We start from the raw sequence: 72,089 nt of genomic DNA, 5'->3' as shown, positions 1-72,089 counted from the left end.
TAGATTCATCTAATCTAACAACCAATTCCTCTTTTTCAAGATTAGCCAATTTTAACTCTTCCTTGAATTTCTTAGCAATTTTCATAGATTTCAATAATTCCTTACGAAGAGTTTCACAGGCATCAATAAAATCAACAGAAGCATGAGCAGAAACATGATCAGAAAGACACTTCAAATTTTCCATGACAACAGGGGTCAAGGATCAGCTCTTAGATCAAAAGATCTAAAACAAAAGAGCAACCCGCTCTGATACCACTAGACAGTTTTTAGACCCCTTAAACAATTGATTAACCCTAGTTAATTAGCCAAGTTGTTACTTAGTCAGATTAACAAATCTAGGTTATCACAATAATAAAGATCAAATCATGCAAAGCAGCGGAAAATAAATAACACAAGATATGATCACCCAGGAAACCAAACCGGTAAAAACCTGGAGAGGATTTGACCTAGCTATCCTCAAGGTAAACTTGAATCCACTATCAGAAAGAATCGAAGTTCATACAAAAGGACTTACAAGCACCCCCGCTCGACTTCCTAATGCTACCAACCAGTAGAACTTACTGACACGACCACGTGCAAGCTCCGAATCCACGGACTCCTTCTTTCTTTGGATTTCACCAGCTACAAGCACCCCCGCTTGTGTATTCTTTAAGTTTTAATGGCAGCAACTGTTTTGATCATCAAGGTTTAGAGAATATCTCTTCCTTAACCCTAAGTTTGTGTAAAGGAAAACTCCTCTAGATCTCACAAGAGATTTACACAAACCGCAATATAAGCAACCTTTAGAGAGCCTTTGGGTACAAAACCCTAAAAATAAAAAGAGGCACAAGAGGCACTCTAATCTCTCTAAAACAACTACTGAAAAACGTTCTAGGGTTTCCCTTATATATAGGAGAGTTTTACTTGAACCCTAATACGTTTAAGTAGAGTTTGGGCTGAACTGGAACTCTGCAGAAAAGCAATCTGCCCGACGTTCGATCGGTCGAGCCTGAGCTTCGATCGATCGAGCCAGGCCGAAAGCCATACTGCTTTCTGCTTTCCACTCGATTCCAACTTTACATTGACATACAACTTTGAGCTAGCTTTAAACACTTCTAAACACATTGTTTTGATCATGGTTTGCCAACATTACACATTAGAGTTCTAAAATACATAAAGTCCTAAACTTTAGAACCTAACAGATTATAGTTATTCAACTACTTATTCCAAAATTGACAAATAAATATTGAGAAATTATGCGAGTGCCCTATATTGCGATTAGGTGGACAAGAAGATCCAACGGTAACTTCAGCATAATAAACTTTTCTATTGTATTTCTTGTTTTTCATGCAGCAAACATCATTTTATTATATAAAACCACGTTATTCGTTTACACTTTTACTTTTACTAGAAGCATAATCCTCCACATTCATTTAATATTTTTAGTGTGTTATGGTTTCCGGTTGTTGTAAGTATCTCATGATTTGTGCAAGAGTTAAATTTGTTATAAGCCACTTTTAAAGTGCCTCTTATTTTGAGTTGTGTAGTTTTTAGTTGTGTAATAATACTAATCAGGGATAATATAACTTGGTTTTATATTGTTTGGGGGTATCTTTCTTTGGCCCCAAATTGATGTCATTTAGGAGTTAAATTTAATATTGGATTAGATTAATTTGTCTCTTGTCCAGCTATTCTATCTATTTTATAAATTGTGAGGTTAACAATTATTTAACTGTTGTAAAATAGTACAACCTCAAATTATCAAAATTGATTGTGAAAATATTTTAAACTTGAAAGATCTCCAAACAATTAATTGAAACAAATAAAATCAATTCAAAATAAAAATAAACACAAACTCACCAAAAATTGCATGGTTTGGCAGTAGCCTACGCCCACCGGGGTGATGACAAAAAAAAAAAAAAAAAATCATTATATCAAATTTGGTAGAATATAAATTTGGTGTAGCGGTAGTCTCATAAATCCAAATCTCAAATATACCCCAATAACTCTCTTTCACACGAATATAAAGATTAGAGCATCTCTTGTGAGGTTGCTAAATTGACAAAAAAAATCAATTTAGCAACCAATTCTCCATAATTGTGATTACAGCAAAGCAACTGAATTAAAAATAAATAAATAAATAAATAACTTTTAGCTACAGTGGGCTGCTATGTATTGTAGGCCACTGTAGCTCAAACTCAAAACAAAAAAAATATTTTAATATAGAGTTTTAACGTATTGATGTTGTGGTTGTTGGTTATTGTGTTAGATATATTATTTTATTATATTGTTTTTATTATTTTAATGTGTTGAATGTTAATATAAAACCTTTGCTGTAGGGTGTATTATAAAATGAGTTGTTAAAATAGATAAAATAGTATTTTGAATTGTTAAAAGCTAAATTTTTTAGATGCTTTACTGGGAATGCTCTTAAGGGTTGCACCGCAATATTTTAAAAAAGATTTATCTGTAACCCAAACCAAATAACAAAGCCATATACAAATCGTCAAATTTGGCACAAACCAAAGAGAGAATTTCCAAACAAATTAATTGTCGCTCGTGATCACAAATATTAACTGAAATTAATAAACTTAATGGCTTGAAATTCAAGCCACGTTTCAACACTAACAACAAGTTATCGTACTTGTTTATCAAAAAAAAAAAAAAAAACAAGTTATCGTACTTTTGTTCTAAACAAAAATATTACTATTGAATATAATGCACTTGTCTCATACTATATGTATTGAGAATATTTGAATTTCTATTTTGGTAGCCATTCTGACTATCTTTAGGGAAATAGACACAAGATGTAATCTTTTAATGTATGACAACTTGCTTGGGCTCTTTAATATATAAGTTACATTGAAGAAATATTAAGCAAATTATGCGTAAATAAATCATGAAGTTTCTTGATGTTAGATGATTAATTTTCATTCATGTATGTCAATAGACACCTCAATTCGCAACCCTTGAATTGTCCAAATTTCTGATTGAGGTTAAAAGCAACGTGAAATTCTCATGTCACAAGTAGGTCATAAAAGCTGTACCAAACGGGCACTTAGATCTTTATGATTGCTCCAAATATATTGTTCATGCATATATGAATTTTGAGAGAGAGTATTTGTTCATGCATATATGAATTTCGAGAGAGAGAGAGAGAGTTTATGAAATAAAATCTCAATGCTTTTTAGTATGTGATTCATAACAATTTATAAAACAAGCTTTCAAACGAAATGGTTTTAATATAGAACTCATGCTAATACAGAATATTAGGCACTTTATAGAGATGTCAAATACTGGGTGGTCTGAAGACAACTTGTGCATCTTTGTGCAGGTTGAAAAACGAATAAAAGCTGACTCTACATATTCTTTTGAAAGTTCCATTCCTTTAAAATAATGTTGAAAAACTTCAAATTGTTCTAAAAGGCAATTAATAAATAGTATTTGAACATCATTATCAACTTCAAATTTATGAAGCAGTGAGATTGGAAGTGAAGTTGAATGGTAAGGGATAGTGATAAGGCCAATAGCTCAACGAGATTAATGATAACTAACTCCATCATTACCACAAAAAGTTTTCTTACAGTTCTCCTAACCATTGATAATCTCCAACTTAAAAATTTTCTTAGTTTGGATTTTGAATTCAGCCTTATATACAATTTGAATGGTTATACTGTAAGGTTGAATTTAATCAACCGTGTGTTGGCTTTATTCCGTGACATATTTGCTTGTAATACAGCACTTAGAAACCCTGTATTTAGGTGGGAATCATGTAAGGGTAGTGTGTGAGAGAGTGTGAAGAAATGTTCAAGACTGTGCAGTGAAGCAAGGACTCGCGGCTGGATCTCGCGGGAAGCTCGCAGCTTGCAAGCCGCCAAAAGTTGCAAACGCGCAGAGCATGCAGGGGAGCTGAACAGTCATGCCAGCTGGAGCACTACAGGATAAAAATCTAGACTGGCCATTTAGCTAGCTCGCGGCTTGAACTCGCGACTCAGTTAAGTCGCGAGGTCAAGTAGCCAGTCAACCTTGTTTTGGAAAAACTGACTCTTCGCATTTCATTCTCACACCAGTATAAATATCCCCATTCCCACAAAATATGTGTGGCTATTTAGAAAGAAAAACCCTAAGAGAGGTTTCTTCAAAACACCCACCCAATTAGAGAGAGCTACTCATTATTAGAGAGAAATCTTAGTAGTCTCTTCTCATTCCCTCTCTCATTGCAATACCTATTGAGAGGAGATTTCTATCCAAACACTACCCACACCCATTTAGAGTGTTGAGTGTTTTTGGAGTTTTGGAAAGCATTAGAAGATGCCAAGGATGGCGGATGCTATGGATTATAGCGGAATTCAGTAAGCTAGAAAAGAAAAAGGTTCGGTGCAACCTCGTTGGAGCAAGAAGCTTGGAGGACTTAGGTACATCGGGTAGATTAGGCTTGGAGGGTCTATTGCTGTTCATGTATCCCAACTACATTTTCTAGTGGATTATTGACCGCTTGGAGGGCGGCGGAGAGGTTTTACGCCGATGGCTTCGGTTTCCTCTTCGATAACACATCGTGTGTTGTCCTTGTGTTTGCATCTCTCTTCCCTTTATCTTTGCCTTTTATTTTCTGCTGTGGATGTGTTTTTAATTGCTTAGATTGTTTACCAATTCTATTTATAACTTTTGTTCATTTTCCGCACACTAGTTGTTTGACATAAAACTTGAATTGGTTATTTTGTATTTGGGGGTCTAAACGTTCAAGGGTGTTTTTTTTTCACTATTTGAACTTTCAATTGGTATCAGAGCAAGTACACTTGTTTTGGTTTTATTACCTAAGTGTGATCCATGACTCCTTGTGTGTTTTGCCATGGATAATGCTTTGTATGCTTCTATGGATATTGTTGATTGTAACATGCCATGTGTTTGTGAAAATGCCTCTATGAGTGTTATCCTCATAATTGTGATGACATGTTACTTGAATCTATGGGTGTTGTTGACAAACTCTTGAAGAAAGGAGCTAAGAAGTTTCAAAAGAATTTAAGCAAGTTAGTTTGTGAAAAGGATGATTTGATTGCTAAACTCAATGAATCCAACAAATTGGTTGAGAAATATAAGAATCTTGCTGAAATTTCTCTTGAAAAGCTAAAAGAGTTTGAATGTTTAAATAAGGACTTGGATGCTAAACTTGTTTTGTCTAACAAACTTGTTGATGATCTTAAATCTGAAAATGAATCTCTTAAGAGGCATGCCAAGTGTTTGATTGTTGAACATGTTGCTAAAATGGAAGAAAATATATGTTGCAATCATGTTGTGGTACCCGATTTTGTGCTTATTGTGTGTTCTACCTCAAAGGACAAATCGGTGTACATTCCTCCACACAAAAGAAATCAAAAAGTGGAGAGAAAGGCTCTTAAGCCTAAGCCTCTGTTTAGGTCTCAATCTAGGGAATTGAGTGGATCTAAGTTTGTTCCTACTTGCCACCATTGCGGTATGATCGATCACATAAGACCCCAATACCCCAAGTTAAAAAGAGAACAAACCTTTGTTGTTAGATCCCTTCCCAAAAAGCCTAATGGACCTAAATACATTGTTTGTCACCATTGTGGTGCCTTTGGTCATCTAAGAGCTCATTGCTCTAAGTTTCAAGCTTTTAAGAGAATCAAAAGAAAAGAGAAACTTGAGCTTTTTGGAAGTTGTGCTTTGAAAGCTAAACCGGATTGGATGGAAAATGGTAAGTTGTTGAAGAAAGTGGTTAATGCTCTTACCTCCTTGTCTATGTGCATCTCCGGTTTTTATTCTTCCAACTTTCGTCTCACTTCCCATGAGACACTCATTCCAAACAATCGTTCCATTTGGATGAGGAAGGGTTCCTATGGTTGAGCTTTTGCTCTTTTGGTCCTTGATCTAATTCTTTCGATCTTTGTAGGACCCTTCATGCATTAAATGTCATATCTTCATGCATTTTGTGCATCTTGCATTTTTTTTATGCATTGTTTTGTTTTTTATCTTACTTTTATATTTCAGTTTTGTGTGAGTAAAAAATCCAAAACCACATAAAAAGTGAAAAATTTTAAAAGTTTGATCGTATATGTTTGAGCACATATCACATGTGAGTTTGGCCTTGTACCTTTGTACAAATGGCTTTGTGCATTTACGAGCTTAGCTTGTTATTTTTGCACTTATATCTTTGTGGGAAAAATCTTGACATCTTTGTGTGATTGTTGTAAATCGATCTTCAAGCTTGTTATGAATGATTAGTCAATAGTCATGTTGGTTTTGATACATGCGTAGACTTGTGTTTATATCTCTTCCCACTCTTTTATTTTTATTGCTTAAAGAGCTTAATAAATGTAAATCTCAAAATGAAAAGAGATAATGAGCTGCAAAAGCCGTCGCATATACTAGTATTTGACTAGGAAAAAGGGAAAGCGACTTGTATTGAAAATGTTTGATGCCCAAAAGTCAAAGGCTTGTTCATCAAATTGAAATATCAAAAATTTCAGGCGTCAATCTAAAAAATGAGATGTATTGCTCAAAATAAGTTGTATTGATTCAAAATGATCAAATGATATAAATTGTAAGAAGCCAAATGAAAAGCTTCAATCTTATGTAATCATTTTCTTGTGGGAGGTCATATATGTTCATTTCTATAATTGAGATAGACCACTTGACTTAGTACTAGTTGTGTATGACTTGATTGAATTGATCATTGAAGCTTCACTCTAGACTAAGGACTATTCCACATTTGATACACACACACAACACACATGCCTAATGTTCAATAAATGTCTTATTCATTTGTTAGATTGTACTTGTCTAAGTGTGATGTGTGTGTACTCAATCATATATGGTTCAATCCAAAAAGATTTTTGATCATTTTATATGTTTTTGGAAGTGATTTTTATCACTCTTTGTGTTCATGTTTAGTGTTTACTTTGTTTTTCATTGTTTAACCATGTTCTGTATTGAAAAACAGGTGTCAGAGTTTTTCGCGACTCAGCTGGCGACTCACCAGTCGCGAAACCCCAGTCGCGAGTTCATCCAGAAGCTTTTGGCGACTCACTCGCGACTTGCTCACGACTCACTTGCGACTCGCGAAAATTTTCGCGACTGAACCTCGCGACTCGCCCAGTTGCGAAATGCCTAGAAATAGCTTTTTAAAGGGCTTTTTGTGGAAACTTGTTTTAAACCTCTCTCATCTTCTCTAAAACCCCTCTTTCAATATTTTTACATCAAAACCCAACCAATTTGAATGGTTTTTCATTCCATTAACATTTCTAAGGTAATTATAAATTCTTTTCATTATTTTTGATCCTTGAATTATGTTTTGGAGAGTTTTGTGCTCTTGGTTGGGATTTTTATCATAGGAGTTGGGAAAACTTAATTTTTGTCAAATTTCTTCATGGGATTGGTTTCTTTTGTTGATTTGCATTGGATATTAGCCCCTTGTGGCAGAAAGAACATGTATTAAGGGTGAATTTCATGATATTCATGCATTGTTTCACATTATTGTTCATAGTGTGCATGCTAGATGTTTGATAAAATGCCTCTTAGACATTTTCTCGCTTATTTGGACTCCGATGAATACCAAACTTTGGTGTTTCTCATGTTTCCTCATTAGGAACATGTTTGGTTCATTGGTTGTGTATTTAGCACACTTTGCCCCACATGTGCATTTTTCATGCATTGGTCATGCATTGCACTTAGCCACCTCTTGCACACACCTTTGCTACCTTTGTCATGCATTGGTTTATATCTTGCTTCTTCATCCTAGCATATCATGTCTACCTTATGCTCTGTAGCATTTTACATTGTCTTAGGTGTGAGCTTCATTTTCTCACTCATCTCGCACCCCTCATGCATCATTAGCATTGTTCGTACCTTCATCTCTTGCCCTCATTTCTTCTTGACCCTTTGTCTATTCCTGACAAAAAGGGGGAGAGTATACTCTAGAGAGTATACCAAAGTGTTTTGTCATTTCTATATGACTCTTGTGCACATCCTTAGGGGGAGAAATTCTATTTCTCATGCACATTTGTAGGGGGAGAGATATTCCATAGGGGAGATACATATACCAAGGGGGAGAAGACATTGTGTTAACAATAAAACTTTATTGCGTTTGTTTTCTTGTATTGCATCGTATTTGTGTTTTGGACATGCATATATCCATATACTATTGTGCTTCATTGAATGCATGTTCGGAGGATCATTTGCTTTGCTATGTGATCATTGTAGTCATTTCTATATGACTGTTTTGGTGTTTGATCAAGTTGCTCACATGTTTCTCATCATGTTTACTTGATCGTAATTTACTTGTTACATTATATTTGTCCTTTTATTACTTGCTTTACCTTGAAGGTCTAATGTGTTTTTGTGCAAGTGTTTCAGGTTACAAGTATATATGTTCTAAGTGCATTACAACTTCTCATCACTTTGAATGGAAGAAACTTTAAGCACTTTTAGTTTATATTGTTTAAGTTTATATTCAGTATTCTGTGCTTTGTACCTATGTTGCTTTTGTAAGCTTTTAGGGTTTGTTTTCATTATCTGTAGGCTTTATGGTCTGTACCATGCTTTATACAGCCTTTATGCTTTGTTAAATCAGTACTTCTAACTAAATGTCATGCATTTTCTTGTTAAGTACTGTCACTCTTGTGCCTTTGTAGGATTGTTCCTAGATGCATATACTTAGTGTATTATGCATTGGTTGAGTGTTAGGCATGCAAGTGACTTGCATTAAGCTTGTTAGGTTGTATGTCCAAGTGTTCATTTCAAGTGTGAATGAGTATTGTGGTCATTACCTTGTAGTAATTGCTTATTTGATCAAGCCATGGTTTGTTTCTTAACTCCATCTTTGCTTGATCACATCATGCCTGCTTCATATGCATTTCATGCTTTTCTGCATACATTGATCATAGTGTATTGTTGTGTTTCAGGAGATTCATGTTCATATGATTCAAGAGCTTCACAGTTTCTAGATTTAGGTGTGAGTGAGTTTTGCCATTGTTCCCAAACTCACGTTTAAGTCTAAAGTCTGTTTTAGGGTGTTTTGTCACGGAATAGCCAAAGGGGGAGATTGTAAAGTTGAATTTAATCAACCGTGTGTTGGCTTTATTCCGTGACATATTTGCTTGTAATACAGCATTTAGAAACCCTGTTTTTAGGTGGGAATCATGTAAGGGTAGTGTGTGAGAAAGTGTGAAGAAATGTTCAAGACTGTGTAGTGAAGCAGGGACTCGCGGCTGGATCTCACGGGAAGCTCGCGGCTTGCAAGCCGCCAAAAGTTGCACACGCGCAGAGCATGCAGGGGAGCTGAACAGTCATGCCAGCTGGAACACTACAGGACAAAAATCTAGACTGGCCATTTAGCTAGCTCGCGGCTTGAACTCGCGACTCAGTTAAGTCGCGAGGTCAAGTCGCCAGTCAACCCTGTTTTGGAAAAACTGACTCTTCGCATTTCATTCTCACACCAGTATAAATACCCATCATTCCCACAAAATATGTGTGGCTATTTAGAAAGAAAAACCCTAAGAGAGGTTTCTTCAAAACACCCACCCAATTAGAGAGAGCTACTCATTCTTAGAGAGAAATCTTAGTAATCTCTTCTCATTCCCTCTCTCATTGTAATACCTATTGAGAGGAGATTTCTATCCAAACACTACCCACACCCATTTAAAGTGTTGAGTGTTTTTGGAGTTTTGGGAAGCATTGGAAGATGCCAAGGATGGCGGATGCTACGGTCTAGTAGCGGAATCCAGTAAGCTAGAAAAGAAAAAGGTTCGGCGCAACCTCGTTGGAGCAAGAAGCTTGGAAGGCTTAGGTACATCGGGTAGATTAGGCTTGGAGGGTCTATTGCTGTTCATATATCCCAACTATATTTTCTAGTGGATTATTTACCGCTTGGAGGGCGGCGGAGAGGTTTTACGCCGAGGGCTTCGGTTTCCTCTTCGATAACACATCGTGTGTTGTCCTTGTGTTTGCATCTCTTTTCCCTTTATCTTTGCCTTTTATTTTCTGTTGTGAATGTGTTTTTAATTGGCTTAGATTGTTTACCAATTCTGTTTATAACTTTTATTCATTTTCGGCACACTAGTTGTTTGACATAAAGCTTGAATTAGTTATTTTGTATTTGGGGGTCTAAACGTTCAAGGGTGTTTTTTTTCACTATTTGAACTTTCATATACATTCTGTTGAAGGCTAAAATTTCACAAGAAAGCCCATTCCATGAAAAGTAAAGAAGGCCCAATTCAAGCAGCAAGAAGAATCAACATTAAGGCCCTATTTATGTTCAGATTTCCAGCACAAAGCTCATTCAAAAGTCCAGCAAAATCTAGTGAAAGAACTGGGCCGGGATACCCAGAGGCCCGGGATCCTCAGGTAATGCAGCACAGCTACTGTGGGATTGAGACAACTCAAGAAAGGTACCACGAAATACAAGAAATGAAGAACAAAGATGTCCTTCTCAAGTACCCAGTGGTGCAGCAAAGAATCAGAAAGTATAAAGCAAACATTCATGAACAAAGGAGCTGTACCACAAGTAACCAAGAATGAGAAAATCATAAGTAGAAGCGACTGGAGGGGAACTTTCAACCCAGCAATAAAAGATTCCAGCTATTTGGGAATAATGACAGCAAGGAAATAACACCGACAACTAAGTCTGAAAAATGAGAAACCTTGAAAGAAGAGAGATTGAAGGCTAATTGCCAAGGACACCCCGGAATGGAAAGTCAGCAAGTGACTTTTAGAGAAACAGTAATAAAAGATGAAAACTATGAGAAAAAAGGGAAGAGACCAGCCCTTGGGCAATTGTCACAGCACGAGCTCTAAGGGGCAAAAGAGAGAAATCACTAGTACCATGGAGCCCTAGAAAACACACTATAAAAGGAAGAGAAAACCCATGTTGAAAAAGAGAGGAATTTTCAGTAGGAAGAATATCATAACAGAGTCATTTGAACTCTGTAAAATTCAAGAAAAACAGAGGAACGTCTCCCGGTATCCCAGAAACAGCCACTATAGCACATACTTGGATTCAAAAGGATTCAAACTTTGCAAGTCTGTAATTTTTGAGCTTATTTGAACCTTGTATCACGTCTTAGTGAGTACATTTGTAATCCACAATTAAGAAAAATAATGAAATATCTCATATTGATTTGAGGATTTCTAACAATTACTTTGCATATTTCTTTATTATATTATCTTCCTTTACTGCTTCTTGCTGCTTAATACATATATCCTTGCTTGTAAAGCTGAGTCCTTGCCCAAGCAAAGCCACTCAGACTTGAGTTCCAAATCCCACAAGTCTTGTGCAAAAGCACTAAGTCTGTGAGAATTGGGGCCAGGATCCTCGTGGCTGAATCATTCTCATGAAATTCATTTACATATATGTATATGTATTAATATATATATATATATATATATATATATATCCTAATCTAAGAAACTAACAATTATTTGAAGATATGTGCAATGTATAGTTGTTCTTGTGTAGGACCTATAGAGGTAAAAGGAAAGGACAAAACTCCATTGCATAACAAGCATGGAGAAAGATTGTATAGTGCAGAAAACCAGAGATTCTGGGTTCTTACAGGCCTAATACGCCCGGGATCCCACGACAGTACGTCCCGGGATCCCACGACAGTACGCCCGGGGTACCAAGTGAATGAATTCTTTAAAATGTTTATACGATAAAAGATAAGCCTTAAATATTCTATTTCAATCTTTTTCTCATTGTGAATATTATGAACATCTATTTTACTTATTTTGTAAGAGTAAAGGGTCATTTTATGATACTAAAACACTTATAATGGTATTTTATTACTTAGGAGGAATCGCATTTTTGCCTTGAGGAGATTTATATGACTTGCGCATAACTTGGTTCGTAATCAGCCCCCATTTAGCTGCGGTGAACCAAGCCCAGTCTACCAAACTACAACTATTTGGCCCAGGATCCTTGGGCCTGTGTGCTAAAGAAAAAAAGCACTCTCACATTTTGTCGACTCCACTGGGGACTGGGAAAAAGGAGAGGGAAAAAGCAGTCCCTTCGCAAGCATGGCTCCAAAGCTAGGAAACACCTAGAGGAAGGAAAGTTCCTCTTAGTGCATTCAACATCAAGATCCCAAAAGTGTGGGTTCCTCCAATGAACGTTCTACCGAGAGACTCTATATGGAATTTTGGGGAATTTCCTAACACAAGATAAGTTTTATGCATCATTATTTACTCCATTTTATATTTTGAACATAATGGACTGAAATCTATGTTTTTCAAATGGATAGCTTTCACTATGTTGCATGAAAGCAAAAGCATTGTATTGTTTAGTAATAGAAGTAGACACTTGTTCTACACAATATAGAATCATAGATAAGTTTGGTTGTCATGCTCATCCTCCAACTAAATGGACCTCATTTTAAAGATATTCATAGAAGATAACTGCCCAGCTGAATTAATTAGTTTTGAAAAATAATAAATAAATAATTTTTCATGTTTTAAAAATTATTTTGGCTTGGATAATTCCTTTGCTCCACAAGGACTTGGAATCTCTAGTAGCCAAGCCCTTAGCTCAGCTCAACTTCTTCTTCAACCTTGTGTTGGAGGTGGGATACCGCAATATTGTTTTATTTCAGCTTATTGGTGGTTGAGACCATGTTGCTAAATGGTTTTGACATTGATCAAAAGATCACAATGTTTTGAACATGGCATGGGATTGGCTGTTGATGACTCCACACCCTGAGCAATAGAAAGGGTAGGAGGGAGTGATGAGAAGAAAGCTGGTCAGTTTGATTAGCATTTATGTAGTTAGTTTAGTCCTAAACTTTGAAGTCCAAAACTTGAAGATGCTTGTTAAATGAGGTATTGGTGGTGTGAAACTACTTTGTACCATTGGTCTCTCCAAAGGCAACTCACTGGTTTCATAAAAACTTAACTAATACTAAAGGTCTTTTGAGAGTACAACCAACCTATAGAGTACAACCAAAAGGTTGAAAAATAAATATTGAACTCAGCTAGAAGAAGCAAAATCTTTTTTCTCATGAGGATTCTACTCTTTACAAAAAGGGGGTAAGAGGGGTCATGTAATAATATTTTAATAATCAAAACATTGTTTCATTTTTTTTTAAAAAAATGGAGAAGTGTGCCAAAAAAAAAGATTGATGAAATGAAGATTGTATGAGCTACATAATAGAGAAATGGCCCCACATTTGGAGGCTAATGTATTCTTTCTTTAAAAAAAAAATCATGAAATTGTTTCATTTGTTTAAAAAGAAAAAGAAGAAAGAGAAGTAAGTGAATCAAAGAGATTTGATGAAATGTAAATTACATAGCAAAGCAATTTCCTCACGTTGTGGGGCTAAATAATTTTGCAGCAACTTGATAATAATATCATATGGCGCAGGTTAACAAAATGGACAAGTTCCTTGGCTCCACCCACAGGTTTAGCAAAATGGAGTAGTTCCATGATCCCAGCAAAGTCTTGGAGATTCTTGATCCCAGCAAAGCCTAAGAAATCCTTGGTCCCAACAAATCTAAGGAGATCCTTTATTCCAGCAAGGCTGAGTACAACCTTAATTCCAGCAAAGTCTAGGAGATCATTGACTCCAGGAAAGCAAAGCCTGGGAGATCCTTGATCCCAACAAAGTTGAGGAGATCCTCTATTCCAACAAGGCTGAGTACATCCTTAATTCCAGCAAAGTCTAGGAGATCCTTGACTCCAGGAAAGCAAAGCCTGGAAGATCCTTGATCCCAAAAAAGCTGAGGAGATTCTTTATTCCAGCAAGGCTGAGTACATCCTTTGAAAGTTCAAAAACGTGTATAAACACCCTTGAACGTTTAGACCCCCAAATACAAAATAACCAATTCAAGCTTTATGACAAACAACTAGTGTGCGGAAAATGAACATAAACTATAAACAGAATTGGAAATCAATCTAAGCCAATTATAAATCTCATCCACAGCAGAAAATAAAAGGCAAAGATAAAGGGAAGAGAGATGCAAACACAAGGACAACACACGATGTGTTATCGAAGAGGAAACCGAAGCCCTCGGCGTAAAACCTCTCCGCCGCCCTCCAAGCGGTAAACAATCCACTAGAAAATACAGTTGGGATACATGGACAGCAATAGACCCTCCAAGCCTAATCTACCCAATGCACCTAAGCCCTCCAATCTTCTTGCTCCAACGAGGTTGCGCCGAACCTTTTTCTTTTCTAGCTTACCGGATTCCACTATTAGACCGTAGCATCCGCCATCCTTGGCATCTTCCAATGCTTCCCAAAACTCCAAAAACACTCAACACTCTAAATTGGTGTGGGTAGTGTTTGGATAGAAATCTCCTCTCAATAGGTATGACAATAAGAGAGGGAATGAGAAGAGACTACAAAGGTTTCTCTCTAAGAATGAGTAGCTCTCTCTAATTGGGTGGGTGTTTTGAAGAAACCTCTCTTAGGGTTTTTGTTTCTGAATAGCCACACATATCTTGTGGGAATGAGGGGTATTTATACTGGTGTGAGAATGGAATACGAAGAGTCAGTTTTTCCAAAAACAGGGCTGGCTGGCGACTTGACCTCGCGACTTGACTGAGTCGCGAGTTCAAGTCGCGAGCTAACTTAATGGCCAGTCTGGATTTTTGTCGTGTAGTGCTCCAGGTGGCGTGACTGTTCAGCTCCCCTGCATGCTCTGCACGTGAGCAACTTTTGGCGGCTTGCAAGCGGCGAGCCACCCGCGAGTCCTAGCCGCGAGTCTCTGCTTCACTGCATTGTCTTGAGCATTTCTTCACACTCTCTCACACACTACCCTTACATGATTCCCACCTAAATACAAGGTTTCTAAGTGCTATATTACAAGCAAATTTGTCATGGAATAAAGCCAACACATGGTTGATTAAATTCAACCTTACAATCTCCCCCTTTGGCTATTCCATGACAAAACACCCTAAAACAGACTCTAGACTTAAACGTGAGTTTGGGAACAATGGAAAAACTCACTCACACCTAAATCTAGAAGCTGTGCAGCTCTTGAATCATATGAACATGAATCTCCTGAAACACAACAATACACCATGATCATTGTATGCAGAAAAGTATGAAATGCATATGAAACAGGCAATATGTGATCAAGCAAAAATGGAGTTATGAAACAAACCATGGCTTGATCAACCAAGTGAACACCACAAGGTAGTGATCACAGTGCTCATTCACACTTGGAATGAACACAAGGACATACAAGTTAACAAGCACAAGGCAAGACACTTGTATGTTCAACACTCAACCAATGCATAACACACAAGGTATATGCATCTAGGAACAATCCTACAAGGGCACAAGAGTGACAGTACATAAACCAAAATGCAGAACATTTAGATTAAAGTACTGATTTCAACATAGCATAAAGGCTGCATTAAGCAAGGTACATACCATAAAGCCTACAAATTATGCATAAAAATATTAACCCTAAAAGCTTACAAAAGCACATGGGTACAAAGACATTATATTGAATAAAAATTTAAACAATATAAACTAAAAGTGCTTAAAATTTCTCCCCTTCAAAGTGATGAGAAGCTGTGATGCACTTGGAACATATATATACTTGTACCCTGAAACACTTGCACAAAACACATTAGACCCTCAAGGTAAAGCAAGTAATAAAAGACAAGTATAATATAACAAGTATAGAAATGACTACAATGGTCACATAGCAAAGCAAATGATCATCTGAACATGCATTCAATGAAGCATAATAACATAGGGATATATGCATGTCCAAAGCACAAACATGATGCAATGAGAACACCAAAGCATAACACAAAGCACCATAAAGCCAACAAGAAAACAAACAGAACAAGGTTTTCTAGTTAACACAATGTCTTCTCCCCCTTGGTATATGCATCTCCCCTATGGAATATCTCTCCCCCTACAAATGTGCATGAGAAATAAAATTTCTCCCCCTAAGGATGTGCACAAGAGTCATATAGAAATGACAAAATACTCCGAAACATTTTCTAGAGTATACTCTCCCCCTTTTTGTCAGGAATAGACAAAGGGTCAAGAAGAAACGAGGGCAAGAGATGAAGGTATGAACAATGCTAATGATGCATGAGGGGTGCAAGATGAATGAGAAAATGAAGCTCAAACCTAAGATAAAGTAACATGCTACAAAGCATAAGGTAAGCATGACATGCTAGGATGAAGAAATAAGGTAAAGACCAATGCATGACAAGGGTAACAAAAGTGTGTGCAAGAGGTGGCTAAGTGCAATGCATGTCCAATGCATGAAAAATGCACATGTGGGGCAAAGTGTGCAAAATACACAACTAATGAACCAAACATGTTCCTAATGAGGAAACATGAGAAACCCCAAAGTTTGGTACTCATCGGAGTCCAAACAAGCGAGAAAATGTCTAAGAGGCATTTTATCAAACACCTAGCATGCACACTATGAACAATAATGTGAAACAATGCATGAACATCATGAAATCCACCCTTAATACATGTTCTTTCTGCCACAAGGGGCCAACATCCAATGCATATCAACAAAAGAAACCAATCCCATAAAAAAATTTGACAAAAATTAAGTTTTCCCAACCCCAATGATAAAAATCCCAACCAAGAGCACAAAACTCTCCAAAACATAATCCAAGGATCAAAAATAATGAAAAGAATTTATAATTATCTTAGAAATGTTAATGGAATGAAAAACCATTCAAATTGGTTGGGTTTTGATGTAAAAATATTGAAAGAGGGGTTTTAGAGAGGATGAGAGAGGTTTAAAACAAGTTTCCCACAAAAAGCCCATTAAAAAGCTGTTTCTGGGCGATTCGCGACTGGGCGAGTCGCGAGTTTCAGCCGCGAGCCGTGAGTTTCAGTCACGAAAATTTTCGCGAGTCGCGAGTGAGCCGCGAGCAAGCCGCGAGTCAGCCGCCAAAAGCTTCTGGATGAACTCGCGACTGGGGTTTCGCGACTGGCGAGTCGCCAGCTGAGCCGCGAAAAACTCTGACACCTGTTTTTCAATTCAGAACATGTTTAAACATTGAAAAACAAAGTAAGCACTAAACATAAACACAAAAAGTGATAAAAATCACTTCCAAAAACATATAAAATGATCAAAAATCTTTTTGGATTAATCCATATAAGATTGAGCACACACACATCACATTTAGACAAGTACAATCTAACAAATGAATAAGACATTCATTGAACATTAGGCATGTGTGTTGTGTGTGTGTATCAAATGTGGAATAGTCCTTAGTCTAGAGTGAAACTTCAATGATCAATTCAATCAAGTCATACACAACTAGTACTAAGTCAAGTGGTCTATCTCAATTATAGAAATGAACATATATGACCTCCCACAAGAAAATGATTACATAAGATTGAAGCTTTTCATTTGGCTTCTTTACAATTCATAACATTTGATCATTTTGAATCAAAACATCTCATTTTGAGATTGATGCCTGAAATTTATGATATTTCAATTTGATGAACAAGCTTTTGGCTTTTTAGGCATCATACATTTTCATATAAGTCGCTTTCCCTTTTTCCTAGTCGAATACTAGTATATGCGACGGCTTTTGTAGCTCATTATCTCTTTTCATTTTGAGATTTACATTTATTGAGCTCTTTAAGCAATAAAAATAAAAGAATGGGAAGAGATATAAGCACAAGTCTACGCATGTATCAAAACCAACATGACTATTGACTAATCATTCATGACAGGCTTGAAGATCGATTTACAACAATCACACAAAGATGTCAAGATTTTTCCCACAAAGATATAAGTGCAAAAATAACAAGTTAAGCTCGAAAATGCACAAAGCCATTTGTACAAAGGTACAAGACCAAACTCACATGTGATATGTGCTCAAACATATACGATCAAACTTTTTGAATTTTTCACTTTTTATGTGGTTTTGGATTTTTTACTCACACAAAACTGAAATATAAAAGTAAGATAAAAAACAAAACAATGCATATAAATAGATGCAAGATGCACAAAATGCATGAAGTTATGACATTTAATGCATGAAGGGTCCTACAAAGATCGAAAGAATTAGATCAAGGACCAAAAGAGCAAAGGCTCAACCATAGGAACCCTTCCTCATCCAAACGGAACGATTGTTTGGAATGAGTGTCTCAAGAGAAGTGAGACGAGGGTTGGAAGAATGAGAACCGGAGATGCACATAGTCAAGGAGTTAAGAGCATTAAACATTTTCTTTAACAACATGCTATTTTCACTCAAAACCGGTTTACTCTTTTTAGCACAACTTCCAAAAAGCTCAAGTTTTTCTTTTCTTTTGATTCTTTTAAAAGCATGAAACTTAGAGCATTGAGGTCTTAGATGACCAAAGGCACCACAATGGTGACAAACAATGTGTTTAGGTCCACTAGGCTTTTTGGGAAGGGATCTAGCAACATGGTTTTGTTCCCTCTTCAACTTATGACATTGAGGTCTTATATGACCAATCACACCACAATGGTGGCAAGTTGGAACAAACTTAGATCCATTCAAAACCTTAGGTTGAGACCTAAACGGAGGCTTTGACTTAACAGTCTTTCTCTCCACATTTTGATTTCTTTTGTGTGGAGGAACGTACACCGATTTGTCCTTAGAGGTAGAATACACATTAGGCACAAGATCGGGTACCACAACATGATTGCAACACATATTATCATCCATTTTATCAATGGGTTCAGCAATCAAACACTTGGCATGCATCTTCAGAGATTCATTTTCACATTTTAACTCATCAACAAGTTTGTTAGACAAAACAAGTTTAGCATCCAAGTCCATATTCAAACATTCAAACTCTTTTAGCTTTTCAAGAGAATCTTCAACAAGTTTTTTATATTTCACAACCAATTTGTTGGATTCATTGAACTTAGCAATCAAATCATCCTTTTCACAAAATAACTTGCTTAAATTCTTTTGAAACTTCTTAGCATTTTTCTTCAAGAGTTTGTCAACAACACCCATAGATTCAAATAACATGTCATCACACTTATGAGGATTAACACTCATAGAGGCATTTTCACAAACACGTGGCATGTTACATTCATCACCAACCAAATCATGCAAAGAGTCATACAAAGCACAATCCATGGCAAAAAAAAACACAAGGGGTCAAGGATCACACTTAGGTATTTCAACCACAACAAGTGTACCTGCTCTGATACCAATTGAAAGTTCAAAAACGTGTATAAACACCCTTGAACGTTTAGACCCCCAAATACAAAATAACCAATTCAAGCTTTATGACAAACAACTAGTGTGCGGAAAATGAACATAAACTATAAACAGAATTGGAAATCAATCTAAGTCAATTATAAATCCCATCCACAGCAGAAAATAAAAGGCAAAGATAAAGGGAAGAGAGATGCAAACACAAGGACAACACACGATGTGTTATCGAAGAGGAAACCGAAGCCCTCGGCGTAAAACCTCTCCGCCGCCCTCCAAGCGGTAAACAATCCACTAGAAAATACAGTTGGGATACATGGACAGCAATAGACCCTCCAAGCCTAATCTACCCAATGCACCTAAGCCCTCCAATCTTCTTGCTCCAACGAGGTTGCGCCGAACCTTTTTCTTTTCTAGCTTACCGGATTCCACTATTAGACCGTAGCATCCGCCATCCTTGGCATCTTCCAATGCTTCCCAAAACTCCAAAAACACTCAACACTCTAAATTGGTGTGGGTAGTGTTTGGATAGAAATCTCCTCTCAATAGGTATGACAATAAGAGAGGGAATGAGAAGAGACTACAAAGGTTTCTCTCTAAGAATGAGTAGCTCTCTCTAATTGGGTGGGTGTTTTGAAGAAACCTCTCTTAGGGTTTTTGTTTCTGAATAGCCACACATATCTTGTGGGAATGAGGGGTATTTATACTGGTGTGAGAATGGAATACGAAGAGTCAGTTTTTCCAAAAACAGGGCTGGCTGGCGACTTGACCTCGCGACTTGACTGAGTCGCGAGTTCAAGTCGCGAGCTAACTTAATGGCCAGTCTGGATTTTTGTCGTGTAGTGCTCCAGGTGGCGTGACTGTTCAGCTCCCCTGCATGCTCTGCACGTGAGCAACTTTTGGCGGCTTGCAAGCCGCGAGCCACCCGCGAGTCCTAGCCGCGAGTCTCTGCTTCACTGCACTGTCTTGAGCATTTCTTCACACTCTCTCACACACTACCCTTACGTGATTCCCACCTAAATACAAGGTTTCTAAGTGCTATATTACAAGCAAATTTGTCATGGAATAAAGCCAACACATGGTTGATTAAATTCAACCTTACATCCTTAATTCCAACAAAGTCTAGGAGATCCTTGACTCCAGGAAAGCAAAGCCTTGGAGATCCTTGATCCCAATAAAGCTGAGGAGATCCTTGATCCCAACAAGGCTGAAGAGATCCTTAATTCTAACAAAACTAAGGAGATCCTTTATTCCAGCAAGGCTGAGTACATCCTTAATTCCAGCAAAATCTAGGAGATCCTTGACTCCAGGAAAGCAAAGCTTGGGAGATCCTTGATCCCAAAAAAGCTGAGGAGATCCTTTATTCCAGCAAGGCTGAGTACATCCTTAATTCCAACAAAGTCTAGGAGATCCTTAACTCCAGGAAAGCAAAACCTGGGAGATCCTTGATCCCAACAAAGCTGAGGAAATCCTTTATTCCAGCAAGGCTGAGTACATCCTTAATTCCAGCAAAGTCTAGGAGATCCTTGACTCCAGGAAAGTAAAGCCTGGGAGATCCTTGATCCCAACAAAGCCGAGGAGATCCTCTATTCCAACAAGGCTGAGTACATTCTTAATTCCAGCAAAGTCTAAGAGATCCTTGACTCCAGGAAAGCAAAGCGTGGGAGATCCTTGATCCCAGCAAAGCCTAAGAAATCCTTGGTCCCAACAAATCTGAGGAGATCCTTTATTCCAGCAAGGCTGAGTACATCCTTAATTCCAGCAAAGTCTAAGAGATCCTTGACTCCAGGAAAGCAAAGCTTGGGAGATCCTTGATCCCAACAAAGTTGAGGAGATCCTTGATCCAACAAGGCTGAAGAGATTCCTTAATCCTAATAAGCTGAAAGGAAATCTTATTCCAGCAAGGCTGAGTACAAATCCTTAATTCCCGCAAAGTCTAGGAGATCCTTGACTCCAGGAAAGCAAAGCTTGGAGAATCCTTATTCCAAAAAGCTGAGAAGTATCCTTTTTCAGCCAAGGCTTAAGTATCCTTTATTCAGCAAGTCTAGGAGAAACCTAATCCAGGAAAGCAAACCTGTGGAAGACGATTCTGATGCGCAACAAAGCTGCGGAAATCCCTTTATTCCTAGCAAAGGCTTGAGTACCATCCTAATTCCAGGCAAAGTTTAGGAGATTCCTTGACTCCAGGAAAGTGAAGCCTGGAGATCCTTGATTCCCAAAGTCTGAGGAGATCCTCTATTCCAACAAGAGGCTGAGTACATCCTTAATTCCAGCAAAGTCTAAGAGATCCTTGACTCCAGGAAAGCAAAGCTTGGGAGATCCTTGATCCCAACAAAGTTGAGGAGATCCTTGATCCCAACAAGGCTGAAGAGATCCTTAATCCTAATAAAGCTAAGGAGATCCTTTATTCCAGCAAGGCTGAGTACATCCTTAATTCTAGCAAAGTCTAGGAGATCCTTAACTCCAGGAAAGCAAAGCCTGGGAGATCCTTGATCCCAACAAAGCTGAGGAGATCCTTGATCCCAACAAAGTTGAGGAGATCCTTTATTCCAGCAAGGCTGAGTACATCCTTAATTCCAGCAAAATCTAGGAGATCCTTGACTCCAGGAAAGCAAAGCTTGGGAGATCCTTGATCCCAACAAAGCTGAGGAGATCCTTTACTCCAGCAAGGCTGAGTACATCCTTAATTCTAGCAAAGTCTAGGAGATCCTTAACTCCAGGAAAGTAAAACCTGGGAGATCCTTGATCCCAACAAAGCTGAGGAAATCCTTTATTCCAGCAAGGCTGAGTACATCCTTAATTCCAGCAAAGTCTAGGAGATCCTTGACTCTAGGAAAGTAAAGCCTGGGAGATCCTTGATCCCAACAAAGCTGAGGAGATCCTCTATTCCAACAAGGCTGAGTACATTCTTAATTCCAGCAAAGTCTAAGAGATCCTTGACTCCAGGAAAGCAAAGCGTGGGAGATCCTTGATCCTAGCAAAGCCTAAGAAATCCTTGGTCCCAACAAATCTGAGGAGATCCTTTATTCCAACAAAGCTGAGTACATCCTTAATTCCAGCAAAGTCTAAGAGATCCTTGACTCCAGGAAAGCAAAGCTTGGGAGATCCTTGATCCCAACAAAGTTGAGGAGATCCTTGATCCCAACAAGGCTGAAGAGATCCTTAATCCTAATAAAGCTAAGGAGATCCTTTATTCCAGCAAGGCTGAGTACATCCTTAATTCCAGCAAAGTCTAGGAGATCCTTAACTCCAGAAAAACAAAGCCTGGGAGATCCTTGATCCTAACAAAGTTGAGGAGATCCTTGATCCCAACAAAGTTGAGGAGATCCTTGATCCCAACAAGGCTGAGTACATTCTTGATTCCAGCAAAGTCTAAGAGATCCTTGACTCCAAGAAAGTAAAGCGTGGGAGATCCTTGATCTCAGCAAAGCCTAAGAAATCCTTGGTCCCAACAAATCTGAGGAGATCCTTTATTCCAGCAAGGCTGAGTACATCCTTAATTCCAGCAAAGTCTAAGAGATCCTTGACTCCAGGAAAGCAAAGCTTGGGAGATCCTTGATCCCAACAAAGTTGAGGAGATCCTTGATCCCAACAAGGCTGAAGAGATCCTTAATCCTAATAAAGCTAAGGAGATCCTTTATTCCAGCAAGGCTGAGTACATCCTTAATTCCAGCAAAGTCTAGGAGATCCTTAACTCCAGAAAAACAAAGCCTGGGAGATCCTTGATCCTAACAAAGTTGAGGAGATCCTTGATCCCAACAAAGTTGAGGAGATCCTTTATTCCAGCAAGGCTGAGTACATCCTTAATTCCAGCAAAATCTAGGAGATCCTTGACTCCAGGAAAGCAAAGCTTGGGAGATCCTTGATCCCAACAAAGCTGAGGAGATCCTTTACTCCAGCAAGGCTGAGTACATCCTTAATTCTAGCAAAGTCTAGGAGATCCTTAACTCCAGGAAAGTAAAACCTGGGAGATCCTTGATCCCAACAAAGCTGAGGAAATCCTTTATTCCAGCAAGGCTGAGTACATCCTTAATTCCAGCAAAGTCTAGGAGATCCTTGACTCCAGGAAAGCAAAGCTTGGGAGATCCTTGATTCCAAAAAAGCTGAGAAGATCCTTTATTCCAGCAAGGCTAAGTACATCCTTAATTCCAGCAAAGTCTAGGAGAACCTTAACTCCAGGAAAGCAAAACCTGGGAGATTCTTGATCCCAACAAAGCTGAGGAAATCCTTTATTCCAGCAAGGCTGAGTACATCCTTAATTCCAGCAAAGTCTAGGAGATCCTTGACTCCAGGAAAGTGAAGCCTGGGAGATCCTTGATCCCAACAAAGCTGAGGAGATCCTCTATTCCAACAAGGCTGAGTACATCCTTAATTCCAGCAAAGTCTAAGAGATCCTTCACTCTAGGAAAGTAAAGCTTGGGAGATCCTTGATCCCAACAAAGTTGAGGAGATCCTTGATCCCAACAAGGCTGAAGAGATCCTTAATCCTAATAAAGCTAAGGAGATCCTTTATTCCAGCAAGGCTGAGTACATCCTTAATTCTAGCAAAGTCTAGGAGATCCTTAACTCCAGGAAAGCAAAGCCTGGGAGATCCTTGATCCCAACAAAGCTGAGGAGATCCTTGATCCCAACAAAGCTGAGGAGATCCTTTATTCCAGCAAGGCTGAGTACATCCTTAATTCCAGCAAAGTCTAGGAGATCCTTGACTCCAGGAAAGCAAAGCTTGGGAGATCCTTGATTCCAAAAAAGCTGAGAAGATCCTTTATTCCAGCAAGGCTAAGTACATCCTTAATTCCAGCAAAGTCTAGGAGAACCTTAACTCCAGGAAAGCAAAACCTGGGAGATTCTTGATCCCAACAAAGCTGAGGAAATCCTTTATTCCAGCAAGGCTGAGTACATCCTTAATTCCAGCAAAGTCTAGGAGATCCTTGACTCCAGGAAAGTGAAGCCTGGGAGATCCTTGATCCCAACAAAGCTGAGGAGATCCTCTATTCCAACAAGGCTGAGTACATCCTTAATTCCAGCAAAGTCTAAGAGATCCTTCACTCTAGGAAAGTAAAGCTTGGGAGATCCTTGATCCCAACAAAGTTGAGGAGATCCTTGATCCCAACAAGGCTGAAGAGATCCTTAATCCTAATAAAGCTAAGGAGATCCTTTATTCCAGCAAGGCTGAGTACATCCTTAATTCCAGCAAAGTCTAGGAGATCCTTAACTCCAGAAAAACAAAAAGCCTGATCCTTGATAACAAAGTTGAGGAGATCCTTGAAGAGATCCCCAAGCTAAGGAGATCCTTGAGTACATCCAAGAGTCTAGGAGTAACTCCCAAAGGAGATCCTTGATCCCAACAAACTGAGGAGATGATCAAAGTTGATTTAGATCCTTAATCCTAAAAGCTAAGGAGATCCTTTATTCCAGCAAGGCTGAGTACATCCTTAATTCTAGCAAAGTCTAGGAGATCCTTAACTCCAGGAAAGCAAAGCCTGGGAGATCCTTGATCCCAACAAAGCTGAGGAGATCCTTGATCCCAACAAAGCTGAGGAGATCCTTTATTCCAGCAAGGCTGAGTACATCCTTAATTCCAGCAAAATCTAGGAGATCCTTGACTCCAGGAAAGCAAAGCTTGGGAGATCCTTGATCCCAAAAAAGCTGAGGAGATCCTTTATTCCAGCAAGGCTGAGTACATCCTTAATTCTAGCAAAGTCTAGGAGATCCTTAACTCCAGGAAAGTAAAACCTGGGAGATCCTTGATCCCAACAAAGTTGAGGAAATCCTTTATTCCAGTAAGGCTGAGTACATCTTTAATTCCAGCAAAGTCTAGGAGATCCTTGACTCCAGAAAAGTAAAGCCTGGGAGATCCTTGATCCCAACAAAGCTGAGGAGATCCTCTATTCCAACAAGGCTGAGTACATTCTTAATTCCAGCAAAGTCTAAGAGATCCTTGACTCCAGGAAAGCAAAGCGTGGGAGATCCTTGATCCTAGCAAAGCCTAAGAAATCCTTGGTCCCAACAAATCTGAGGAGATCCTTTATTCCAACAAGGCTGAGTACATCCTTAATTCCAGCAAAGTCTAAGAGATCCTTGACTCCAAGAAAGCAAAGTTTGGGAGATCCTTGATCCCAACAAAGTTGAGGAGATCCTTGATCCCAACAAGGCTGAAGAGATCCTTAATCCTAATAAAGCTAAGGAGATCCTTTATTCCAGCAAGGCTGAGTACATCCTTAATTCCAGCAAAGTCTAGGAGATCCTTAACTCCAGAAAAACAAAGCCTGGGAGATCCTTGATCCTAACAAAGTTGAGGAGATCCTTGATCCCAACAAAGCTGAGGAGATCCTTTATTCCAGCAAGGCTGAGTACATCCTTAATTCCAGCAAAGTCTAAGAGATCCTTAACTCTAGGAAAGTAAAGCCTAGGAGATCCTTGATCCCAACAAAGTTGAGGAGATCCTTAATTCCAACAAGGCTAAGTACACCTTCAATTTCAGCAAAGCCTAAAAGATCGTTAGTTCCAGCAAGGGTGAAGTATTTCCACGAATCCAGCAAAGTAAAATGGTTGTGAAAAAAAAAATGGAGGTATCCGGAAAATGGATAGAAGTTCCATAATAGCATCAAGAGAAGGTGGATCAAGCATGATTCAACAACCGCCTCATGTCTTGGGGGCTAAAGCCTATTATGCAGTGGACCTTGAATATATTTCGAAGAAAATCAATAGAAACACTATATTGCAAGTCAGCAGCAAAATCAACATTATTGAAAGCTCAACAACTATACAATGCATCTATCATTTCTTACAGCTCAATAATTGGGCTCACCTATGGAAATAACAAGATTTGGAGGAGATACAGAGACCACTGGAAGACACCTACAACTAGCTCTAAAGGCCAACCATGATATCACAACTATTGCCTAATCCTCTTAATGTACCACTAGTACGTGAAAGAGGGATTGAATGGGAAGCCCACAAAAGTCGCTGCCAATCTTAATCCTTTCATCCAGCACAAAGTAAACTTTGTGGAAAATATGCTTTATGGTGAATCAGCTCCAACTGGAGAATATCCCATTGTTAGGATCCCGGGGGGCTCCCATCCTAGAAGAAAGAAGCAATACCCATTGTTTGAGGGATCCCTTGGACAGAAAAAGACAGAAGGAGGAAGGTTAATATACTGCTTATGAAGGTCCTGGAGAAACTTACGGATATGGAAATGAAGACATAAATCCTACCAAAAGAAAAACTAGAAGAGTGAACTTGGGGGCTGACCCAAGGAACCCGGGGCCCATCCTAATCAGCAGTCAGTTATCAATACAAAAAAAAAAAAAAAAAAAAAAAAAGAGCAATTGGTGGAGCTATTTAAAAAATTTATATATATATATGAAGATTTATTGGCGTGAGCTCCTTCAAACTAAATAAGGCGCGTCCAAAGGATAAATTTCCTTCGCCTAACATCGACCTCCTCATAGATCCAACTAAGGCAACAACAATATCAACCATGAAGAGGCATACCACGATCAGGGAACTCAAGAGTTTCTTAGAAAAAGTTTCTTACATTAGGAAGTTCACACCAAGACCAACCTTGGTCATTAGTGGACTATCCAAACTGTTGAAAAAGGGGAATGTTTTCATATGGGGAGTTGAGCAACCAAATGTATTTCATAAAACTTCAACAGATCATGAGTCATTTGCCTACCATATGGGTACTAGTCCATGGCAAAATCACTATTGTTGTACCTGGGATCTTGATTCCAAGCATACAAAGCATTGAAGGACACTGAAATGAGGTATCCCAACATAGAAAGGGCGTGTATGGCAGTCATGCATCTCAACAACTGAATCATTACTTTTCATCCCACCAAATCCTATTGGTGACAAGCTCTCATCCAATAAAAGCCCTCCTCAATCAACTCTTGCAATCTTGAAGAGTAGCCCGGTGGTTAATATTAATTTCCCAATACAACATAGGTCTGAAGGATCCCCAGAGCTATCAAGAGCTAAGCTGTAACAAACTCACTGACCCAGTTCCCCGAAGAAGAGAAATACCTATTAAATGAGAAGATCTCTAAAAAAGTAGTAGCGGTAGAGATCCTTGTAAAGAAACAGACTATGAGGTTTGTGAAGACAGCCTTCAACGAGCATGCCTAGAGGAAGCCATCCTCTTCTAGGATCCCCGTAAGAAGATCCCCCACTTGAAGAAAACACCATGACAGAATCATCTTGGTGGAGCTCCTGGCCATCAGTCCACCAGTGAGAGCAACCTTAGATGACTCATAAAAGAAGATTATTTCCATAAAGGATTTGTTCACAGCTAAGAGAGGATATTTTAGAAGATCTTCGGAGAAGAAATCAAATCCTCAACCCTTTAAAGAAAAGAAAAGAAATCAGTTCAGTGAGCCCACTTGAAAACGAGGGGCTTTGAAGGAACTTTTTCTGAAGATCGAAAAATTCAATGGTCATGAACAAATTTTCCAAGTGGCATGGCCTAGGACTTGGGAAAGGAAAAATTTTCCATGTACCTAGCCCAGGACTTGATCAAAACAGAAATTTTCCAAGTGGCATGGCCTAGGACTTGGGAAAGGGCAAATTTTCCATGTACCTAGCCCAGGACTTGAGCAAAATAGAAATTTTCCAAGTGGCATGGCCTAGGACTTGGGAAAAGGCAAATTTTCCATGTACCTAGCTCAGGACTTGAGCAAAACACAAATTTTCCAAGTGGCATGGCCTAGGACTTGGGAAAAAGAAAATTTTCCATGTACCTAGCCCAGGACTTGAGCAAAACAGAATTTTTTCCAAGTAACATGACTTAGGACTTGTGAAAGGAAAAATTTTCCATGTACCTAGCTCAGGACTTGACCAAAACAGATTTTTCCAAGTAACATGGCCTAGGACTTGGTAAGAGCAAATTTTCCATGTACCGGGCCTAAGACTTGGCCTAGAACAATTTTTCTAAATACATGGCCCATAAATTGGCCAAGAGCAAAAGTTTCCAAGTACGACCAAGAAAATGGTCAAAAGCAAAAGTTTATAGGTACAAGCCGTAGCACATCCTAGCAAAGGATGCAAATTGTAAGCAAGGCCCAACGAGGGGTACAAAGAGAAAGAGCCTCGAATGGGTATGAAAACCCAAAAGTGGGTGTATAAAGTCCACAAGATTGACCTCCTTGAAAGGAATTGGTTAAAGGGAGCCTAAGGAAGCAAGGAAGGCATAACTTAACAAAAATTCTAAGAGTATATCACTCGAAGCCGCACAAGCATGGATACTTTTGCAAGTCTCTATACAAAGAGATTAGTCAATGACATTGCAAACCAGCTAGCGACATTTCCCTCCTCCTACAAGGTGCAAACTCATCAAAGGCTTGGAGGTACTTCGACTCAACAAAAGAAAGGTACCCTTTCGTTCATCCCATGAAGGAAGTGTAGCAATTCCTTTGGAGTTTCCCTCAAGAATTATTTGATCTACACATTGGTTCTACAAACCAGAAAAGTGTCCAAAAACAATTTATTTTCTCGCGCGTGGGCTACAGGTAACCCACGAGCTCGGGGGGCTAATGTTGAAGGCTAAAATTTCACAAGAAAGCCCATTCCATGAAAAGTAAAGAAGGCCCAATTCAAGTAGCAAGAAGAATCAACATTAAGGCCCTATTTATGTTCAGATTTCCAGCAAAAAGCTCATTAAAAAGTCCAGCAAAATCCAGTGAAAGAACTGGGCCGGGATACCTAGAGGCCCGGGATCCTCAGGTAATGCAGCACAGCTACTGTGGGATTGAGACAGCTCAAGAAAGGTACCACCAAATACAAGAAATGAAGAACAGAGATGTCCTTCTCAAGACCCAGTGGTGCAGCAAAGAATCAGAAAGTATAAAGCAAACATTCATGAACAAAGGAGCTGTACCACAAGGAACCAAGAATGAGAAAATCATAAGTAGAAGCGACTGGAGGAAAACTTTCAACCCAGCAATAAAAGATTCCAGCTATTTGGGAATAATGACAGCAAGGAAATAACACCGACAACTAAGTCTGAAAAATGAGAAACCTTGAAAGAAGAGAGATTGAAGGCTAATTGCCAAGGACGCCCCGGAATGGAAAGTCAGCAAGTGACTTTTAGAGAAACAGTAATAAAAGATGAAAACTATGAGAAAAAAGGGAAGAGACCAGCCCTTGGGCAACTGTCACAGCACGAGCTCTGAGGGGCAAAAGAGAGAAATCACTAGTACCATGGAGCCCTAGAAAACACACTATAAAAGGAAGAGAAAACCCATGTTGAAAAAGAGGGGAATTTTCAGTAGGAAGAATATCATAACAGAGTCATTTGAACTCTGTAAAATTCAAGAAAAACAGAGGAACGTCTCCCGGTATCCCAGAAACAGCCACTATAGCACATACTTGGATTCAAAAGGATTCAAACTTTGCAAGTCTTCGAGGCTTGAATAGCCATCAAAGTCTGTAATTTTTGAGCTTATTTGAACCTTGTATCACGTCTTAGTGAGTACATTTGTAATCCACAATTAAGAAAAATAATGAAATATCTCATATTGATTTGAGGATTTCTAACAATTACTTTACATATTTCTTTATTATATTATCTTCCTTTACTGCTTCTTGCTGCTCAATACATATATTCTTACTTGTAAAGCTGAGTCCTTGTCCAAGCAAAGCCACTCAGACTTAAGTTCCAAATCCCACAAGTCTTGTGCAAAAGCACTAAGTCTGTGAGAATTGGGGCCAGGATCCTCGTGGCTGAATCATTCTCATGAAATTCATTTACATATATGTATATGTATTAATATATATATATATATATATATATATATCCTAATCTAAGAAACTAACAATTATTTGAAGATATGTGCATTGTATAATTGTTCTTGTGTAGGACCTATAGAGGTAAAAGGAAAGGACAAAACTCCATTGCATAACAAGCATGGAGAAAGATTGTATAGTGCAGAGAACCAGAGATTCTGAGTTCTTACAGGCCTAATACGCCCCGGGATCCCACGACAGTACGTCCCGGGATCTCACGACAGTACGCCCGGGGTACCAAGTGAAGGAATTCTTTAAAATATTTATACGATAAAAGATAAGCCTCAAATATTCTATTTCAATCTCTTTCTCATTGTGAATATTATGAACATCTATTTTACTTATTTTGTAAGAGTAAAGGGTCATTTTATGATACTAAAACACTTATAATGGTATTTTATTGCTTAGGAGGAATCGCATTTTTGCCTTGAGGAGATTTATATGACTTGCGCACAACTTGGTTCGTAATCAGCCCCCATTTAGCTGCGGTGAACCAAGCCTAGTCCACCAAACTACAACTATTTGGCCCAGGATCCTTGGGCCTGTGTGCTAAAGAAAAAAAAGCACTCTCACACATTCAAAGAATGTAAAACAAATATATATATATATATATATATATATATATATATAAGCAAGCGACTTCTTGTATAAATGATATCATTTGGTTAGGTCACAAGGTTTTAATGGACATTTGATTGTTCACAAAAGTCAAACTACACTTCTAAGAGTGTAATTAGTTTTAAATGAATATTTGAGTGATAATATGATCTTCAAAAACTTAGGGTTTGAAAAGCGCGAATAATAAGAATTATTAGAGTATATTGGGGTTCGGAAGAAATAAATATATTCTTTAAAATTATGATAAAATTTTACTTTGAAGTTGATTGAATAAATCTACTTGATAATGTTGAAATATAGGACAGAGGATAATGCATTTATTTAATGTTTAAGTAAGACAAATATTTATATGGTACAATATTTTCTAAGAAAAGTTTCATTTAATAAGAGATTTGTATAAAATTGTGACCTTTGATAAAATAAAATAGATCATAACTTAAGTGTCTTTTTGTTTATGTTTGTTTGTTTGGGTATGAACTTCTAAGAGAGTTAGTATTTGTTGAGGTCTAAAAAAAAGGGTTATAATGAAATAAGCCCAAAACAGAAGAACAAGTCAAGCCCAAAAGGAAAAATTCAGGCTAAGCCCAAAGTAATAGATACGGAAGACCCACGGGGGAATAAAAGAAAGGCCCAGAGGATCCTGAAGCCCAGAAAAGAAAGAAGCATCCAAAAAAAGAGACCACGACAAAGTATAAAGAAGCAAGGATCCTCAGGAACCATCAATAAGCATGGATCCCTTCAGGCACAAAGAAAAAGGAAGACTGGGACAGATCGATAGAAAGAAGACAGAAGAAGAAAACAAGAAATAAAAACAAACACGCGAGCGACCTCTCATGGCACAGACAGAAAAGGGCCTCGGGGAACCAGGACAGGGAAGAGGAATGATAACAAATGACTTTCAAAAATGGCAGAACAGGATTCCGCCCAAATAGGAAAGAAAGGGAAAAGAGGAAGACGCCAGAAATGGGGATGCCGAGAAGGGCATACATCAGCACGTCCCAAAGAAGATAGCCAACCAGAAGCTTTCAAAAGAATCAGAACTGAGAGAAGGAAAGAATGAGAAAAAACGGAAAAAAAAAAAAGACTTATCGAGACGATGGGGACAGGACATGCTCTGTTTACAAAAGAGCAAAACAGGGGAACCAACGGTTCCCCGGGAAGCCCAAAAAACTCCATTATAAAAAGAGGGGATGAGCTGTGAAGAAGGCAGCGAAAAAAAAAGAAAGAAACACAAGAAAGAAGAGATTTTCTAGGAAAAACTATCAGAAAAATCTGTGCAGAAAGAAAAATACTAAGGGAAAAACAAATATTGCTTCCCGATATCCTGTAAAGGCCACTATTGCACATACTCGGATTCAACAAGAATCAAACTTTGCAAGTTTTGAAGGCTGAAATAGCCATTCAAGGCTGCAATTTTTGAGCTTGATTGGACCTTGTATCACGTCCTAGTGAGCTTTCTGTAATCAAACAGATAATGTATTAATGAAACACTGCTTCATAATTCCCAGGATCCCCACAGCACTTTTTTTTTTTATCGTCTTGCTAATCCTGTTTTCTTTCCTTCTGAACTTACGTTGTTAATTTTTGGCACTCTTCGATATCCTTGTTTGTCATTTTTCTTTATATTGTCAGGAGTATTCTCTGCATTCACTTGATTCTTAAATAGCTCGTTAGTTGCGGTGAGTCAAGGCCCGATCCACCAAATCCTTCCCTTTTTCATTCAGGCCCGGGATCCTTGGGTCTGAGTGTCACGAAAAAGGCACTCTCACAGTATTTAATAAGCAATTTTTTAGCATAATTCATCTGAACTCTTAAGTCATAAGGGTTCAATTGATATTTGCATGTACAAGTGAAGAGCTATTATCCAAGAGCCACAATCTATAAAATGATGCATTGATTTGAATAGGATATATGAATGAAAATATTACTCTTTTACGTTAGTGTTTTCAAATACTGAATTTAGCGTTTGGCAAAGGTTCCACACTGCTTTTTGAAATCGCAAAGGTCTTTTTTCACGTTTTTGCATTGGACCCTCAGAGTAGCAATATCAAAACGCTAGCTGAAAAATTATGGCCATTTGGTTGAAGATTTTTAGTATCGATGTTTAAAATGATGTGAAAATTATGATTTAAAAAGTATCGTGAAAACACGTGTTTTCAATATTCATAAAGGAAAAAATGTATTTGGTACCATGTTAATAGGCCCATGGTTGGAGAGAAAAGTTAATTTCTGTTTTGTCTAACCAAATAGGTCTAATGGTTTTTAACATATTTAAAAAAATGTTATTAAGCAATATAAGAGTTTTCTAAATTCAATATTTATGTACCTTAAAATGAATAACGTTACTCAAACAGTCTAATAAAAAAATCCTTACTAAACATTTTTTTTTTCTCATCATTTTCAATGTTTAAACAATAAAAACTATTATCCAATACCCTAAACAAACAAACGGGCCTTAATATTACCGTTGGAAAATTGTTTTCTCTTCTGAAGCTGTCCTTAATTTTTTCTCAAAAATCGAATTTTACCTTCCATTCCACTGCCAAAACACAACTCATTTTCTGCCTTTGTTAGAGAATCTTGACTCCTCTGTATTTGTCACTGGCCATTCAAGCACAAGTCTTTTCGTCAATAGCAAGGTAGCTAGCTAGTGAGTCTGTTTCCCTTTCTTCTTCATAGACACAGAGCCTGATACATCAACCATGGAGGAGTGTGGTGTTACTGTGATGGGAGAAGCGGACTGTGAGACGGAGAGCACGTTCAAGAGGAAAGAAGGAAGAAGCCAGGAGAAGAATGATGTTCTAGAAAAATGGAGAAGAAAACATGTGGAGGAGAATAAAAAGGGTATTAGTACTTAAAAATAAAAAAGACATGGACAGGAAAAATAGAATCAAGAAAAAAAAAAAAAGTTTTGGTGGAGAGTAACGTGGTATGTGTTTAATTCAATGGTAAGAGCATCCACAGCAGTGGAGCTAAAAATTTAGCTTTTTAGCTCCACCAAAAGTTACTTTATCTATTTTACCTACACACATGCTACAGCAGTGAATCTATTTTAGCTTTCAACACAATAAAATAATATAAACATCACAATAAAATAATATAACTACTACAATAAAATAATCTATCCCACTACAATAAAATAATATATTCACTACCCACAATTATCACAGCCATACACTCCATCAGCAACAACCTTCATGTGACAACCACAGCACACGACAACAACCTCCATGTGACCACCACAGCCCACGGCCACAACCATAACCCAACATAGCCCACGGCAAGGAAAAAAAAAAAAAAAAAATCAAACCACCACCAACACAGCCACAACCACCAACATAGCCCACGGCAAACACAACCACAGCTACCAAACCACCACCAACACAACCACCAAACCTCCATTTCAACCACAATCCACAATCACAACCAAACCCAACAAAAAATAAAAAAATCAAACACCCAAAAACCCACAAACCCAGCAATCCAAAACCCATGAACCCAGAATTCCCGTCGCCGATCATGGGTCCGTGGGTCCGTGGCGCGCTTGAGTTCGATGGGTCCGTGAACCCACAAACCCATAAACCCAAAAATATTGACCGAGCATAGAGCTTCGATGGGTCTGTGGCGCGCTTGAGTTCGATGATGGCGAGATGGGTCAGCGGCGTGGGACGGCAACTGGGCGACGACGATGAAGATCGGCGATGGCGAAGCAGAGAGTAGACGAGTCAGCGGCGTGGGACGGCAACTGGGCGACGACGATGAAGATCGGCGACGATGAAGATCGATTATGAAGATCGGCGACGATGAAGATCGATTATGAAGATCGGCGACGATGAAGATCGGCGATGGCGAAGCAGAGAGTAGACGAGGGAGAGAAAAAAAAAATGAGAAGGAAAGAGGAAGAAACAAGAGAAGCCGGAGAGAGAGAGAGAAAATAAAGAAAAAGGAAAAAATATTTTTTTAATAGAAGTTGAGAGAGAAATTTAATAAAATAATATTTTTTTTATTTTAGATGGTATGAACAGTGCACATCTATTTATAGATGTGCACTGTAGCAATGGAGCTAAATTTTTTAGATTTAGCTCCACTGCTGCAGTCAAATTTTTGTGTTTGTGGAGCTAAATTTTAGCATTATAGCATTATAGCTCCACTGCTGCAAATGCTCTAACAACACAAAAAATTACATAATTTAACTTGTAAGGTGGTAAATTGTGAATGATGAAAGTGTAAATCTACATTGACCCACTACTTATTTTTTTCCACCTCACACAACTCACAAACTCACCATATGGTAAGTTACGGAAAAAAAAATTGTATAACTTTTAGTGATTCTAGCACCTTTCTTAAAACAAAACTTTGATGATAGACCTGATCAAGTGATTACTAGAAGAGTATAAAATTAGGAAAAAATTACACTGAATTGTATAAACCTTCCAACCCCATTCATGTGCACTCCTAATCATTTTGTGCTAGATGATAATTAAAAATTAAAGAATTAATTACTATTAAAAAGAAGTAAATAATAAAAAAAAATTATGACACTAATACAAATAATAACTGTAAGGACACAATTTTTAACGGCCCGGGAATGTCTTTGGACTCGTATGTAAAGGGACCAAACAATATGATTTGTAGAGAATGGGTTTGGAAAGGCATGCCCTTGGGCGCTGGGCAGGGGTTTGGTCCTGGTTTCGTGAGAACTCATACAAAGGTAGGCTTGGACTGCATAGCTGAGCCTTACCTTGGTATGGTTCAGGAGGTTTGGCTCCTCGGTATTAGTTCGAGGAGCATTACATTCTCACCAGTCTACCTCTTCCTCCTCCTTTCTCCCGGGGCCTCCCCCTTTTTAGCTCTCTTTTCCCTTTTATACTAGTATTCAATTCCCCTTCTTCATCTACGTGTCAGTTTCTCCTTGTTTGGGGCAATTACTCGTCCTATCAATCCTCACGTCGGGGTGGTTGGGAAAAGCTGGATAGCATGGTAAGGGGTATGGGCTTGTCAAATGCTGGGCTCCACGTTATGGTGTTGACAGCTTTATCGCTTGTACTGCCCTTGTACTGAGTTTGTCCTTTTCTTCAGACGTTTTTGTGAGATGTTGGACGTGAAGTCGTCCTCGGCCACATCCTTGGGCCTTCAAGGAGCTTTCATTGCGCATCCTTGGCAGTAGGGCTCCTCGGCCTGGGCTTTGGGCCCTTAATACAAAGTGGGCTGGGACCTCAGATTTCGGGCCCCACAATAGCCCCTCAAAATCCTGCTGCCCGACTTTTTAGTTGGGGGAGGAGGGTTTTGGTGACGTTAGGCCCACATTATGGCTCACTCAAATCCTGTATTATTATTTGTGTTTTTCCATCTACGTGGGAGGCGTGTCAAAACAAGGGACACTCCTTTATTTTTCACTCACGCGGAGTCCTTTGACATTTCGGTACTCGAGGCGCGCCTTCACGAGGATCTTCAGATCCTACGGCTGCGGATGAGGTTGGAAATTGAGCCAAGTCTGCCTCGTCCGTAGCATTCCTTGGAAATTTGCATGAATTAAATGCCACCAGTTTGCTATGTGTATAAATAGGGTGGGAGGTCACTCCCCTTACATATGAACTCTCCTGTTCCCTTCAGAATCATACTCCTTCTGCCATATCCACGATCTCCATTTCTAGTGCCATCCTGCCTCAAAGCAGGATGTTTGAGGCGTGGATGGGGATGAAAGGTCTTCACACGCTTCATAGGCACCGAATCCTCATGATACTCAAGGTGATGTGGTACGGACAAGGATGGCACAGATTCAAGCCAGTCCCCCGTTTTGACAAGGGGAAGATGGCATTTCTCCCTCTTTCAGTTAAAATCCGAAGCAGGTTCTGGTCATGCCAGATTTTTGGTATGTCAAAAGAAAGAATTTCCGCCATCAGCGCCGTCTGCTATATCGCAGGCGTGGTTCCGTGGAGGCCCATCAACTTCCGGCTGCCTGCACCTTTTCCTCGACGGTGCGGGCCTCAAGTTGGGTTCCCTGCACCTTTTCTTCAGCAGCGCTAGCCCGAAGCCAGGCGCTCTCTGCACCTTTTCTTCAATGGTGCAGGCCCCACGTTGGGTTCTTTGGCTGCCTGAGTTATGGGCATGTAAAAGTGTTGAGGAATGGTTTCCTTAATCAACATCGTGGAACAGCAGCCAACCTCTCCTCTGTACTTCCTCTTCGGCTTTATCTTCATTCTCTTGTATCTTTTCTTTTCACTTACGTAGTTAGCATTAGTATAAGCTTATTCCAGCTTTTCATTATACACTGTACTATTTCTTTGTCTTAATAAAAGATGAGTTTATTTCTTTCTAAATTCTTTTCCTTTCGGCAGCAATTACTTTGTGAATGGGTATGCTATGTATGTATTCTCCTTTAATGATGAGTAGAGCAGGAAATTTTGAAACAGAACCTTACCAATCTGAATTTATTGGCATTATCAAGTATTGTGAAGCATAATAACGATAATTTCTAGTAAGTTAAACTCAGAAAACTAACCGAGATAACGGCTTAATGCCCCATAACACGGGCGCAGCGATCGTCCGAAAACGATAAACTCTGAATAATTCATCCAAGACGATAGCCGAGCAGTGAGGGACTTCGATTGTGTTTTTGGTAACATATCACTCTATATTGCATCAATCACTTTGGTACTGAGGATCCAAGAGTGGACTGGGGAATCCATGTAGTTTAGGGATTAACCCAACTGTTAATGGGAAGTTCTCCTCGGATAAATTCTAAGGTCCATGTAACGTAGTTTTTCTTCTAAGTACTCGGTTTCCCCATAGGCTTGAGTCCGAGGACCATGCAAGACCTTGGTTCTGTCCAAAACTTGTAATTTTTCTTCTTTGTACTTGGTTTCCCCCTAGGCTTGAGTCCGAGGACCATGCAAGGCCTTGGTTTTATCCAAAACTTGTAGTTTTTCTTTTTTGTACTTGGTTTCCCCATAGGCTTGAGTCCGAGGACCATGCAAAGCCTTGGTTCTGTCCAAAACTTGTAATTTTTCTTCTTTGTACTTGGTTTCCCCATAGGCTTGAGTCCGAGGACCATGCAAGGCCTTGGTTCTGTCCAAAACTTGTAATTTTTCTTCTTTGTACTTGGTTTCCCCCTAGGCTTGAGTCCGAGGACCATGCAAGGCCTTGGTTCTGTCCAAAACTTGTAATTTCTTTTTGTACTTGGTTTCCCCATAGGCTTGAGTCCGAGGACCATGCAAGGCCTTGGTTCTGTCCAAAACTTGTAAGATTTCTTTTATGTACTTGGTTTCCCCATAGGCTTGAGTCCGAGGACCATGCAAGGCCTTGGTTCTGTCCAAAACTTGTAAGATTTCTTCTTTGTACTTGGTTTCCCCATAGGCTTGAGTCCGAGGACCATGCAAGGCCTTGGTTCTGTCCAAAACTTGTAGTTTTTCTTTTTTGTACTTGGTTTCCCCATAGGCTTGAGTCCGAGGACCATGCAAGGCCTTGGTTCTGTCCAAAACTTGTAGTTTTTCTTCTTTGTACTTGGTTTCCCCATAGGCTTGAGTCCGAGGACCATGCAAGGCCTTGGTTCTGTCCAAAACTTGTAGTTTTTCTTCTTTGTACTTGGTTTCCCCATAGGCTTGAGTCCGAGGACCATGCAAGGCCTTGGTTCTGTCCAAAACTTGTAATTTCTTCTTTGTACTGGTTTTAGGCTTGAGTCCATGCAAGGCCTGGTTCTGTCCACAACTTGTAGTTTTTTCCGTTTCCCCATAGGCTTGAGTCCGAGGACCATGCAAGGCCTTGGTTCTGTCCAAAACTTGTAATTTTTCTTCTTTGTACTTGGTTTCCCCATAGGCTTGAGTCCGAGGACCATGCAAGGCCTTGGTTCTGTCCAAAACTTGTAATTTTTCTTCTTTGTACTTGGTTTCCCCATAGGCTTGAGTCCGAGGACCATGCAAGGCCTTGGTTCTGTCCAAAACTTGTAATTTTCTTCTTTGTACTTGGTTTCCCATAGGCTTGAGTCCGAGGAACATGCAAGGCCTTGGTTCTGTCCAAAACTTGTAGTTTTTTCTTCTTTGTACTTGGTTTCCCCATAGGCTTGAGTCCGAGGACCATGCAAGGCCTTGGTTCTGTCCAAAACTTGTAGTTTTTCTTTTTTGTACTTGGTTTCCCCATAGGCTTGAGTCCGAGGACCATGCAAGGCCTTGGTTCTGTCCAAAACTTGTAGTTTTTCTTCTTTGTACTTGGTTTCCCCATAGGCTTGAGTCCGAGGACCATGCAAGGCCTTGGTTCTGTCCAAAACTTGTAATTTTTCTTCTTTGTACTTGGTTTCCCCATAGGCTTGAGTCCGAGGACCATGCAAGGCCTTGGTTCTGTCCAAAACTTGTAAGATTTCTTCTTTGTACTTGGTTTCCCCATAGGCTTTCCGAGGACCATGCAAGGCCTTGGTTCGGCTTGTACTTGGTCCCCATAGGCTTGAGTCGAGGACATGCAAGGCCTTGGTTCTGTCCAAAACTTGTAGTTTTTTTTTTTTTGTACTTGGTTTCCCCATAGGCTTGAGTCCGAGGACCATGCAAGGCCTTGGTTCTGTCCAAAACTTGTAAATTTTTCTTCTTTGTACTTGGTTTCCCCATAGGCTTGAGTCCGAGGACCATGCAAGGCCTTGGTTCTGTCCAAAACTTGTAATTTTTCTTCTTTGTACTTGGTTTCCCCATAGGCTTGAGTCCGAGGACCATGCAAGGCCTTGGTTCTGTCCAAAACTTGTAATTTTTCTTCTTTGTACTTGGTTTCCCCATAGGCTTGAGTCCGAGGACCATGCAAGGCCTTGGTTCTGTCCAAAACTTGTAATTTTTCTTCTTTGTACTTGGTTTCCCCATAGGCTTGAGTCCGAGGACCATGCAAGACTTTGGTTCTGTCCAAAACTTGTAGTTTTTCTTCTTTGTACTTGGTTTCCCCATAGGCTTGAGTCCGAGGACCATGCAAGGCCTTGGTTCTGTCCAAAACTTGTAATTTTTCTTGTGTACTTATTTATTTTTCGAACGTAAGCCCCTAGATCAGGACGGGGAGAGCTGGCTTGAGGCCAGAAGCTCCTAGAGCTACCCGCGTCATTGGCCTTGCAAGGCGTAGCCCCTAGCAGAAGTTTATTTCGGCGCAACAACTGCATGTCGCCGGAGATGGAGGAAGCCCCGCGAACCTCTGCTTGCTAGAGAGTTGACTCCACTGCCACCTGCGCCAACGCGCAAGCCTCCCCACAGACGGCGCCAATTGTAAGGACACGATTTTTAACGGCCCGGGAATGTCCTTGGGCTCGTATGTAAAGGGCCCAAACAATATGATTTGTAGAGAATGGGTTTGGAAAGGCATGCCCTTGGGCGCTGGGCAGGGGTTTGGTCCTGGTTTCGTGAGAACTCATACAAAGGTAGGCTTGGACTGCATAGCTGAACCATACCAAGGTAAGGCTCAGCTATGCAGTCCAAGCCTACCTTTGTATGAGTTCTCACGAAACCAGGACCAAACCCCTGCCCAGCGCCCAAGGGCATGCCTTTCCAAACCCATTCTCTACAAATCATATTGTTTGGGCCCTTTACATACGAGCCCAAGGACATTCCCGGGTCGTTAAAAATCGTGTCCTTACAATAACTAAAAGCCAAAAAAAAAAAAAAGGTATTATCATTATTGTTATTATTAAGAAGTTTTTTTTTAGAAGAATTATTATTAATAAGTTGAAAACATAAGAATAAAAAGAAATAATCATATTATCATTTTTTGTAATTTACATCTTAAACCGCAATTTTGATAAATGCTAACAAAACACTTTTAACTTTTTCAAAAGCATTTTTTAACAATTTTTACTAAACATTCTACTTTTTTAAAAAGCCCAAGGCCCGTTTGGTTAGAGATTTCTAATTTCGTTATTTAAGTATTATGGAAATATGTGTGAATTAAAAATTGTTGTGAAAATACGTATTTCAGTGTTTAAACACTGAAAACTATTGTTTAAACAACTATATCAAACACTCTCCTAATACCGTACTTTTTGAAACAGATCACTTTTTCAAAAAACACAATATTCTAGAAAACTTTAATAGAAAAATTAAAATTATGAATGATTCTAGAACACTTGGCTATAAGTCTACAATATTCATATACACTTAATGCTCATCATTTTTTTATATATATATATATAAATAGAAAATAAGATTCTGTAACTTTTATATTATTTTTAATTTATTAATAGAGAGTTCATTATGAATCAAATTACAATAAAATGTTGAACACTACTTTCTACATGAATCTTTACTATTGACTAAAAGTTGATAGACATATAAGTTACGTAATTTGTGGTTCATTTAAATAGTAATTTTAAATTCCAGGTGTCGTCAAACCTATTTTCACTATTTCATAAATAATGGCTGTTAATTTTTTTACCTACCAAAGAAAAAAACTCTCAGCTTTGTTTTAAAAAATAATAATAATTTCCTGCCAATTTAGCTTTTTAAACATTTTTACAATGATGTTTCAACAACCTTGTTTGTTTTTAGTGAACTTATAATTTTCGTTTTTGAGATGTTTAACCATTACGGTGTAACCCAATTAAGGCTCTTGTTGTGATTTTGGGTGAGCGAAAGTGCATTTAAATGGTCAATAATATTAAACAATTACAAATGCCATTGGCAAGGCCAATCAAAATCCACTATTAAGAATATGGATTACAACTATTCTTAATCAATCTTAATAAATATAATTTTTTTTTAAAAAAAATACATATTGAATAAAAAAACCTGCCACAAACACAAAGATCACATACATAAACTCACAACCTTCTAGATCTAATACACTCAACAACTCTCTCCAACTCACAAAACATACAAACAAACACAATTATTTTTTGGCCAAAAAAAAAAAATCACATTACTCTTTAAATAAAGAAACTCATGTTCTTCTAGGAATTTTCTCCCCAACCTATGTATGAGCATTGGTAGAGGAAAGGCATCAAAGCCACAACATTTTTAAAAAAAAGTAATGTTATAATCACAAACTATTTTACAATATTTTTACAAATAATTGATGTGCAAATTTTTACTAGTTCTAATCTAGAACAATGCTAATTTCACATTTTTATTTATCAATAATTATTTGAAAAATGTTAATGTCATATTATCAATTTGTAAAAATATTATAAAATAGTTTGTGTTTGTAACATTACACTTTTAAAAAAATCCCCTCCTCCATCTTTCAATTTTTATAGGGAAAAAAAAAATATAAAAACTTTTACTTATGGCATGGTGGCTCCGGGCCTCTGGCCACCGCTCTAGCCAGTAGGGTTTTTCTTGTACCAGGAGGTCCAACTAACAAACACCTTTTTGGTATTTTAGGTTTTCAGCTCCTAGAGAAGTGACTTATTTGGGGGTTTTCAAGAAATCGACGACTTCTTGTAAGAAAAGGCTTGCTTGGTCAGCACCAACAACAGCAGCAAATGTGATACCGATTTCTAGAATTTCTTGAAACTTTGATTTGGATCTCCCAAAGTCCATTGAAAAATTGAGCCCACCAAGCCCAGCAAAAGCAAGAATTGGGAATAGAAGATTACCAACGATGTTGAAAAGTTTGATACTAGAGTCACCCTCAGAAACTGAAATTTGGACAATGTTCATTGCAAAACTGGAAAAGTTAAATGGGTTAAAAAAAAAAAAAAAAAAAAAAAAGGATAAAGATGGGTCATGGGTGTTTGTTGTAAAGTAGCAGAAGCTCAAATTATCAAAATTAATTGTGAAAATATTTTAAGCTTGAGAAAGATTTCCAAACTAACAATAGGAACAAAAAAAATTAATCCAAAAGAAAATAGACACAAGCACCAAGAATTACGTGGTTCGGCAATAGCCTACATCCACGGGCGATAACGAACAAATTTGGGATAATACAAATTGATGTAGAGACATTCTCACAAACTCAAATCCCAATACAAAACCAAAGAATCAAAGGTTCACAAATACTAAATACCAATTGCGCACAAACCAAAGAGAGAGCCACAAAGCAAATCCAAAAGTTACAACGCACTAAGAGAGAGCAAATCACCAAACCGCAGAACCAAAACCAAGCAGCAACAAAACTTCTCTCATAATTCCAAATTGCAACCCACAAATATCAAATAACCAAACCAAGAGAGAGCCTCTTTTTCTCACACCCTCTCATCTCTTTCTCTCTCTATCTCTCTCATTTTCCATAGTAGCACTATGCTTATATAGTAGACTTGAGTCAATTAATATATCCAAAACCAAGGACTTGACTTCTTTTCCATACACAAAAGGGGAATCACTCCTATTCCGAAAGGAATTCCAAATCAAGTAGTAGATAAGACTTCTAATAGAGCTTGATAACTTCAAACAACAGTAACTCAAAAAGAATAAAATTCATTCCTTATCCAAATCCAACAAGGAGTCGAACTCCTGATTCAATCCATATTCTACAATGTTAACGTTGTTTGGTCTTTACAAAGTAATTAGATAGGTAGTTATTTTTTAAAAGGGGTACCTAATGTAGACAATGTACTACACTTGATATTCTCTTGAACTTTCCATGTTTCAACCAAGCATCAACCAGCAGACTTGCTCACAAAGCCTTTGGGACACCAGCAATTCAATAACCTGCTTTGCAAGATGGGCATGAGTAACATTTATGCTCCATCTTGAGGGGGAGTATTGAGGAAGAACAAGTCTGACTGGGAAAGCTACAAGTTGTTTTAGTGCTAAATGTAATCAGTAGTCCTGTGTTACATGTAGTTTAATATCTACTGTTGCTATGTAGATATCAGTGCTAAATGTAATAAATTTTGCATACTATGCGTTTCATTAATTCTAAACAAATTTTTCCCTTGTGCAAAACACTATGAGAGGCCTCCTTGTAATGAGAATACTATTAGGTCAGTATATCATGCTCGTGAATATGATGTCCACCAACTCCTGCAATTTGAGGAACCAATTGATATTTTTCTTTCTCATGATTGGCCTGTTTGCATCACCGATTATGGGAACTCAGAGGAACTTGTTCGATGCAAACCATATTTCAAGAAGGAGGTAATTGTGAGCAACAAACTTGATATAGTATGTGTGTCCTGGTTTTCATGGAATAGGTCTCATGCTGCTTAATTTCAAAATTTTCTTAGCTGCAGAGCTGCCAATGCCTTCAATAAGTTACAGCTAAAAGCTAAGGATGGTATCCTAGATAGAGAGTATTTTTAAAAATACATGGACACTTGTTGATGAGGGGATCTAAAAAAGCGTACAAAACAATTATTATGCTTATATCTCAATAATAAGTAATCAAAGGAATAACCCCTTCAAAAGGAGCTAATAGGAATGAAGTAATTGATTGAAACATTGGATTAAAACCTTGAAACATACTTTGAAATTATTAATCGAATCTGGAAATTTATTTTAGATAGGCCTAATTGACAATAGATATTGATGTAGATATGATGAAGGAATTTGTGGACAGTAACAATAGATTTTGTGCTTAGAGGTGAGAGGAAGATGGTGTTTCTGTAGCTTTTCCTTCCCTCACTTTATTAAGCTACTTGTTCTCTGCACTGTTACTATTTTGGGTTTCTCTTTCACATTTCTTAAACATCCACAGACTTGATGTCTAATTTCCTAATTGCAACAATGCAACCTGAAAACCAACTATTTTATACATATGGAAGTCATAAATTCCCATATTTCTCCTCACCTCTATACACCAATTACAATGTTGAAGGCAACAATAAAACCCTTGCCTTTGTTTATGTCGAAAAAAAATTCCTGCGACCTGTTTCCTAATTAATTCTTGGAACTTTTTGACTTATATTCCAATTCTGTTCTCTGCTGCAATCTCAAGCCACAAAACCAAAATTTTCCAGATGGATATAGGAACTTATTAACCCCCACTTTCCACTCACGAAAAAAAGTAAAAAAAAATAAAAGAACTTAACAAGTAAAAATTAGCATCTTTCTAAATCTATCTATTCTTACTGCACGGCTTACTTTGCTAACAAATCTTCTTCCTAGAGTTCTGCCTTTCTATAAAATTGTCTTTAAGTAGCCCCACTTTATTGCCCTTCACGTATTTGCACACTAAAGTACTTATTTAGTGTCACATTTAATGGCTTGCCTTTGTTTTCTATTTTGTGCCTTCTTTGGAATTAAAATATTATTTTTCCCCTACAGATCTGTGCGAAGGTTTTGACTGTCTATTCGGAATTTCAAGTTGAATTATGGTGTGCTGTGATGTGAAAAACTGAACATTGTACACTGCTATCTTAGTTTATGGAGGTTGTCATGTGTTGGGAAAAAATCTTTGGGTTCCCTTGTTTATCTTTATTGTATATATATATATTTTTTTTTGATTAACTGGTTAGTTCCATAGCATCTACCACAGAATAACCTTGTCTTGATAGGGAGAGAATTTTTGATTTCTTATGTGGTTGAAAAATGTTATCCAGATTGAGGAAATAACTCTTGGAAGTGCAGCTGCTACTCAACTTCTGTAAAAATTGAAACCACCCTATTAGTTTTTGGCTCACGTACACTGCAAATTTTCTTCTCTTGTTCAGCATGGGAAAGGTGGCCCAGTGACAATTTTTTGCACTTGATTAGTGCCTTCCCGGTCACCCATTTTTACAGGTATATAAGATGATAGTTGTCTGAAGGGCCTTTCTTTTAGTCAATGCTGATGGCTAAACTTGTGGCATTCACTTTGTTGTTAGATACTTGAAATTGAATCAGAGACAGGACCTTATGAGACCCAGTATGATGAAGAATGGCTAGCAGTAACATGGAGTTTCAACTCTATCTTTCCTTTGACTGGAAAAAATACAAACTTTGGGTGTGTGCTGTTCATGACAATCATGATTTACTATCCCCCGCCCCGAATTTTTTGATCCCTTTTTTCATTTTGGGCCCTCTAATTGAGTAAGAAGGTAGCCAATAGCTCTATTTTTACACAGGAGTGTAGATCTACTCGTGGAAGATAGTTGTCAATGGAGTAAAAGCAGGCTACAAGAAAGAGGGGCCAAACCTTTTGAATTTGTTCGAATAGTACCATGTTACAGTCCCCCTCAATTTGTCTCCAGTCATTCCTTTTCTGGTATAATTATGAAATCTTTAGACCATTTTGACTGTTTTCATTTTGATTTTGAAACCTTGGAAAACAGGTCCTCAACATGCGTTCCTCAAATATGTGTTTACGGATAGTGTTTGGGCTATTATATGTCGCATGTGATTGTTTCTGTTTGCTGAGTTTTGAAAAGAAAGTTAATGAGATTAAAGAAGGCTTTATACCAAAATAATAATTGATGAGTGGTTTCTTCAGATTAATCTAATTCAATAAGAAAGGATGGTTACTTAGGGGGTGAGAAATGGAGATAGTAATGGTGCTCAGAAGGAGAAACTTACAAGGGGAAGTGTGAGCTATATTTTGTACAGCTTCAAATGTTGTGTGTTCTATATTTAGGTGGGGTGTTATGTTGTCTAGTCCAGCTTGTAATTATTTTCCCCAAGAATATATTATTGAGAAGAATAACAAGATGGACAGGGATTTTAACATGTATCATACATGTCTATATCTTACAAAACCTATGTAATTATACACATTCTATATGTATCTTGCATTCATGTCTATGTTCAATTTTTTGAATGATGTGCATGTTGCATGCTTACAACACCTTAATTAGTGTCCTGTGTTTGTGATTGTCATGTACTCTCCGTGTATTGAGCAGCTTGATGAATTTCTAGTTACTGGGTTTGACAATTATTTGCCATTTGATATTACCTATCACAATTGTTTAAAATGAGTTCTGGTCACTCTATGAGCCAGTATTACTGATTCAGAGTGCTAAAAGATTTGTCTTATTCTTTGTTTTTATTCTCTATGAAGTAAACCAATAGTTATGGAATTTCATGTAATTGGGATCAGTTGTGAAGTTGGCTTATCTCCTTCTTCTCAATATTATTTGGTGTAATGGTTGTCGATGGTTCTAGAAAGATATGATTTGCAAGAACATGTTTACACTAAATACTACTATTTACTATTTTCAATTCTTTTGCAGGATACCCTAAGAATCCTCAAACAGTAGCTTACTTGCAGTTACTAGAACTTCCTTATCTTCTTGATTCCATGCCAGATCCAAAGGACATTCAAAGAGGTAATCAATCATTTCTGTACATCTAGTGGGAAATGAACCAGCCCCTTTGCCCACTTGTCTTCCTCTGCAGTATAGTCTAGTTGATATTAAGTCTTCCATTCTCCTTTGCACTAGTATGCTGTTAGTTTTGTTTCTTTTGAGCTCTTTTAGGGCCTATTTGGATTGAGGGGAGGGAGGGGAGTAGAGTAGAGTTGGCCGGAAAATAGACTATTTTTGGGCCAACTCTATTCTACTACCCCTCACTCCTCCTCCCTTCCCCTCAATCCAAATGGATCATTAGTTTAGAAGTTAAGTGTGTATTTGGTTGATTTTTTGATTTCTTGGATTTGGGCTTTAGTAATGGTCCATACATCTCATTTTGTTAGTAGTTAGGTATATTTAAGTTATTTGGACCTTTTGTGGGTTTAAAGTCTGAGTTTGGATTTTTTTTTAATATTGTTTCCAATTAGTGAGTCCTGCACATAGTAACTTGTAGTATGTATTTATAGCCCAAAAGGGGAAAGGGGGGGGGGGGGGGGGGGGGTTGGTGTTGTTGTTGGGAACTTGTAGTACTGTATTAATGTGTATTTACTCTTTCAACTTGATGGAGATCAAGTTAATGAATTTAACACAAGTGTCACTGAATAATAAATGTGGGAGTAGCGGCCTTTTATCATTTTGCTTTTCTCGTTTTTTTCTAAGAGTCATGCTAACGAGTGCTCTTAGGACATTTGTTAACAATCCATTTTAGGAAAGTTTTGACATCACTCTTATGGGAAATAAAAAAAGCTGTCAAAACATTAATTGTTTTTTTTTCTTTTCCCATAAAAACTTTCTTTAACTGAATTCTTAACTAGTGCCCTAAGAGCACTCGTTAGCATTTCCCTTTTTCTAAATAGCCTGATTGTCTAAGCCGCATATGATCAAAACCATTCATTAAACTTTTAAAACTCCTAGGCCCATGGTACAAGAATTTCTACATTACTTTTGATGCTGTCTCTTCCTGTTTTTGGTTCTGGTCTTCCTTTCAACACTATATGCAACCATGTTTTGTGCATAATATGTTCAAAGGCTTTTCATGTTAGATCTAGTGCCTTCTACACTAGTCTCCTGGAGAATTTTTTTTATTTATTTATTTTTTTTTTTGGGAGGTGGGGTGGGATGGCAGTGCTTAAAAAATTGGTATGTAGTTGGGTGTGTTTAAGAGAAATATTCTTCTGGGATTAGGGTGATATCCCAAACACTCAGTTGATAAAATTTTGGGGATGTTGTCACCAACCTTGGTTAGAGTCTCCCATGGAGCCTAGAAATGAGTTGATCTGCATATTGTTCTCCCCCACCCACCGAAAACTGTAAGGGTGCTTAATTAAAAAGCAACTATAGGTTGGTTGATAGAGGCAAACCTTGAATGATTTCCTGAGATCTCCTCAATTGCCATGTCCAAGGAATGAGCCTTGTTTGTACTTTGTGACAAAAACACTGATGTGCTTGGGGATGGATCAAATTAATGATGCTTGAATTGGTTGTTTGCTCTTCCCTCTGTGACTATACCTGAAAGTTGAATTTACTTTATTCAAATTTTAAATGTGTAATGCCAAAAATATACTTTGATATTGAGGTTTATAGTTGTTTTCTGAACTGCCCTTTTGAGGAGGTTAGGGCCCGTTTAATACGTGTGTTTAAATAACAATTTTCAATTTTTTTAGTAATATGTGTGGGTAAAAAAGTGTGTAGAAATGCCTGTAATGTTGTATAAAAACTGAAAATATGTGTTTAAACAAGTCTACCAAACAGTCCATAAGACTTTTTGGTTGATGAGTTCGTCTAACATGTAACTTGTAATGCAAGGAGCATAGCGAGAATCACAACTGATGGATTTCATGATGGCAGGGATTATGAAATTGTTGACTATTAACAAATGCTTAACAAAAACAATGTTTTGGTTTACTTTTTTAGAATGACCAAGGATCACTTTGTAGAATCTAATACAACAAATATGAGATTGAGTTGCATTAGTGGTTGTACCTATCATTCACCACAAACAATGTAGTCAAGTTTAGTATACAAATATTTACATTTTTTTTTTTTTTGTTGTTGTTCAATTTTTTGATACGTAAGTACAAGTTCCAAGCTAGTTTATTATTAAATTGAAATTATATTATTGAAATATTTCTTAGTTCACATATAATTTTTTATTATTCTGTGCATCGCACAAAAATACTACTATTAATTCTATTTTTTTTTTAGATCACACCTTCTCCAAATCCTCTCCATTTCAAAGTGAAATGGAGAGTGTCCATTTTATGGATAGGATTGATTTGAAATAAATCTAAGATCCAAAACGTGCCACGTCAATTAAAAATGTAAAACTTTGGTAAACGAATTCAAACTCTGATTAAACCACAATTAACTCAACAATTTCCTCTCTCACCAAACCATCCAAATAGTTTAGACTCTCTTTCTCTCTCTTCTCCAAGGCTCAACTTTCTCTCCCACCCCGCCATCATGGCATCACCACCATCACCAGCGCCAAGGCTACGATTTGATCAAGCTTTTATGCTTCAAGCTTTTACTTGAACAGTAGAAAATTTTCTCCAACTTCATTCGCCATAAAAATATCAACTAATCTATCTGTGTTTGTATGGCTTTTGTTGCTATGTTTTGCTTTGAGATCGTGCTTTCTTGAGGGTTTTGGATTTACTTCTTTTTTCAATGCATTGGAATTAGTTTATATGCTGGCAATTTTTATTGGGGTCTCTTAATATATGTGTTTTATGTTGTGGTTATTAGAATATTTGGTTCTTTTTTTTTGGTTTATGGGTATCTTTTTTTGGTCTCACTATTATGTAATGTTTGTGCATTTGCATGGATTTTGATTTACTTTTTAATTGTTCACTCTATTATGAAAGGTTTTAGGGAATATATTGTGAATGTCTCCTTTATTTTTTTGCCTTGTCATGCCACTAATTGCAGAATTGGGCGTGTGTAAATTGTCCTTTATAGGAATGGAATGCACATAATTGTATTTTGATGATGAACTGTAAAAGAAAACATTCAGCCTATGGCTAGATTTATGTTTATTGGCTACTGGCTATTGATATACACTAGCTTTTAGGGTGAGGCAGATGAATTTTCAATTTTCAAAAATCTGAACTATTGAGAACCCTTTTGTGGTTGGTATTTGAAGCTTTTATAGGAAGAATAATATAATTTCCTGGCTGTTTTTTGTGCCTCTCTTTGTGTAGATTGGTTCTTTTATTTTGAGATATAAGCCTTTTGGTTATCCATTTCGAAAGTTTGCATAATTTTTTGGATAGTTTCTGTTATTGGGTTCTCTATAATTCTGAAGGATTGGCATTTGTTAATATTGCTAGTAGGTTTCATTGATCCTAATCATCAATAACTTGGAAGGGCCCTTGGAGTGCCAGGTACTCTAAGCAACTGCATTTCATGTGGAGTGAAACCTAGGATTCTAAAGCTATGATACATCCCAAAGCTTTGTTACCAAAAGAACTTACATAACAAAGAGACATCATACATTCATACCAAGAGATGTAGCAAGTTGTTTAGCATGAGGCGAGTCAAAGATCAAGCTAAGATTGAAAATTGCGGACTTTGGATGGAATGTATAGTCAAGAACCAAGAGGTGGAATGTATAATGTATAGTCAAGCAATAGGCACACCAATTGTAGAAGTTTCATGTTATTATAATCATATAATCAAAGTGTATATTTTAATGGAATTCTTGTTATGTGATCAAAGTGTACATTTTAATAAAATTTGTTCATTTTTTATTAAATTCCTTTCTGTCGACTCTGTTGGATCAAATTTTGACTGTAATGCAACTCCATTGAAAAGAAACTTCAAATTTATGGATCATCATAACTTCAATCTAAAGTAAGAAAATTACAATACTGGATAGATATAACTTGTACCTCTGGATAGAAAATTTAGTCACAAATTGTACCTCTATTTTAAACAAAGATGTGCTCTTTTGTAACAAAAGGAAATGTTCCTTTGAAAAACATTCTCTCCAAATAATAAAAAAAAATCTGAAGATTTGAATGTGGCCAAATGTGACTAATTTTTTGGAACATCAAAACTTCAATCCTAAACTAGGAAAATTACAAAACAAGAGACTTAATCACAACATGTGTTATAGATTATAAAACATGATCCTAAACTAGAAAATGGCTCGACTTTATGAACCATCTCGTTCCATCCACTTGTAACACTTCCTTGAGTCAAGGGACCTCCTGCACCATCAATTTTGTCGTTGGAGCCTACAACACTTGATATACTCTGTAGATGTGATGCCAATGCGACACTTGTTGATGTGCCTCCCTGATGTCATCCCATCTGCTTCAAACTCCATCCCTTTAAACAGTGTATATTCCATGGGCACATTAGAAGGAACATGTACTCCCATTAAAACATCCATCACTATCCCTAGAAAAAATTGACCATAAATTTATTATAACTTTCATCTATCAATTTAGTTTTCAAAACAGAGATGATGTAAAAAAATCCAATAGAATAAACATGGTATTGTATTTTTTTTTTTTTTTTTTTTTTTTTTTTTTTGAAAGAACAAAATATGAGTTTCATTAAAACCAAAAATAAAGCTACATTACATCATTTTTCTCAACAATATGTGAGCAATAATCATGTCCTCTAATATGTCATATGCCATATACTAATAACGACTAATAGACACAAGCATCACTCACCAACCCACATTTGTGTTTAAAAAAATTTAATCTTCATCTCAAAAAAAATATATAGATAGACTCCAAGAATCATCCAGCCATTATAAAGATTCAATTTTTATTTAAAAAAAATTAAAAATTAAAGTTCAGATAAACTCCAACTGGCATCCAGCCACCAAGAACAATATAAATGCAGAAAAATTATCAAAGATCAAACAAAATAACCATAAACAACTTGTACTATTATACTTGTGTTTTAGCAAGATAGAAATAGAGACGTGTTCTATTGTACAAAAGCAAAAAAAATTTGAAATGTGTTTCCTCCAAAATAATAAAAAATCAAAACCTTTGAATGTGTTCTCTTCAAATAATCAAACATAGACTCTTTGTTTTTCACTTTTCCCTCCTAAAAATGCTATGACTCTCTCTCTTCTTTCTTTTTGTATTTTGTTTTTTTGTTTTCAAGTAGAGACTTTGTCTGGTTGAGTTATCTAGTTTAAATGTTTAACCACAATTAAGATTGATATTGGGTTAAGTTATGAGCTGTCATGTTTTTTTACCATAGATCTATTCTAAAAGATCTAGTCCCTTAACTGGACACTCTCCATTTCAAATAGAAATGAAGAGGATCCAAATCCTCCCCAATGAGGGTAATGCTTCCAAATAAACATCATTGAAAGAAAAATGTACAAAAAAAAAAAAAAAAAATCAATAATTGTGTTCAAAACTTAGTTTAGACTCTAGAGAGGTGATTCTAGAGCTATCGTGAAATTTATCTACATCAGTGATGTACATTATGCCAAGAATTTTGATCTAATATGCAACATGACAATTCGTAATTGACTTGAATATTTAGGGTTCGTTTGGTTGGAGGGGTGAAAAAGTGAAATGATAGAAATGGTGGGAGGATAGAAAAGATTTTAATTTCTCTCATTTTTATTTAGTTAGGAGTGGAAAAGTGGAAGGATGTAAAAAATGAGTTTGTATAAATTTACTCACATATCCTTGTTAAAAAATTATGTCCAATTAAAACAAAAAAGTGGAAAAAAAAAAAAAAAGCAAAAAAAGAGAGTTAATCACCTAAATTTATTTTAAAAAATCATGTCAAGAAAAAAAAATCACGTCTAGTTAAAAAAATAAATAAAAAATAAAAAGAAGGATGAGGCAAAGTGTCCCAAGAAAAGAGCCAATGTTTGCCCTAAAAAAAAAAAAAAAAGAGCCAACATTGCCTACACCCCAAGAAATCAAAAGAAAAAATAGGAAGAGGCAAGGTGTCTAGAAAAGCAAAAGAAAAGAAAATAAATAAATAAATAAAAGGCCAACATTACCTAGGAAAGCAACTGGAGGCATTTTTGTCCATCTAACAAATCACACTCTCTCCCTCGATTTTCTCTCAATTTTGGGGAAAAAAAATTTTGGTGGGCCTGGGGAGAAAACACCTGGGCCCCACTACTTTTTTTTCCTCTTTTCCTTCCAACCAAACACCCACCAAAAAATTTTCCCTCCTCATTTTTTTTTTTTTTTTCATCCTCTCTAAAATCCACTCTAACAAACACAATTTTAGTCTCCTACAGGAGTAAGGGATTTAATTAATTGGGAAATGCTAATGGATGTCCTTAAGTCAATGATTAACAATTTATTTAAAGAAAATTTTTATGGGAAAAGAAAAAAATATAATATTTTGTGAACTTTTTTCATTTTCCATAAAAGTAGTATCAAAATTTTATTAAAATAGATTGTTAATCATTATTTTAAGGGCACTCGTTAGCATGACTATAATTAGAATGCACTAATAAAGTGGAATTCACCATTTCTACTTGAGAAATGCTGGGACACCAACTTTACCATAATTTTAAGCCATAACTCGCCACATGGCGAATTGTAATTGATAAAAGTGTATCTCCACATGGCCTACTGACACCCTCTTACCAATCATAACTGGTGATGAGTTGTGATATAAAATTGTGCCAAGTTGGTGTCCTAGTATTACTTTCTACTTATTTATTTATTTATTTATTATGAGGTAAGACTTCAGCTCTTATCTATATATATATATAAAACCGAAACCTCTACTGGCACCACAATTTTCCACGTTAGCACAATATTTAAAAAATAAAAACATTATAACTCCTTAAAACCCTAACAACCTTACCCCTCTCTTAAGTTAAGAAATATAAAGCCACGGTTTCTGCAAACTCTCTCTCTCCAAACGTAAATATCAAATTCAACCCCTTTAATTTCTCTTTATATTTTTGAGGCTTCTATAGAGTTATAGTGAGTTATGTTGATTTTGTTTTGTGTGTGTATGTGTATAGATGGTCATAATACTCCGGTATTCCAAGAGAAGTTTGTGTTTTCGTTAATTGAAAGCCTTAGAGAGATAAGTGTTGCAGTTTGGAACAACAATACAGAAGACGATTTCATTGGCAGCATAAAGTAATTACTTTGTCTCATTTTTTTTTTTTTGAATTGATTTTTTGTGCTTTTTAGACGCTTTTGGATCAATTTTGTTAATTGGGTGTTTTTTTTTTTTTTTTGGATAGGGTCCAATTGGGGAAGGTTCTTTCAAAGGGTTACGACAACCACACTTGGTGTCGTATACTAATAGTGGGGGGTAAGTGCTATAAATTACTAACCCTTTTAAGTGTATAATTTGTTTCTAAAATTTAAGTGGATGGAGGGGTTTAAGTTTGCTCAAATTAACAGAATCTTCACATGTTCTTGTAGTGGAAAGGCTTTGATAGTTTTATTGAGTTAATTCAAAGTCCTGATATATTAATAAGTTCGGATTATATAGTAACACAATCAAATTAAATTCATTGCTACCCGTAGAATACTGTGTGAAGAAGTTGTTACAATGCTCAAATTTTAACTTAATTTTTGTTCACCATTGAATACTCATATAATCAATTTCCAATTCAGTATTCAAGAATTAAACCAAAATTCTAACTGCGCTATCATAAAATATTATTATTAGTATAAATTTAATGGAGTTGCAGTGTTCAGGAATTAAACCAAAATTCTTTTAAATTATCTATAATATTTTGTCCTCTGAAAATTTTCTCTCTTTAATTTTAGTATATTGTGTTTCTTAAGCTATAGAGAGATTTTCTTTAGTTTCTGCAAACTCTCTCTCTCCAGATGTAGGAAGCCCTAAACGCACGGTATAGCATTCAAGATCTACAACGCATGGTATAGATTTTAGCTTATAAAGTTCAGCTTTTGTAAGGTTAGTTTGTTTATATATTTTGATAGAGAAACATGTTCAATGTGGTATGGCTTAATAATCGCATTAATAGCCAATAGTTAATACCATTTGTAAATTCAATTCATGGAGTTGCAATTTTCATTAAATGTTCTATGGCTTGAAGCACTTGCATTTTAACAAATTGGACATGTCTTTAAAGTCCTTTTATTTCTTTGGGGAAAAAAAAAGAAAAAAAAAAGGAGAGGATACGTTAAACTTGGCATCATCAACTTATAAGAGAGGATATGTTCTTAGATGGTAGGAATAGGACAAAATGGTTACACGTTTGTTACGCTTGACTGCCAAAAATTTCTCATAAAGATGTATGCACATGATCTACTTCCCTTTGCTTTTAGTGAAAGATTAAATGCATGCCAATGTTGAGATCAAAAACTCTAAAAAAAAATAGTCTGTGCAATCATAAAATATTATTATTAGTATGAATTTTATGGAGTTGCGGAGTTCAGGAATTAAACCAAAATTCTTTTAAATTATCTATTGTAAGGACTCAATTTGTAACGACCCCAAAATGATATTGGGTTCGTACGTTAAGGGCCCAAACAATATAATTTGTAGAGCGTGGGCTTGAAAGGCTAGGCCTTAGTCACCGAACGGTGGTTAGTCATGGCACTCGTTGGTGGACACGCAGGGACAAGCCATGGTGATCCGTGGATCTTGCCCATCAAGCTTAATGTTCGTATTCTTCCTTTCTTCTTTTTTGTCCCCCCCCCCCCCCTCCTTTGGCACTTAAGTCTTTACATTATATAGCCCTTCACGGTTGATCCTGATCCTCCATCTGTTGATCAGGCAGGTACCTATTCGAGTACCTATCCCATCAGCCGCCTCCCCTTACTTTCTGTTAGTTGCAATAACCGAAGCCACACTGTTCAGGAGTCTTTTCCCATTAATATGGCCAGGACGTTTATGGGCGCATTCAATGCGGAGGTGACGTCTTTTCCTTGAATCACTCCCACTCCGTACCCCCATGTGAGTCCCATTCTACTCGCCTTTTCTTCTGGGGGCGCTTCGGAGGCTACCTTGGACGACATGTCTCTCTACCCTTTGAAATCTCGGGATCTCATCACGCAGCGGAGGACGAAGGTAATTTGGGTCCGTCCGATGAGGGTTTTGGGGCATTTGACCAAGCCGACCCATCCGAGGATCCTTTTGGTGATCTAGGAGACCCAGCCTTGTCCGAAGCGGAATTGTTGTTAGTGGGAACATCCTCCCGAGCCGAGATGGGTCTTAAGAGAAAGCCTCCAACCAGCCTATTCGACCTCATTGAGGGCCAGCCGGGGAAGGGTGCACAGGGAAAACCGCAATCCAATGCTCCGTCTGCACCACCTCAGCCCCAGCCCATCCAGACTAGGTCATCCTCTGCTAAGTCGCAGCCATAATCTCCTCGCCCCAAACTTCCTGTTCCTCCTCAATCAGCTCTGCCTTCTCGGCCGGAGCCCACTGACTCAAAGAGAAAGAGAAGTCCCAAGGGGAAGGAACCCATGGATGGGGGAAAATCCCAATCCTCTTAGGAGAGGGATGAAGCCCCGCGAGTTCAGAAACAGTTAAAGATTGGGCACCAGTTAAACCTGTCAAATCAAACCCTGCTTGGCCCCGCTTGACCCGCCCCTCCCCGCTTCGCCCCGTGCGGGTTTTCCCCGCCCCGCAAAGGTGGTGGGGCGGGGATGGGGCGAGATTTTAGACCCACACCACGGGGTGGGGCGGGGATGGGTTTACACTTTTTAGACCCGCCCCGCCCCATCCCCGCCCCGCATTAATAAAGGTTAAATTGCAATTTTATCGTACCCTAAAACCCCACTATTTGATTGAATTTATTTTATCTTTTTTTAGGTTCTTCATCTACCATAGATGGAATTGAAGATAAATTCCAAAATATCTTGGATGATTACGATGATGAAGAAGAAAGTGGTGTCACAATGATGGAAGAAAGTGGAGATTCTTTTTGAAGAACTAGGCAATTTTTATTTTGTTATGTATTAGGAGTTTGGATTATTTTATTGTGTCATACTATGAGATTTTTGTTGTGATATTGTCTTGTTAAACATTTAGATAATATTATTTAGTTTTTGCTAAAAATTAGTTTGATTTGATAGGATAAATTTATTTATAATTTCAAGTATATTTTTATTATTGAAACATGTCATTTTATTTGAAAAAATGGTAATAGTTGTAGGGAAAATTAACAATAAATAAAGTTTTACGGTGTAAGGCGGGTCTTCGCGGGGCCTTAAGGGGCGGGGATGGGGTAAGAAATTTTCCCTGTCATGCGGGGCGGGGCGGGGATGGGGCAAGAAAAATCCAAGCGGGGCGGGGGCGAAGATCTCATCCTTCGGCCCCGCCCCGCCCCATTGCCATCCCTAAGCAGGAGGCTGAGTTTGCTAGAAACGAGGCCGAAACTGCTAGGGATAAAGCCAAGGAGGAGGGCTACGAGACGGGGGTGGCTGAACCCAGGCCTCCCTTAAAGCTTAAATTCCTGGAGTATGCAGACTATACTGCTCCCAAGTTTGGGAAGAGGTCTTAAAACGAGTTAGGGTGGATGCTTCGTCTGACTTGTAGAAGGCGGAGAGCAGGTTTGATCCTCCAGCCATCCGTGAGACCGCCTCCGCCAGCTCCGAGGCTGTGAGCGATCAACACGAGGCAGGGGTTACTCAGTCAGAAGCTGCACAGATCATCGTCCCTCCTGGCGAGTTGCTTGAAGGGGGAGAGCCTCATGATGCGATGGAAGCACCTGGAGATATGAATCCCGAGATGCCCAAGGAGGGTGCCGAGCCTACGGTCAGAGCTCAGATCCCTGATGCCGAGGAGCCAGCCATCCTTGTTCAGCCCCTTGTTGGAGTTGGGGAGGCACTGGATTAGCCGAACCCTATTGTCTCTCGTCTTCATGTAGTAGGATTTGCCCTTCAAATTTTGGAGATTGTAGCACCAATTTACGTCATGAAGGGTTAGTCTTAGCCCCATTTTTTCGTTTAAGGCATCCACACAACCCAGAATCCTAAACATATTGGCAGCGCACTGGGTGGGAGCTAATCAGAAGTGCCTAAGGTAACTCTTCATTACCGGTCCCATGGGGATTCTCATACCCCCCTCTACGAAGGCGAGAATGGGAATTACCACCTCGCCCGTCCTTCTCAGAAGATGCCACTCCCCCATCTTACAGTGCCTCAAACTCACGTTGGGGGGAATCCTATAATCGGCGATGAACTTTTCCATCGCCTCTTCAGTATCAACTAATTTTCTCAGTCTCAATTTAACCATCTCTAAGAGTTGTTAAGCAAACTCAGTGGATGACGGGAGAAGGAAGGGAACAAGAGAAAAATAAACCCAGAAAAGAAAAAACACGAGTTAATGAAGGCAGAGAACTTACAGAAAAGAGGAAAGGTGCCTCGGACAGGTTTTTTGTGCTAGAGATAGACTTGAATTTGGACGAAAGTTCGGATGAACCCAGGGTATATGCGCTAGAACTCTTAAGTGCAAAAGTGAAGAGACAAATCAGTTCCGAAAATCATTTATACCTCTCATCGAAAGTAACTACACGAATTTTCCCGCCTATAAAGGCAAGGAAATCTCCACCGTTAGATCACCATCGCGCCATTGAACATGGGAAGCACAGAGCTGCCCGCATTTAATGAGGACACGTTTCACCTTCCAAAGGCTCTAGGAACGTGCCTCGGGCAGACGAAGAGTCTCGGGAACCGATAGGTGACAATGATTGACAAGCTTTAACAGAAGCCTGATGTCATCAAAACTCTCTTATCCGGCCGAGGATCCGGACAGCAGGATTTTGAGGGGCTATTGTGGGGCCAGAGAACTTATGACCCGGCCCACTTTCCATTAGGACCCAGGGCCCATGCCAAGGAGAGTAGTTGCCGAAGACACGTGGTGAAAGACCAAACAGCCTAGAGATGCAGCCGAGGATGACCCTGTCCTCCATTCACCATGGTTTTTCATTGAGTAATTTCTTTCTTTCTTACTCCTCTTGACGAGTTTTGTTTTTGACTAGAAGAAATCTTTTTTGCTTTGAAGATCATGCAGCACCTATCTCATTTTATTTGTCCTCCCCACAAGGAAAACATCTAGGTAAGGCAAATAATCTATTTTAAAGTTTGAATGGAAATTACCAAGTACAATAGGTAAATCTTTAAGGGATGAGCTTAATTGTTTCTTATTTTCAATAATAAATCATTTTATTGCAATACTGGTAATTGTTTGAGAAATCTAACATGTTTATATCTCTATAGAATAGAGAATAGTAGAAGCCAATTTTATTACAACTACTTAAATTGAGTTGACTTAATTTCGTACAATTACAAAGTATAGCATGAAAGATAACGGAATTAATTGTTGTAATTTTTATTTTCTTTCCATGTTTTGAATTTCCTCTATATTATTATTACAACTAAGCAAAGATTGAGAAAGTAACATTACTACTCTAATTTGAAGTTTAATGCGTCCTTCTCAAGTCATGGTCTTTATTTTTATATTTGCTGTTTATATTTCTAACCCTTGATGAGAAATTAAGGCTCAGTTGCACAATATGTGTAAATTCTTTAGAAGGCTACTTTAAATAGTAAGTTAATGTGTCTCTTACATTTGGGTATTAGTTAGAATTGTTTTCAAATGATTGTACCAATAAAAGTGAATGTGTATACATTTTGTTTAACTATCCTGTGTATCGCACGGGTTAGTGACTAGTTCCTAAAAAAAAAAAAAAAGAATTAAGCTCTTCTTTCCACGTCATCAAGAAATTCAAGTGTAATTATATGAGTAACGACTAACGCGTTTCATCCATTATCACTTTTTTTTAGCAACACGCGTTTTTCTCTTCTTTTTATTTTATTTTTATTTTTATTTTATTTTATTGGGAAAAGACGATAGTGGACGCGTTTTTTTTTTGACTGAAAAGTTAGAAATAGTGGACGCGTTTTAAATAGTACTTGCCACTTGCAAAAAAAAAAAAAAAAAAGAGTAGTATTTGCTCTACATTTTCTTCTGTGAGAGATTCAGGCCGTGCGGGCTTTTTATGTGTTTTTTCATCATCTCTACCCATTTGACTTCAACAAACACTCGGCCAGATTGGGTACGAAACTACTGGCTTATTAAGGATGTAATTTCAATATACTAATCAGGAACACAAAATAACACTGCGGTTCAGTGATTTATATCCATGGTAAATTTGTAAACCAGAATAAATACAGGAAAGATCTAAAAAGATTTGCTTTAGTTTTTTTTTTTTTTTTTTTTTTTTTTTTTTATTATTATTGTAGATTTGCTTTATAAAAGTAAATATCTACTTTCAAGAGACCTTCCATTAACTTTCAAGAGCTCCTTCGTCAGAAGCTTCACTGAAACTTGTAGAAAGTGTGTCCCCATAAATGGTCTATAAATACATGATTAACTCTCATAGCTCATAAGCCCATCTCTCTCTCACTCTCACTCTCACTCTCACTCTCTGGGTCATGGATAATATTAAGGAGCAACTTTCAAATAATAGCTTATTGGGAATTCTTAGGCTGTGCATTTCAATCCCTTTTCTTTCAACGAAGGCTTGTTTACTGATATTCTTTGTCTCAATTTTATGTCCACCACTTTTATTTTGCGCCTATGTTGCTTTTAAGTGTTTATTTGGTACTCTTTATCACCAAATATTGAACAAAGAGATAGTACTAACTCTTCTCCTGCCGATCATCCACCAAATAGTTTTCCTTGTGTTCACTCTTGTGCCCTCCACCATTGCTATGTTCCTCACCATAGCTTCTGTCTACACTTCTGAACCAATACCCTTCTTCAGCTTCTTCCGAGCCATATTCTACATTTTTCTGCACTACTTTGACACCTTTTTCTTGGTCATGGCTTTCGTGAGTCTCTACCGGGCATTATTAATCAATACTATATGTCTTTCCATATTGGCTTACCACACAAACAACCCTCTTCTCCTTTTGGTCGCTTGCATCGTTTTGTTTCTGTTCATAGCTCTTCAATTCTTCACTGAACACTGGTTGCTTGCTTCTTTTGTATCAATGTTTGAAGGGATTCATGGGATGGCAGCCCTTAAAAGGAGTAGAGAACTGATCAAGGGGCGTACAGACATTTTGGTAGTCTTGTTATTTTTTTTGGTTTGCGAATGGATTCAGCTTCAACAAGAAATATCTATGTTGGGAGATAAATTGAATTCTGGGAGTATTGATTGGAGAGTAAAATTGTCTGCTGTGCCAACATTTGGTTTGTTATTTCCAGTGATTTTGTTTGGAATTTCAGCTCAAACTGTCTTATATTTTGTCTCCAACCAAGGGATTGACAAGGATGCTTTGTCTAAACGACTTGGTGGGTACCTTTGATCAACATGCGCCAACTATCAGTAATGACATTGAGACATGTAGTCACCTTTTATTTCTTCTTGTAAAAATATATATATATTTATATATTTGCCCCTTTATGGGTTTGCTTAATGTTTATCAATTTTTCTTTTATTGCAAATTTGGCACTAATTTTGGACAAATAAGGTGACAACAATATGATATTTCAATGTGAAGTGCGATACAAAATTTTCGAGATGGAATATTACTGAGCAGCTTGATGAATTTCTAGTTACTGGGTTTGACAATTATTTGCCATTTGATATTACCTGTCACAATTGTTTAAAATGAGTTCTGGTCACTCTGTGAGCCAGTATTATGATTCAGAGTGCTAAAAGATTTGTCTTATTCTTTGTTTTTATTCTCTATGAAGTAAACCAATAGTTATGGAATTTCATGTTATTGAGATCAGTTGTGAAGTTGGCTTATCTTCTTCTTCTCAATGGTATTTGGTGTAATGGTTATCAATGGTTCTAGAAAGATATGATTTGCAAGAACATGTTTACACTAAATACTAATATTTGCTATTTTCAATTCTTTTGCAGGATATCCTAGGAATCCTCAAACAGTAGCTTACTTGCAGTTACTAGAACTTCCTTATCTTCAAAGAGGTAATCAGTCATTTTCTGTACATGTAGTGGGAAATGAACCAACCCCTTTGCCCACTTGTCTTCCTCTGCAGTATAGTCTAGTTGGTATGTCTTTCATTCTCCTTTGCACTAGTATGCTGTTGATTTTGTTCCTTTTGAGCTCTTTTAGGGTCTATTTGTATTGAGGGGGAATAGAGTAGAGTTGGCCGGAAAATAGGCTATTTTTTTGTCCAACTCTACTTTACTTCCCTTCACTCCTCCTCCCTCTCCTTCAATCCAAATGACCATTAGTTTAGAAGTTAAGTGTATTTAGTTGATTTTTCTGATTTGTTGGATTTGGGCTGTAGTAATGGTCCATACATCTCATTCTGTTAGCAATTAGGTGTATTTAAGTTATTTGGACCTTTTGTAGGTTTGAAGTCAGAGTTTGGATTTTTTTTCTTAATATTGTTTCCAACTAGTGAGTCCTGCACATAGTAAACTTGTAGTACTGTATTTATAGCCCCATGGTACAAGAATTTCTACATTACTTTTGATGTTGTCTCTTCCCGTTTTTGGTTCTGGTCTTCCTTTCAACACTATATGAAACCATGTTTTTTGTGCATAATATGTTCAAAGGCTTTTCATGTTAGATCTAGCGCCTTCTAAACCAGTCTCTTGGAGATTTTTTTTTTTTTTTTTTGGGAAGGGGGGGGGGGTGTGGTGAGGTGGGGTGGGATGGCAGTGCTTAAAAAATTGGTATGAAGTTGGGTGTGTTTAAGAGAAATATTCTTCTAGGATTAAGGTTGATGATGCGAAAAATCACCAAATGGAGGACCTCGTCTTACTAGATGGATGATCCCATGGTTGGTCGTGTCTCTAGTTCAAACCTGCATGAAAGTCTGGGAAAGAAGTGTAATACACTAGTGTGGTGTTTGCCAAAAACACTCCAATGCTTAAGTCAAAAAGGGAGAAAATTGTTTAGAAAGAAAAATGACTTAGAGTGGATTTTTGGCTGAGTATCTGTGTGTACTTTTTGATTCTATTGTTCCTTTCTTTTATAGTTGTCTCCTATCTTAATGGATAATGAAGGTCTGTATTTATGCTCAATGGCTACTGTGTTATCAATGAGAGCTCTAAAGCGCACAGCTCATTTGTTATCGTTACTCTGTCTGTTACGTTTTATTATCAATGCGTGTAATAAATGTGTAACACTCGTTTGGGTCATCATTAACATGGAATGACAATCCCATGTTATTTTTTGACTCATCAGCTGCCCCCTATTCGTAGCCTCGTCTTTGAGATGGGATAAGAACATAAACGTGTCACTTCGTGTTTTGTGTTCGGCGCATTTATTACGATTTAATGTCTTGTTTGTCGCGTGACACATGTATGGTCAGGATGTCTCCCTCATGTCAGTTTGTCTTGATTTTCCCGCGCAGGATCTCCTATTTGTTCTGCATTTTTTCTCTCCTTTTTTTTTTTCTTTCCATTTTTAATTCACCTTTTCTTTTTGTGGCGTTTCGTTTACTTGGAGCTCTTCTTCCTTTTCTGAGTATTTCTTCATCAACTCGCTTTGTTTATGGGAAGTCTCTTTGAGCTCCCTTCTTTGTTTTTGTGTTCTTATGGTAGATTATTCCTTAGTTTGGTCAGATTGCCCTTCTGTTTTTTTCTTCATTGCTCGTCTGTGTGATTAGCTTGAGTTTGTAGGTAGGAAACGTCCTAGGGTTGGGTCATTCGTAGGGTGAGACTGTTCTTATAGGTCCATCTTGCTCTTTCTTTTTCCCTCGATTCATCATTCAATAGGAGTTGCTTAAACTTTGAAAATGTCAAGTGAGGAGGTTAGGTCCAGTGAGCTTGAAACGGGTTTGTCTTCATCTGAGGACCATGGGGCCTTCGAAGTCACTTCTCCTTCAACCCCTCATAAGGCCTGGGGTATATGTTTTTCCCTTAAAGAGAAGGGCAAGAAGAGGATTAGGGATAGGATCCAACTTCCTTCTTCTATAAAGATTAGGATCCTTGAAGGTGATGATAGAGCTTGTCACTCTTATGCTGATGAAGCGTGCTTTTATGAGGCTAACTTCGTTAATGGATTGCATTTGCCCATCCATCCCTTTATTAGAGAGCTTTTCTTCCTTTTGCAACTCGCTCCGACCCAGTTAGTGTCGAACTCATGGAGAATGGTAATTTGCTGTATGGTGATATGGATGTCTGCCAATGACGGAGATACCATTAGGATAGATGAATTTCTGCACTTCTATCGTCTGAGAAAATCCAAGGATTCGGGTTACTAGGAGTTTAAACCCTAGGGTAGGAGTTCGAGATTGGTTCTTGACTCCCCATTGTCTCTCCAAAATTGGAAAACCACTTTTTTCTTCATCTTTAGTGATGGTTGGGAGTTCACCCCGGGTGAGGACTTAGATGATCCTCCTTAGTTGCTTCTTAGCTAGGGAACTCCTGTGTCTGATGCGTCTTTCTATTTGTTTTCCTTGTATGCATGTAGTTTTCCAACCAGTCACAATATTGACGTGGGTACTTTTGTTTTTGCAGCTTCTACTCGTCCTCGTTTGAAGAAGAGGTATCACAGCCGTGTCGAAAGGGTTAGAGAGTATCTTGAGACGATCAAGGACTTTAATGAACTCATCTCTCCTCAATCTCTTTTTCTACATTTCCTTGGACTAGAGCCTTTTAAGCACATTTGAAGGAACATTGAAATTGTTAAGAAGAGTAAGTTTGTTGAATTTTCGTTTTGGGTAGACTCAATGTAATTGTTACTTATTCCTTTTTTTTTTTTTTTAGGGATGACAACGAGATTCAGTAAATCTAAATTGGTCAAGGTCCAAGAGAAGAGGGCCAAATGAGGTTTGACAGGTGGCCTTTTGATGAGAAAACGTCAGAGGGACACGGAGACTCCTAAGGATGATCCTATGTTGACTTCGCCCATTGCCAAATCTGTTCCCCAATGTCCAGCCCCACCTACTTCTTTTCTGGAGCTGATTGCTTCTATTGATGGTGGTTCCAAACCCAAGGGCAAGTACAAAGCCCTTCCGGGTTCTTTCTAGGACGATGCAGGAATTGCAATGCTTATAGCCCATGAGGCTATATCTATTGATGATCTTTCTCCCTTAGGGGTGAGGCCATCTCACGAGCTAATGTCATCCTACATGCACAAGGTTATGCAGGTAAAAATTGTGAATGAAGGTTTTGCTCTTCGTTGTGTTCTTTTCTCTCATTCCTCCTTTTTTTTTTTTTTTTTTAAAAAAAATTCGCAGGTGTTAGGTGAATCCTTGTACATTTTGGGAAAGTACTTGGATTATGAGGAGAAGTATGTGAAGGCCAAATCCAAGGTGGAATCTCTTTCTGCTGGGAATGAGTCGCTCAAGGGTCAAATCTCTGCCCTTGTTGACGAGGACAAAAAGGACAAGGAACGCCTAAAGACCCTAGAGAAGAGCATCGACACTGAGTAAGCTTTTTCAAAGCTGAAGGACAAGCAAATTGACGAGGCTCTCTTGAAAGTCGAGAAGGCTGGCTTAGAGGCAGTGGAGAAATTCAAAGCTTCAGACGAGTATTCGGATAAGCTCTGTGACTATTATGTGGAAGGTTTCAACCTTCTTTATAATTATTTGGTCAAACATCACCCAGAGTTGGACTTCTCTAACCTTGATATGGAGGCTGTTGAGACCTATTGGCTGATTGTCAGTCCACAAAAGTGGTTAGAGAAGGTGGAGAAGTTGCTGCTGTTGACGAAGCTGTTGATGTTGATCCATCATCTTTTGTTTTACCTTAGATTTATTATTATTTTTTTTTTTGGTAAGATAAAAACACTGTTATTTTTGGGGCTCGCTGTTTTGAGCACATCTACTTGTTTTTTTTTTTCTTTTGAACAATCTCTTGGGCTCGTCTATTTCGAGCATATAATCTATGAATATTTTTCTCCTTGAATTTGTTTGGCAACTGCTTTTATGATGATGTTGTTGCATGTTGATGATACCATGCCTGAGTGGCGATTTGAGTCATGTGTTAACAGCTTCAAAATTTTCCAAGGCATATGATGGTGTAGTTATGCATAAATAACCTCTTTTTAAGACGATGTTATTATGTATTAATAACTTCTTTTCAAGTCGTATGTGAATGACGATTTTGTTACGTGTTAACAACTTTTTCTGGATCATGTATCGATGACGATATTGTCATATATTAATAACTTTTATTAAGTTATGCATAAACGACGATGTTGTTATGTATAAGTGGCTTTTATTAAGTCATGTATAAATGACGATGTTGTTGTGTATTAATAACTTTTATTAAGTCATGTATAAATGACGATGTTGTTGTGTATTAATAACTTTATTAAGTCGTGTATAAATGACGTTGTTGTTGTGTATTAATAACTTTTATTTTAAGTCATGTATGAATGACGCTTTTGTTATATATTAATAACTTTTCTCATGCATGAATGGTGTTTGTTAAAACGTATTATGTATAAATGACGATGTTGTTGTGTATTAATAACTTTTATTAAGTCATGTATGAACGATGTCATTGTTATGTATTAATAACTTCATTTTAAGTCATGTATGAATGACGATTTTGTTATGTATTAATAACTTTTCTCATGCATGAATGGTGTTTGTTAAAACATATTAATACTTTTTCTAAGTCAAGTATCAATGACGATTTGGCCATAAAAAATCAGCTACGCATAATTCTTGAATAGTACTTTTGCCCATGTCTTATTGATAGAGAGACAAAATATTCCTTTATCTATGTAATACAAACAATAATAAAAAGAGGAAATATATCTAAATAAAAGTAAGCATTCTCAAATTCTTGGGGATTCTTACTGATAGTATCTTTTTAAGTGTTCTATGTTAGATGGAAGAGTTAGTTCTTGGCCGTCCAAGGTCTTTAGGTAGTATGATCCTTGTTTGGAGTGGTGAATGACTTGGTAGGGTTCTTCCCTTGCTGGACCTAACTTCCCTTAGGACAAGTCCTTTGTTGCCTGCGAGACTTTTCTAAGGATGAGATCACCTATGTTGAATCTTTTTACCTTCACCTTCTTGTTGTAGTACCTAGCCATTGCTTCCTTGTACTTTTCCATTTGCTTCATAGTTTCGTCTCTCACCTCATCGATCAGATCCAAATTATTGTTGAGTTCTTGGTGGTTCCTCTGCTCTTTGTACACCTTGATCCGAATATTCATCAGCCCTACTTCCATCGATATGACAGCTTCAGTTCCAAACGTCAGCCTGAATGGTGTTTCTCCTATTGGCACACTTGTGGTCATCCTATATGCCCATAAAACGTTAGGTAGCTCTTCTAGCCATGCACCTTTTACCCCCTCAAGCTGAGTTTTGATAATTTTGAGCAAGTTTCTGTTCATCACTTTGGTTTGACCTTTAGCCTAAGGGTGTCTTGGATAAGAGTAGTGATTCTTGATGCCTAAGTCTTGGCAAAATTTGTGATACTTGGGATTGTCAAACTACCTCCCATTGTCCGATATGATTACGTTAGGAATCCCGAACCTGCAGATTATGTTCTTCCATACAAAGCTGGTGATCTTGGTTTCTATGATCGTCTCTGCTGGCTCAGCTTCCACCCATTTCATGAAGTAATTGATTTCGACAATGAGGAACTTGTATTGCTTCCTTTCTATAGGGAGTGGTCCCATTATGTCGATACCTGGCGAAAGGCCATAGAGCGGTTATCAGTGTCATTGGCTCACCTGGTCATGTTTGGATGTTCGCGAAGCATTGGCACTGGTCACAAGTTTTGATGATGTCATATGCATCCTTCTGTAATGTTGGCCAATAGTAACTACTCTGAGTGCTTTTCTCGCAAGAGACCTTGCCCCCGCATGGTTACCGTAGATTCCTTCGTGTATCTCTTGAAGTACATAGTTGGCCTCTTCCTTGTTAGCACAGTAAAGATAAGGAAGGAAGTGTCCTTGTCTGTATAAGACATTGTCAAAAATGACAAAGCGAGCAGCTCTGATCTATACCTTCCATGCTTTATTCCTATCTTCTAGGAGTTATCCTTCTTTCAAGTAACGAACGATGGGAATCATCCATTCGTCTTTTTCTTGTATCTTCATCACATGTTCGCCCTCTATGCTGGGTTGTCCCCTTGTTTCCATGCATAACTCAAGAGATATGCCATGTTCATTTGACGAGGCTAGTTATGCTAAGAAATTAGCTTCAGTATTCTTTGCACGAGGGATTTGCTGGAACTCGACACTATTGAAGTACTATAGGAGTTCTTTGACGATCTTAAGATACTTCTGCATTCTTTCTTCCTTCGCTTCATAATCTCCTTTTATCTGACCAACTACAAGTTGAGAATCGGCTTGGACGATGAAGGTCTTAGTTTCAAGTACTCTTGCAAGACTCAATCTTGTTAGAAGTACTTCATACTCGGCTTCATTATTGGTTGCTGGGAACTGCAATTTGACCACGTACTTCAGGATTTCTCCTTTTGGTGATATGAGGACCACACCTACTCCTTCGGCTTTCCTGATGGCCGATCCATCTATCTAGACCGACCATGTCTTCTTTTGGGGTTCTTCTTCTTCTTGAGGATAAGTGAATTTTGTAATTAAATCAGTGAGGACTTGGGCTTTAATTGCTACCTAAGACCGATATTCTATGTCGAACTGGCCAAGCTCTATAGCCCATTGAACGAGGCGCCCTGCTGCATCTATCTTGTTCATCATCTTTCTTATTGATTGGTCTGTCATGACGACAATGGGATGTGCTTGAAAGTAGTGGCGCAGTTTTCTGGAGGCGACTACTAGAGCAAAGGCGATCTTCTCTAACCTTGGGTAATTCACTTCAGCTCCTTTGAATGCTTGGCTGGTATAGTACACCAGCTTCTGCACATCCTCCTCTTCCTTGATTAGTGTCGAGCTTATTGCTGTATTGGATACTGCCAAATAGAGGTGAACTTCTCTCCTATTATTGAAGGGCTTAACAATGGCGGTTATGTTAGGTATTCTTTTAGCTTTGTCAAGGCTTCTTTGCATTCGTCAGTCCACTGAAAAGGTCTTCTTCAAGACTTTGAAGAAGGGCAGACACTTGTCTGTCACTTGAGAGACGAATTTGTTCAATGTTGCAACCTTTCCTGTTAAGCTTTGTACTTCCTTCATTGTCTTTGGAGACTTTATCTCCATTATTGCCATTATCTTGTCTGGATTAGCATCTATGCCTCATTGAGATACCATGAATACCAAGAATATCCCCGATGAGACAGCAAAAACACACTTTTTGGGTTTAGTTTCATCTTATACTATCGTAGTGTGTCAAAGGTTTCCCTCATGTTGTCCAGGTGGTCTGCTTTGTCATTGCTCTTCACCAGCATATCGTCTACATATACTTCCACATTTCTTCCTATTTGATGAGAGAACATGCGGCTCACCAATTTCTAGTATATGGCCCCAGCATTCTTCAGTCCAAAAGGCATCACCTTGTAACAGTATAGCCATTGGCTAGTGATGAATGCGGTCTTCTCTTGATCTTCCTTGTTCGTTATGATCTAATTGTAGCCGAAGGGCGAAGAAGGCATCCATGAGCTTAAGAGCTTGTGTCTGATAGTTGAATTTACCAGTTGGTCGATCCGTGGTAAGGGGAAGCTATCCTTTGGGCATGCTTGGTTGAGATTTGTGAAGTCTACACACATCCTCTACTTGCCATTGTTCTTCTTTACCATCACTACATTGGCTAGCCACTCAAGGTAGAACACTTCCCTTATAAAGCCTACCTCTAGGAGTTTCTCAACCTCTTCTGCTATTACCTTATTATGTTCAGGCGTAAATATTCTTCATCTTTACTGCACCAGTCTACACTCCTGATTAACATTTAGACAATGCTGGATGACTCTTTTGTCAATTCCTAGCATATCCTCGTGCTTCCAAGCAAAAATGTCCTAGTTCTCTCTTAGGAAGTTTCTTATCTTCGTCTTCTCTGAGGCTAAAAGTGCTGAACCTATCTTCAAGACTTTAGACAAATCTCCAATGAGGACCTCAATTTCTTGTGGCACGTCTGACGGTTTAGGGACTGGCTTAAGTTCATCTATCATCCACGAGTGATTTTTCCCTGATGTTAAGGTAGCTTGATAACATTCTCTTGTGGGGACTAGGTCTCCTCTGATTTCCCCTATGCCGTGAGTTGTAGGGAATTTCACCTTTAGATAATTGGTCGATGTTGCCTATTTCAACTTGTTGAGTGTTGTTCGTCCAAGGATAACGTTGTACGTCGATGGGCAATCTACCACGAGGAAATCAATCTCCTTAGAGACTTGTGCTAGATAAGTACCTGCAATTATGGTTAGCTTAACAACACCTTTGGGAATAACCCTGTCCCCAGTGAAACTTATCAATAGGGAAGTGAATGGTCGAAGCCTTTCTTTGTTTAGCTTCATTTTTTGAAAGGCTAGTAGATAGATGATGTTTACTGAGCTTCCATTATCTACTAGTACCTGATACATGTTGAATTCTTCCATCATGAGCATCATAACCAGTGGGTTGTCATGGGGTTGCCTAACGCCATGAGCATCCTTCTCGGAAAAGACAATGTCTGGTACACTGCATCTAAGCGCTTTTGAAGGTGGGAACTGTGAGTGTACACTGTTCACTTCTCTTACATACGCCATCTTCAGTGATTTTTGGAGGATCCTCCTGTTACCAATCCTCTTGAGATCATCCTTATTTCTCCTATGGGGGCTTTATTGCCCCTCGTCTCGGCTTCCTTTCCTTCTCGTCCCTCTGTTGTCTTCTATACGGCTTCGTTTTTCGTACAAACTTCTGCAATTTTCCCTGATGGGTTAATGTTTCTACTTGGTCATTCAAATGCCTGCATTCTTTAGTGCGATGCTCATGGTCCTGGTGAAATCTGTAGTACTTGCTTTTTTCTCTTACTTCTACTAAAGCGTAAATGGGTCTGGGCCATTGTAGAGAAGGTTCTTCCTTTATTTGCATTAATATTTGCTTGATAGTCATCACTAGGGGAGTAAAGCTAGTAAACTTAGGCCTTCAATCTAAGAGGTTCTTCTTTTTGTCCAACGCACGTCAAGTGCCCCGTGTCTCCTTCCTATCAAGGTTGTGACTGGTTCCTTCGTCTCATTTCCTTTTGGTCATCAAACCTTCAGTAGTCACTGCGTTCTCCACATTCATATACTTTTGGGCCTTGTGAAGTAGTTCTGCTGCTATTTTCGACAGACTCTTTGTGATTAAGAAGAAGAAATTCCTTGGTAGCAATCTTGCTTGGAAGGTTGTCAAGATGACTTGATCTTCTGCTTTGTCCACCTACAACAATTCTTTACTGAAATGCGTCACATATTGCCTCAACGATTCTCCTTCTGCCTAGCATATGTTAAGAAGATGCCCAGTAGGCTTCTTGTGTCGTCCTCCAATGAAATGACAAACAAAACCTTTCCTAAGCTGGTTGAAGTTCGCAATGGTGCCTGAGGGTAGCTTGCCAAACCTTACCTTGGCTACGCCCTTCAGCATTGTTGGGAAGGCCCTGCACATTACTTCGTCTGGAGTCATCTACAAAAGTATCAAAGTTTTGAATGACTTAATGTAATCCAAGGTATCTTTTAAGTCTTCAAAGGACTCTTACTGGGGAAGGCGCAACTTCAATGGGAATGGACGGTTCAATACTTCTGTGGTGAATGGTTAATCTGTCCTTCATATCATTCCGTCTAAGTTTTCTACAGCTCTATCTTTTACTACATTCCTAAGCTCGTCCATCTCCCTCCTCATAATACGAAGCTCACTCTCCATTCTGGACGAGTTTTCTTCTAACGTTCCTGTCCTCTTATTGGCCTAGCTATTTGATCCTTTCTCATTATGGTTTCCTTCGATCCTATGACGCTCTTCTTCATTCTGATTCTCCATAGTCCGCTGTCGTTCCTCATTCTAGGATTTAACGGCTCTCCTTAGTTCTTCATTCTGGCGAGTCACTTCTTCCAAGTTGGCTGTTAGGGCTTGGATTTGTTGGGCAGCTTGTTCAGCATCCATCTCGTGCTATGAGGTTCTCTTTTGTCACTTAGGAAAGATGGCTTGAATGATTAGCGTTCCTACAGACGGCGCCAAACTAATGATGCGAAAAATCACCAAGTTAAGGACCTCATCTCACTAGATGGACAATCCCATGGTTGGTCGTGTCTCCGATGCAAACTTGCAAGAAAGCCTAGGAAAGAAGTGTAATACACTAGTGTGTGCTTGCCAAAAACACTCCAATGCTTAAGTTAGGAAAGGAGAAAATTGTTTAGAGAGAAAAATAATTTAGAGTGGATTTTTGGCTGAGTATTTGTATGTACCTTTTGATTCTATTGTTCCTCTCTTTCATAGTTGTTTCCTATCTTAATGGATAATGAATGTTTGTATTTATGCTCAACGGCTACTTTGTTATCAATGAGAGCTTTGAAGCGCACAACTCATTTGTTACTGTTGCTCCTTCCGTTACATTTTATCATCAATGCGTGTAATAAATGTGTAACACTTGTTTGGGTCGTCATTAACATGGAATGACAATCCTATGTTATTTT

The 72,089-nt window shown here is 38.1% G+C and overlaps 1 protein-coding gene and 1 pseudogene across 6 annotated transcripts; both read left to right on the top strand.

Moving 5' to 3' along the window:
* The first annotated feature begins 33,233 nt into the window (after positions 1–33,233).
* Positions 33,234–57,478, top strand: LOC115966420 (annotated as a pseudogene).
* A 2,547-nt stretch (positions 57,479–60,025) lies between these two features.
* Positions 60,026–65,527, top strand: LOC115968403. 6 transcript variants are annotated; one of them, XR_004086743.1, is made up of 5 exons: positions 60,026–60,995; positions 61,521–61,586; positions 64,118–64,271; positions 64,344–64,726; positions 64,817–65,527. XR_004086743.1 is itself a non-coding variant. In XM_031087800.1 (5 exons), exons 1-3 carry the CDS (start codon positions 60,079–60,081, stop codon positions 64,244–64,246), a joined length of 1,083 nt encoding a protein of 360 aa, XP_030943660.1. In that variant the 5' UTR covers positions 60,027–60,078; the 3' UTR covers positions 64,247–64,271; positions 64,344–64,717; positions 64,817–65,486. The 6 variants fall into 6 exon arrangements, 4 of the variants coding, with proteins under 4 accessions (XP_030943660.1, XP_030943657.1, XP_030943661.1 ...); XR_004086742.1 differs by having other exon boundaries at positions 64,095–64,271; XM_031087800.1 differs by having other exon boundaries at positions 60,027–60,943; positions 64,095–64,271; positions 64,344–64,717; positions 64,817–65,486.
* Positions 65,528–72,089: the final 6,562 nt, after the last annotated feature.

The sequence above is a fragment of the Quercus lobata genome, chromosome 11 (genome assembly GCF_001633185.2).
Source record: "Quercus lobata isolate SW786 chromosome 11, ValleyOak3.0 Primary Assembly, whole genome shotgun sequence".
Classification (NCBI taxonomy): Eukaryota; Viridiplantae; Streptophyta; class Magnoliopsida; order Fagales; family Fagaceae; genus Quercus; species Quercus lobata.
This window is presented reverse-complemented; position numbering and strand designations above follow the sequence as displayed.

What these genes read in the sequence shown, in the direction of transcription:
- LOC115968403 (XM_031087800.1), top strand. Translation starts at nt 60,079, where the DNA reads ATGGATAATATTAAGGAGCAACTTTCAAATAATAGCTTATTGGGAATT. An exon ending in TGCTTTGTCTAAACGACTTG is followed by an intron (nt 60,944 to 61,520) that starts GTGGGTACCTTT and finishes ATTCTTTTGCAG; the next exon opens with GATATCCTAGGAATCCTCAA. An exon ending in ACTTCCTTATCTTCAAAGAG is followed by an intron (nt 61,587 to 64,094) that starts GTAATCAGTCAT and finishes TTGTTTTTGCAG; the next exon opens with CTTCTACTCGTCCTCGTTTG.